This window comes from Acipenser ruthenus, chromosome 3 (genome assembly GCF_902713425.1).
Source record: "Acipenser ruthenus chromosome 3, fAciRut3.2 maternal haplotype, whole genome shotgun sequence".
NCBI lineage: Eukaryota > Metazoa > Chordata > Actinopteri > Acipenseriformes > Acipenseridae > Acipenser > Acipenser ruthenus.
In genome coordinates, this window is record NC_081191.1 from 40,583,724 (window position 1) to 40,655,812 (window position 72,089).

General features: G+C 39.5%; 1 protein-coding gene across 1 annotated transcript; it reads right to left on the reverse strand.

The window, feature by feature from the left end:
* Positions 1-15,381: 15,381 nt before the first annotated feature.
* On the reverse strand, positions 15,382-45,529 carry LOC131731301 (ATP-binding cassette sub-family A member 13-like). Its single transcript, XM_059020784.1, has 11 exons — positions 45,355-45,529; positions 42,696-42,811; positions 41,289-41,373; positions 30,635-30,752; positions 29,883-29,961; positions 28,353-28,455; positions 27,303-27,357; positions 19,279-19,456; positions 17,551-17,666; positions 15,675-15,831; positions 15,382-15,504 (listed from the first exon to the last, which is right to left on the reverse strand). Exons 1-10 carry the CDS (start codon positions 45,527-45,529, stop codon positions 15,813-15,815), a joined length of 1,044 nt encoding a protein of 347 aa, XP_058876767.1. The 3' UTR covers positions 15,382-15,504; positions 15,675-15,812.
* Between the last annotated feature and the right edge of the window lie 26,560 nt (positions 45,530-72,089).

Below are 72,089 nucleotides of genomic sequence, written 5' to 3' on the forward strand. Positions count from 1 at the left end.
CTTCCTGTGCACTGGTTGTGTGGGGATGTGGAATAGGCGTCTTTAAGGTCCACTGTGGTGAACCAGTCACCTGGCCTGATTGACTGCAACAGCTGTTGCATTGTCAACATTTTTAAACTCCTTCGTCTCAGATACAGGTTGACCTGTCTGAGGTCGTGGATTGGTGTGGTGAACGCACTGGCTGAATAGGCATGTTTGAGGATCACCTCCGAGACCTGGCACTGTTTGTTGGGGCAGACAGCGTCCTTGGATAAGTGCGCTAAATTAGGCGCCTGTACCAGCGCGGCAATTGAAGCCTCTACTGGCGGAAATTGGGCCAGGCCCAACTTCTCCGCATCATGCACCCTATATAGGGTGTCCATAGACCGGGAAACAACAGGAGGTGCAGCCGTGTGACCCCAGGTCGACTGGATCTCAAAAAGAAATTCAGGGAGCACTAGGGGGGACATGGGAGAGGTGGTAGGCTCATCATCAAAGATGGCCTGCCTTGTCTCAGCTTCTGTAGGCCAGGGCACTTGCAAGACTGCTGTGGCCCTCTTTATAAGTGGTAGAAGCTCTGCTGACAGGGAGAGTATAATGGCAGGGGATGTGCTGTCTGACTCCACGTCCTCAGATGGAAATGCCAGCTCCTGTTCACCCACCTCCTGAGAGGCGACGATGGATAGCATGTCATCCTGCTGCCAATCTGTGCTCGTAGCATCCTGGGACCCCAAGGGGACTGGCGGCAACAAACAGTCATGCAGTAACTCTGCAAGCACCGTTCTTTGATGGGAAACTGCTGCCCAGAGCTTCTCCATCTGCTTCAGCGACTCTTCTTCCTTGGTGGAGGATGAGGAAGACCGTGGGGATGGCTTCCTGCGTGGGCAACTTTCCCGGGTGCGTCATCCACTCTCCCTTGGCACAGAGCCCTGGGGGGAGGACGCAGCCATCTCTCTAACAGAGGGTGATGGGGAAGAGGGCTGTGCAGGCGTGAGGGATACAGAGAGCTCTGTAGAGCTGCAGGGAGACGTTTTTCCAGAGTGCGCTTGGAGAAATGTGCACAAAACTCGCAGAAACTGCGGTTCACCAGTGCCTCCTTTGCCTGCTCTGGCCCCAGGCTGGAGGAGGACAAGCATGGCAGATGCTCAACTGGCTTACATGTCTCGCAGTAATAAAACCCAGGCATTATGCAAGTAGTAGTGCAGTGTACAGTAACACTGTACAGGTGATGCCTCAGTCTGCTTAAAGACAGCAACAGGGCTGTTCAAGACCCGAACAAGACCAGCTTGGCACAGGATGCGGGAACGGAGCAGGTCAGTGACCTGGGTACCGGAATGGGTCCAACGATTCAGTTACGGCAGATAGCACTGTACTGTACCTGTGCAAGTTACTGGCAAAGCCACTCAGTCAATACTCACATGAGTCTGAGGGAAGCCAGCTTGTTAGACTGAACAACCAGCCCTGTTGGAACCGGAACTACACTGGAATGGTACCGGGTCATGTTCGGTACCGGTGCGGTAACCTCGGGCCCAGTTCTGTACTGTAAGGAACCGGGTCGGGAACGGAGCGGATCAATGAACTCGGTACCAGTACTTTATGGGTCCACCGGTTCGCAGTTACCACAGGTAGCACTGTACAGGAATGCCCACCTGTGCAAGCTACTGGCAAAGCCACTCAGCCACTGACTAAGTGAAGCCTGCTTGTTAGGATGAAATAACAGCCTTCATAATGGTGATGCAGAGCTGTCACTAAAATTGTATCACGATGCTGTAGAAGGCATTGCAAGCAACCACAACCGAAGCAACTTCTTGGTCCTGCGCAGCACTGCTGAACCTGGCAGCTGCTCTCACTACACGTATGTCTCAGCATGCATTGCAGACAAGCCGGCACTTAGTCTCTGAAATTATAGAAAAATACAATGAGAAAAGAAAATATTTCTCTCATACAAAATACAGTAATAACAATTACTTTAATTATACAAACCATTTCGTAATTTCGGCCGACAGCAAAATGAGAATAAAATAACTCCAGCCAGAGCTATAGCAGCCTGGGGAGAGAGCACAAAGTCAGCTGACTTACACTGCTTGATCCCTGGGAAGGGGCGACTCAAGCTGCTGGCTTCACATGGGGCATAAAAAAAACTATTACAGCTGTAACAGGGTTGCTCACGTTACATTAAAATAGGCATGTTTGATTAAATATTGTAGTATGTTCACTTTGTATTTAATATTGTCTTTTTGATTTTATCATTTTGTATAAAGCACATTTATTTTGACACATTACTTTCTGTAGATTTGCACTGATTACACTAACACGTTAATTAATTGATTTGGAGAAGCTGAACACCTGGTATAAATGTTCCTGATTTCATCCATTCGGCAGATTGATTTTATCCATTGTGAAGTGAACCCGGGTTTTGTTTGGCGTGGAGGCTGAACACGCAGCGAGCAGGAGTAAAGGAATTGGACTTTGATTCGGTGGGTGGTAGGAAAACAGATGAATAAAATAGCCACCGAATTTAAGGGCGTATTTCCCTGCCTGCGTTCTTTGTCTCCATTATGTCATTTATGTGTTTTAAATTAGTATTTTAAAAGGCATTAGGGTTTTAGAGGAATGCTGAAGATGGGGTGTATTAGTTTTATTGTTGTTTTTTTTGTGAGCCCAGTCTCCGTGCAGATATTGTGCCCTATAGTTTTAAATAGTAATTCTGTATTTAGTTATTGTTTTAATTAGCGGGCAGTGAAAACTCCCTGCCGTGACTGTGTACTCTAGATCTGCCCTGTTTGTTAAGTATAGTTTAACCGCCTGTATTTAATAAAACGATGTTCATTGTCTGACATAATAGTGTGGTCTCGTTTATTTTCCTTCAGTACCCCTCCCAGGTGCTACACAGCGTAATAAATTGTCGCATACATTATGTAAAACACAATAATTAACGAAAATGATACATTCATAAGCAACAAGTACTTATCTGATAGGCTCGCAGTGTTTTTATGTCCTCAGGGGCGGGCCATGACTGCGTCACAGGCTCGTCAAGCAGCTTTGATTTATCTTATTCAGGTTTTGGGTCTTTAAGAGGTAAACACCCATTCAGTAATGGTTACATTTTTGTACTTGAAAGGGAACTTTTAGTTGTTCCAAAACGTCGTCTTAAATCAACTGGAGCCAGAGCTTTTTGCTGCTGTGCGCTTGGTTGTGGAAATGTATTCCGGTTACCATTAGGCAGGTTGAAACACTGGATTATTTTAAGTCTAAGCTGAAAACATCTAAATCTACAGATCTGAGAACCATGGACTCCAGAAACAGAGGTGATAATTATTTTTTTTTTTGCATTGTGGTTCAGACACTCGCTTGTGTGTAGTGTCGCTGGTCCGTGCCCAGCTTCTACCCTGTTACATTGGTGCAGTGACCCGGATCTCATCGATTGGCTGCAGCCAATCACCAAGGTTAAAGGAAAGAGTGTAATAAAATAATTGTTAAATAATTGTTCTTTCAAATTCTGTTTGGTATGACGAAAGTAGAGTTTGATATTCATGAAACTGTTCTAGACTGCTGTTAAATAATTCAGCAACAGACCAGATTTTAAACATCTTAATTACCAACAATTATTTGATTATTTGAAACAGATATGGGCATCCGTACCCCCTTGTGTGGCTGACAGTGTTTCCAGAAATCTTCAAGGAAGAAGGAACTACAAATACCTTAGAACACTATTTGGTTTCGAATAGAAGTGTATGTGTGCATTATTTGACTTTAAAAAAATTAGCTTCTTATTTCCTGGCATCTCACTGTCTACTACCCTTGGCAGAGGGGTACATTAACATTCAATAGATGACCAGGGAATAAAAAGCACCAGCATAAGCGTGTTTTCACCTGGACAGATATCCTTGAGCCACCTAATTTAAACCACATAACTTTTTTTGTAACAGTTGCCCATTTTCTAAGTGCAATAAGATCCTCCAGGGTGGGCAGTATTGGGAAATACCGGACCTTCCAGGGGTCAGGTCTTATTGCTTACATAATAAAACAAAGAAATTATACTAATATATCAGGACCAGGATATTTTTTTTTTATCTTATCCACTACACTTAATCCAAAGTGATCTATCAGTCTGGTATATTCCAGATCATTTAACTCTCACAAAATCATCAGTGGAATTACTGTGTTATAAAGTCAACGATGCACAGTTACTTTTGGTTTCAGGTCAAATGTCCGAAATATTGTCTAATTTTGGAGATATATTTTTGAACATTGTTTCCTACTAACAACTAGAAACAGGCCAACTTATTTATTGAGAAACAAACTGCTATTAAGTGAATGCCCTTGAATTCACATATTAGCCGGGAAAGAGCTGGTCTTATATTATTAAAATAGGTTTGACATTACAAATGTTTCACTTGAATACGTCTGATTAACACATTTTGGCATCTGGCCTCCGGAGCACATGATCCTGCCTTAAGAAAGTTTATGTGATGCTCCAAATCTCTAAACTGATGAGGAGCAATAGGCTGCTATCCCTTTCTGATAAGAGAAGGAAGAGCAAACTCAAAGTGGACTGTCGGTCCATGGCATGCTTTATGATTACCTGACCTTTATTATATGTGCTGCTTACATTTTGTTGCCGTTATTTATTCTGTAAAAAACAACCAAGGCAGCTTTCTCTTTTGCAAGGATGACTTTCCCAAATATATTACATATAAAGAATTAAATGACTATCTAATAAAAAGCACAGTATTCACCCCAGTGCAGTCTTAACAGCAGCGTATCCAGAGGAAGGGGCAAGGTCTCCGGTGAACATCCAAAACGTTGTTGTCTTTCCAGCCCCATTGACACCCAACAGCCCACAGCACAAGACAGGAAAGAGAAGATGACAGGTATACACTGAGAAGGCTATTTACAAAGGAACATAAGAGAAGCACCTTTATTCCTGTCCTTAACCAAGCAACTGCTTCCCCTATTGACTGGTATTATTTGCAGCGACTAGTCTGCTTTGACCCTGAAGACTCTACTTAGATGAAATTACCTTGGAAGTGAAACAGTAACAGACTTCCTGTAAGGCAAAGAAAACTGATAACTCCCTGTTGTACCAGATACCATCATTTAAAAGGAAAATAAATGCTTGCTAAATGTTCTTCAAAACAGCACATTTGAGACCTATGTAGAGAATAGAAGTGCATGTATTTGTGACATTATTAAGAAAACACAGGTTAATTAAAACTGGAGTAATCACCCATTATGTTTAAAAATTAAACAAACAAACATATGTACCGTATAGTACATACCAGCATGCATATGTACAACATATACTAATAGTAGATAGACCAGGCTGGCTTACACCAAATTCCCATCCTGTGAAGAGCAGAGGATGATGGGCTTTTTTCTATTTTGATTCTCTTAGAGAACTGTGATTGATCAGACATACCGGAGGGGGTGGGGGAGAAGGAGCGTAGCCATGGTAACTGCAGAACTGAAGCGTACAATATCACACACTTCTTAGGATGGATTGCAAGCAATGTGATTGAAGCATGTCAAATACTAGCAGAAGGTCACATTAGTCTTCATTATAATTCTGTTTATTTTCTTCTTTACCTGACCCCATTTGGATTTTGATCATGTAAACCTTTTTAACAGCTGTAAGAGAGATTGGCTTGACCTAAGGATTTTCAGAGCTCTCTCCATATGCCTCAAAAGTTTGGCTTTGATTAGGATATCTTTCTGGAAACATACCTCTCCTCTCGGTACCCCCAAGCTAATGCCGTTTACAGCAGCGATTCTCTTGTTGCATTGTTGGTAATATTTTCGCAGGTTGTGGAACACGAGAACCAGAGTTTCCACTGAGGACCCTCTTTCTCTCAGCTTCAACATCCTTATCCTCTGCATGGCCTGGATCCCCCAAGGCAAAACTCTCTCGTCTTCTGCAAGAGAAGAGAGGTTTTAGAAAGTGTGCGTGTGAGCCAGTAGGAACAACTTGCTGAATGCAGATTTACTATTTTTTTTTTTTTTTTTTTTAGTAAATGATATGTCACATCATAAATTTAAAATAAACTTCAACACATAAATCTACTTGACTAAAAAGAAATATTGAAAAAAATAAAATAAAATAAAAAAACAAATAACTTTGAGGTAATTATTAGGATGGTACCAGATATCCTAAAACGTGTGTTCCATTCAAAGCTGCACATATGAGACCCTGTGGCGGAGTGTCCCACCCCTATATATATTTGTATTATTATTTGTATTATTGTTTGAGGTGCGGATAAAAGTGCAGCGTATTTGTTATTGTTTTTATATTTTAATGAGGATGCGTGACTGATCAGCTAGTGATTTATTTAGCTAGCTGACAGTCACACATCCTTATTAAACTCGTGCAGACGGTGACCATCTCCCGAGTTAATTCACTGATTAATTGTTGCTAATCGGGAGATGGTCACTGTATATAAACCTGCAGCTCTTTACCCTCAGGGGGAGCGTACAGAGGAGAGTACAGGAGGGCGAGCAAGGAGAGAGAGAGAGAGAGAGAGAGAGAGAGAGAGAGAGAGAGAGAGAGAGAGAGAGAGAGAGAAAACCAAATAGAAACAACTGCTAAGTGTGCTAGTTTTCACCAGCATGAGACTTATTTGTTTATTTATTTGGCCCTTGTGCCTTTTTGTTCGTTGTTTGTTTAAATCTTTTGTTTATTTTATTATTTAATAAAAGCACTGAGCACCGTATCGTTCAGTTTCACCCACCGCCATTCCTTGTTTTGGTTCCTGTTTCTGGTATGTGACGTCACCACTCGCACGCCACTCAACAGCACTCGGTCACAGACCCACATAATTAATGGAATTGATCCTGTTTCCTCATTTAACACAAACTGGCATAGTAACTTCCATCATCTTTTTTTTTTATTATTGTTTTCTTGCACCCAGCTCTACATACTGTACACCTACCTGTATACTATCTCTCAGAGCGGAGTGAGTACCAGAGTTGAGTACCACTGGTATAGGACGTGTTGGGGAAAATGCCAGAAAAGGGCAGGTACATAAGGTGATTACAGACTGAAACATTTCATTTGACATGTTCTGTCAAACACACACTACTGGCAGTGAGCAGGCTGTCCAAAGAGCAAATATTAATGCTGAAAAAAATGGATAAGCCATAAATACCCTACATAGATTTAAAACTGTGCTTCTGGCAATTCAGTAAGCATAACAACCAAACAAAGAATCTATCAAGTATCACAAGTCAATTCCTCGCCATGACACCAGAAAGTAAACAAAAACAAACCTGAAGTGGCACAGGAAATCCCAGTGGAGCGAAAGTCGCAGGAGGAGAAACAGGCAGCCTTGAGCTGCCATAGAAAGAAAGATCCAGCCGGGGAAGTCCATTTTGAACGGACTGGCATAGGAGTCAACCCCCGAAGTTACGTGTCAGGTCAAACTTCATCTGATTGTAGGAGAGCTCAATCAAACCCTGACCCAAGCAGAACTGTGGAAGGACGATGAACACCCACTGAAGGATGCTGTACAGATTATGCAGACCCTGCATCAAACACAAGAAGACAAATATATTCTTATGTGCATCACTAACCAAGATCTGCTGGACAATATTACAATACACCCATAACTATAAAACACTTAATAGTGCTAAATTTAGAAAGGTAGTGAAAAAAAATGTATATATTCAATGAACATTTTGTATAATTATGTATTCATTGCAGATCGAAAAGAAGAGAGGTATTGTGGGTATTCATATTACTATTCATAAAATGATCTGAGAATACGTGCGACTGTCGCAAAGCACTTTATGAAGGGGTATATAGTCATTAAAAAACAAAGCCACCTCTTTTTGATGACATCATCAGCATTATTGGTGTCGGTAGCTGTTGCAAAATTAAAAACAGAATCCACCAACAGTACTACCGAAACTCGAGTCTGCAGCTGCCAGTCACAGGCAGTTGCAAAACCTGCCACTATCACGTCTGCCAAAAATCCAGGACATGTCATAATTTAGGGGGGGAAAAAAGTATTTTTAAAATAAATATTTTGTATTTTCATTTTGTTTGCCAACGCTGATAAACACATTTCCATACGCACACATAAGATTTCCATTCTTAACTGCAGGACCAAAAAAAGAAAAAGAAAAATAAACAAAAAGCATAGGAGGACATTTGAATAATACTGTAATCCTAATAATAACAATAATAATAATAACAATATTAAAGCAGGGATTCAATCAGGGACGAGTTTATGTTTATGAATCAGTGAAAGTTTCACGCCATATTGCACACTGTACACAAAATGGATTGTTTTGTGGTGCGCAAAAAAAAAAAAAAAAAAAAAAAAAGACTCCCTTTCAAACACTGATCGAGCCTCACACAAAGGCTAGATCAGTGTTTTTTGCAATACCAAGCAAGCCCAAATTTCCCACCGACTGCATCAGCAGCACTGGTATACTGTATACTGTAACGCTCCATTAAAAGAAACAGGTTCACACAGGCAGTATTCATCCAAACTGTTCATTGTGTACACAGGTAAAATAAATAAAAAGAAAAGGACCGCTGTCAGCCACGGAACACGACAAAGAAATAATAATAATAAAATAACTGTCTATTCTCTCTCACTTGCTCTCTGCTTCACAACGCTGTTTCAAAATGACTAGAGACTACATGGCAGCAGTGTGGAGTAGTGGTTAGGGCTCTGGACTCTTGTTCGGAGGTTTGTGAGTTCAATCCCAGGTGGGGGGCACTGCTGCAGTACCCTTGAGCAAGGTACTTTACCTAGCTTGCTCCAGTAAAAACCCCACTGTATAAATGGGTAATTATATGTACAAATAATGTGTAAAAAAAAAATGTAATTGTATGTAACAATTGTAAATCGCCCTGGATACGGACGTCTGCTAAAATAAATAAATAATAATATATTTATATTAAACATGTTCCTTCATATAAAGCTACAGATTTTTTTTTCAGTATGTCAAACTGTATAATAGGCGGCTATGGATGAAATCTGATCATGTACTCTTGTTTTCTCATTTCGACAGGCGTTAACCCTTTATGAATAGACCCCAGAATGTATACGTTTCTTTCACTGTTTCTGAGGGGAAATGTCACGACTAATGTGAAAAAACTGCCTAGAAGTAGTTGATCTGTGCATTTGAAATTTGGCAAAAGTAATGCGCATAATCAACCTAAATTGGGTTTCCATCCAAATCAACTTCTAGCGGAGAAACTGGCTGACGTGATGACGTTGTGGGCGGAGCTAAAGTTATTTGCATCGAAAACTGAAATACGCTAGAAACATAGTGCGACAGACCGCTTCCACTCTTTCCCGATTTTCCTTTATAAATGTATGTGATTTTACTTGTACGATGACGTATCACATCTAGCGAAATAACCCCAGTTTACTAAACAGCAGTCTACTGTCCTTCACTTCCCACCAGTTTATTATTCACAAAAAAATTATTATTTTGAAAGTATTGTAGCGTGCATGGGGGAAGGCAGCAGGGCTGGTAGGTGACGTAATCACACACAAAGACATAAGCCCGATATACGCTATTTGCAAGAGAGCCGGCTCTTTTATACAGCGGTATCGGCGCTATGCTTTTGTGAGAGAGATCCTCGGTTCGCGCCCGCCCATCGCCTGTGTGTGTGGATTGCCTCTCTCTATGTGATGCATCTGCCTGCGGGAACCAAGATTGCTACAGTATTCTCGGGTGAAAAATCTAACCATAATATTTGACCGGTGTACTTGAATACTATACTTTTTATATTGTAAAATTCAGTACGCTAGGCTACCTACAGCTTGATTTGTTTACCCCATAAGAATCTCAATTAACTGATATTTTGGTTATAGCCTACTATTTTCTCATAAATTACAGGAGCATTTTCACCTTTTAATGTAATTATGAGAAATGTTAAACGTTTAATAAGCACACACTTTTCATATTATGTTTTTCTTTGTTTACCCCCCTCTTATTTTCTCTATTAATAAATGGGGAATAAACACGAAGTTAAGCATCTGACTGATTTTTATATACAGTTGTATATAGAGCAGTTGTTTCAGTTTGTGGAAAATCAAGAGAGAACATTACGAAGGGGGTTTCAAACTTTGTTTTATGTAGGCTAATGTTTGATGTCACTAAACTTCTAAATGGATTGCAAAAGAAAAAGGGAAAGGCAGAATGCTATATATACATGGTAAATGTACTGAATTTCCTTTGTAATTAATTACATTTATTACTGAATTTTATTTATATATTTACAATTAAATATTCATTAAAATGTATGAGTTTATCAGAGTCATTTTTATATTAATAAAATTCATGCCATAAAAGCAAGGAATGTATTTGTACAGGAAAGATTGGTTTTCATGACGAATATATGTATATACAGTATATATACATATATTTTTAGACACTAAGGGGTCTAAAGGGTTAACGCCTGTCAAAATGAGAAAACAGGAGCACATGATCGGATTTCATCCATAGCCGCCTATTTAACGGCAGTTGCTATTCATAAGAGAGCATTCAGATGCGTTGTTAAGCCCCAACGATTTTCGTCTATGAAGGCATGTTTTTAACGAATTGAGAGAAAGGTTATCGATTACCTAATTGGCATAAAGTTTTCATCAATCCTGAGCATCAACCTGCTGCTCATAAGCGTATAATAAAGTCTAAACTAACGACAGCCTCGGCAGACTATTTTTTTAAAGACATATTTTATTACTACACTTGCTCTGTTATACAGTTATTAACACTGCTTATTTTGAAAAAAAAAAAAAAAAAAAATCTGTAGCTTTATATGAAGGAAAATGTTTAGTATAAATGTATAGTCACATAAAAACACATTCTCTGGCATAATCAATTTGAAACAGCGCTGTGAAGTGGAGAGCAAGTGAGAGACTGAGAAGAGACAGTTATTTTATTATTTTTATTTCTTTGCCGTGACCTTTCTAACTCAGAGGTTAGTGGTCCTTTCTAATTTACAGAGATTATGTAAAGCCCTTCAAATGTCACATATTTATATGTTTTTTAAATGTAGCGACTTTTATTCTAGCGTTTTTCACCTACATGTGTGGTTTTTCATAATGTGCTTTTGCACTGAACACTGTAGCTTTAAAGGTGAATGTTTGTTTTGTGAAAATATTTGACATACTGCAGCAACGTTGAATTGTATTTCACAAGTCAATAAATATGTTAACTGTGTGTTGAATCTTAAGCATGCCTAATTGTAAATGTAATTTACCTACATAATGTTAAAAATACTCCCTCTGCGAAAAATCCCTGTCATTTCGACTTTGCCTGAGTCAACCGGAGACCTATGGGTTACAAGCCCTTTTCTTTAACCACTGGAGCACACAGCCTCCATTAATTACAGTGTAACAACACAAGGACTGAGGCTATAGAATGATAAAAAAAAACAACTTAGGAAATAAAACAAGCACATCATGAGGCAACTGACCCTAACTGCACAATTACCTGTGCAGTATATAAAGGCCTAGGAGGAGTCTCCTGTGGTTTCTCAAACTGCTTTTGCAAAGAAAGTTGGCATGTCAACATCGCAGGTGCGATTAATTTAGTTTAGGAAAAAAAGAAAACATTGTCTCTTATTTTAAATTATGTATTTAACATTTCATCATAATGTGATGAGATTTCATTCTTTTACTTTTCATTAAGACTCAAAAAAGTGTGACTAAAGTTGTCTAAACTGCCTCTAGTTTAACTGGGACAGCCGCTTATTCTGGATATTTTTCCTTCTCCACACTGTCAGCTGTAACTACCTGCATATCATCCACACTGTCAGCTGTAACTACCTGCATATCATCCACACACTATCAACTGTAAATACCTACATATCATCCACACTGTCAGCTGTAGCTATCTGCATATCATCCACACACTGTCAGCTGTAGCTATCTGCATATCATCCACAGTCAGCTGTAGCTACCTGCATATCATCCACACACTGTCAGCTGTAACTACCTGCATATCATCCACACACTGTCAGCTGTAACTCCCTGCATATCATCCACACTGTCAGCTGTAACTACCTGCATATCATCCACACTGTCAGCTGTTACTACCTGCATATCATCCACACACTGTCAGCTGTAGCTACCTGCATATCATCCACACACTGTCAGCTGTAGCTATCTGCATATCATCCACAGTCAGCTGTAGCTACTTGCATATCATCCACACACTGTCAGCTGTAACTACCTGCATATCATCCAAACACTGTCAGCTGTAACTCCCCACATATCATCCACACACTATCAACTGTAAATACGTGCATATCATCCACACTGTCAGCTGTTACTACCTGCATATCATCCACACACTGTCAGCTGTAGCTATCTGCATATCATCCACACACTGTCAGCTGTAGCTATCTGCATATCATCCACAGTCAGCTGTAGCTACCTGCATATCATCCACACACTGTCAGCTGTAACTACCTGCATATCATCCACACACTGTCAGCTGTAACTCCCCACATATCATCCACACACTATCAACTGTAAATACGTGCATATCATCCACACTGTCAGCTGTAACTACCTGCATATCATCCACACACTGTCAGCTGTAACTACCTGCATATCATCCACACACTGTCAGCTGTAACTACCTGCATATCATCCACACACTGTCAGCTGTAACTCCCCACATATCATCCACACACTATCAACTGTAAATACGTGCATATCATCCACACTGTCAGCTGTAACTACCTGCATATCATCCACACACTGTCAGCTGTAACTACCTGCATATCATCCACACACTGTCAGCTGTAACTCCCCACATATCATCCACACACTATCAACTGTAACTACCTGCATATCATCCACACTGTCAGCTGTTACTACCTGCATATCATCCACACACTGTCAGCTGTAACTACCTGCATAACATCCACACTGTCTTCTGAGTTGGACTATGAATTCTGCATACTGCCTCCTTCTTTTGCATGTTGACATGCCGCTCTGGACACTGTTTGAAACTACATGCCAACACGTGGTAGTGACCGACTTATATTTACATTGATGTCAGAGTGATATTACCCACACAGGTAATGGTGATCGGTACAAAATAGCACTTCTTATTTTTGTTTGGTCATTTTATCTTCTAATGTTATCGATTGTTGCACAAAAAACAAATCTCAACATCCATCCCGGTGGAGGCATGGAGATATACTGGCCTCGTTTTACCACGTTTTAATCAGCTGTCAGAAGAAGAGTGCATGACAAACGTGTCTCAGGGGCATTGGATAATACAGTCTATAGTGAGGTAATAGAGTGGAGCGCACTGGTCAATAAAGAGAGTGTCTCAGCTTGATTGAAGGCAATCACATCTACAGGAGATCTGGCAAAGCAGGCATAGCAAAAGCAATGCTTCCTAATGAATATGTTAAGGAAAAATGAGTTACAGTGCTGTTTAACCAGTAACAAGAGAAGCCAGGGCAACTCTAATGAACAGAAACCAGAACCTCACAGTTTATGCAAACTCAAAGATGTAAAGCAGCAAACTTTTCATAGTCTTTGAGAACATGAGTTACAAATCTTGTGATTTCAGAAATCCAAACTGAACCACAGAGGTGATTTTTGCTGAGTTGTGTGGTTCTTAAATGTAGTTTATACATACTATATAAACTAAATGATTAGTTTAAACAGTATATACAGTGAGTTGCAAAAAACAAGTCAAATTAGAAGAAAATAAATAGTCTGCAATGTATTATGTGATCCACTAGACCTACATAAGCTGTATGTGAATTGTGTATAGCTGCTACAATGATTATGGAAAGAAGAAAGGACCTCCATCACTTTGCAAGTGGCATAATACTACAGACTGGTTCAAATGGCTTGTCTTAATGCAGTGGCAAGACAGTCTCCCCTGGGTGTTACTGGAATTTCAAGATCTGCAGAAAACTGCCACCAGAGAGCACAACTCTGTCTGCAAGAGGATCATGATGAATCAAGCCTGCTGACAGGTGTAACCTATTGTCAAGACATACCTGTTCCTGCTCAAACTATACACAGAGAGCTATACATTGTGGACTATTTTTGTTGGCCAATGACTGTACTTTCAGGTCTAACAATTACAATTATAGTCAAATATTTAGTTTAGTTTAGTTTAGTTTAGTTTAAGTGAAACATTATTATTATTATTAGTGTTAAAAATAGTGGTAGTAGGTGGTTGTGGTAGTAAGCGACTCAATGGTGGTATTTTGGACAGCCAGCTCTGCTGTAAGTACCACGCTAGAAGAACAGTGATTAATTTGCAGAGATCAAACGTTTTTAAATTTGAAAAGACAGACACTGTTGATAAATTAGTTCAAAGAGCAGTACTAAAACCAGAAAAAATGAAAGCGTGCGCTTTAAAGACAGTAGCAATAACAGTCTGGCGAATAATATTTGTACCCAGGGACAAAAGCAATAAATCTGAATCCTGCTTGGCCTTACAAACAGCTAGCAAATCCACTATATTACTTGTTATGTGGTCCAGGACAGAAAAATAAGACTTTCTTATATTTAAAGGTCAGGTTATGCTTGGGGGTTTTATGTATGTTGCTTTCAAAGTTTTGTATGTTAGTATTTTATCAAAGGGCTTATAAAGATTTGTGTGTGTGTGTGTGTGTGTGTGTGCTTGAGGCTAGTTAATGAAAAACACATCAAAATGTAATAGACCCTCCACAGAATGGAATAGTGTAAAGCACAGAAACATGCACAACCAAAAGAGTTTTCGCTCAAGGGACTGATTTTATTAAGATATTACTTCAGCAAATGAAAAAAAATAAAATAAAAGTTGCTTAGCTTCACTTGAAAGTGTTCTTAAATTGCATGCGATGGCATCTCTTATATCGCAACACACCACACACAACATTTAATCATCTGTATTTATCTGGGGCACTGTAGCTGGTCTTAGTTTGTAGCAAAAATGTTATACTCAATGATGAAGTAAATGAGATGCACCTCCTGTTTAAACAATACTGTATACATGACAGCCAGCCCCAATTACTGGCTTAAATCAATGGGGTATATTCAGCTGATCTAAATGTTGGCACAATTATTGAATTCATTAAATAGGACCATCTCTGGCATTTTTACAGACAGAACTCGCAAGTACAGTTAGATGTTTGATTTGCATATCTTTGGTTCTCAAGGGATAATTATTTTTAAAAAGTTTTGCTATAAAAATGACACTCTTATTTTTGTAACACAATAAGTTAATAAATATTACATGCTATGCATTTCCATTTGCTACATTGGTCTCAATTGTTAAGTTTTGAAATAAATACACGTCCTTTCATTATAAATCATGAGATCTGCTCCTACACTAGGTTAAAGAAAGATCTCAGTTTCCATTCCTTTCTCTTGGTAAGTTACTGCTTCAGTTCCTGAGTCATTTCACCTCACCTCTTATGGATCAAAGAATGTTGCTGGCTGAAATCATGACAGTCAATAGTGGAAACAGATGGTTGCACAGGGTGGGGACATTTCACTCTCCAGGGGGAGTGATGCGCAACACTACCTAAAAGCATGGCTAGAAAACAGAGATTTCTTTAACAAAGTGCCAGGTGTAAGGTTTTAAAATAAAAAAAAATACATGGTTAGTATAGTATGTGTTTCTTTCAGAACTGCACATCAATATAGCACATGAAATTATCTTGTTCGCTACAATTTTAAATCAAAGAAAAATTAGACAACACTGACCTGTTGCTTGGAAATGAAAGCCAGGAACCGAGGGAGGAAAGTGATGAAGATGGTGCCAAGGCCCAGAACAAAGTTTATTGAAATGTAGGTTATGAAAGCCACGTCAGGGCTAGTGAACAGGCGAGACATGAGGTACACTCACGGCAGCGTTGAAAACCTGAAAACCAGCATGGCAGAGGCTTTATACATCGATGAAGTGTTTTTTGATGTCTTTTATTAGTATTTTTTGGATAGATGTTGCAGAAGCCTACTAATATAAAGATGCTTGGCTGATCTAGCCTACGTTACTTTAGATTTAAAAAAAAAAACGTTTGAGTACTTGCAATATGATCGTTAACATTGTAAAAAGGCATGGGGATGAAAATGTAATTTTAAAAATGGCAATATAATTTTAAGCTACTATAATTTTAAGCCCCCCCCCCCCCCTTTTAAAAACACTGAAGTCAGGAGCCATAGTTACAAGGCTGTGCTATTTGTGTTAGTGAAATGGCATAACTGGACAAATAGGAGCCATGCATTCCGTCTCATAACCTATCCTGTGCTATAATGGGTCTCCTTATAAAGGGGGAGCACTGCAGTAGCAAACAGATTTCTACTACAGTGTCTATTTAAAATATCAAACTTGCTTTTTGTATGGACACCACAATTAATTTATCATTGCTCATTCCTTACTCAGAGTTGTGGGGTTCACTGTGGTCCCTGTGGACAATTTGAGTTATTTATTATTAACCAGGCCATATCGCATATATATTAGCTGAACCCCATCAGGTGCAGAGTTGACCCATGAACCTTACTAATGAAAAGGCCACTCTGCTAGCTCACCCAGATTATATTTTTAATCATGTGAAACCAAGTGAATCAATAACCCGTTAACAACCGCCATCAATGGTCTTTCAAATGGCATGCTTGAGGAATACTTAATCAACTGTAACAACAGGAAACAACAAGGGGATGTGTATTGACACAAAGCTTTTGCTCCACCTAACAACCTATGTGAAGGTTTTGTTTATTACAATTCATATTTTCATTGTATATTTGTTTTGTTATACTAACAGTTTTCCTTTCGTTTGTATAAAGGTTGTATGGATATTGTTTAATAAAAAGGGGTATTTATCATGGCAGTCAGATGTGACTAGTATTACAGTTTCCATAGCTATTACTTTGAGGTTATCTTAGTAAATTTCACAGCATCCTATACAGTGAAAACTGCCTTTTTTGCATATGATATTTACTTCCAATAAATGCATGTCAAACTAAGTACCGTTACATATTTATGATGCAGTAGTGCTACGTGTTTTTTTTTTATTTATTTTTTTAACTAAAGATATTTGATATTTAAATTGGGCATATTCAATGCAATTGTGGCTTAACATTATTTACCATACTGTATTTGAGTTGTAAAATAACACTTTTTGGGAAATAATATGGCTGTGGAAGAAGCAACATATTTTTATATTGAGATTTGGTATGGATTCAGAAGCCATGAATACTGTGAATATGTTGCAATTCAAAAAGGCTTCATTTGTGTTGTATTTTTTATGAGTCTCGTCAAGAGTGCACAGGAGTATTAACAAGATCTTTATCAGACTTAACAATTGATTTGTATTGACGTATGCATGTGCAACAGGGAGGAGGGTGGGCCCAAACTGGAGACCAAGCACACTGTAAGTGACTGTCTTAGTCACTGTGCACATATGTAAACACAGACCAGGAGAAAATCTAGTGAAAACCCAAAGTAAAATGAAATAGCTTTGATTGCTGGTGAAGAACACACCTTTGATTTATAACATCATAAAACTGAGGTAAAATCTAAATCCCTCTATATCAAGTGTCTCTAAAAGCTTTAAGGTTAAGACCCTTGTTTTCCAACACCTACCCAAAAAGGATGAGGAGCAGAGCAACTGCGCTCAGGTTCTCTCTGAATGTAAAGGCTGTCAGCTGGAAGGCTGCAAAAACTCCAGTACACAGGTCGACTGGGACAAGGTAGAACACCTAGACGAAACCCAAGTTACACACTTCTATATTACTGGAAAATGGCACATAGCTTTTGAATGCTCATCGTTTCTTACTTTTTAATTGTTATTACACTTTTTATTGAAAGGAAGAAACACCAAATGTAATTCTAAAATGTATAAGAAACCACTTAAGACTAATGGCAAGCCCCTGTAAATAGTGCACTGGTGTTAATGACAATTTGTAGTACACAGCTTTGAGAATCTAGCCATTGTGGTTTTTCATCATTGCTTTATATGAGACATACACTGTCCTTCTCTGCATTTTGAACGTCTACGTAATTGTTCTGACAGATCTTTATTAGGCAATTACCGCGAGACCAAGACATTTACATTCAATAATTACACTATAATTCCAGTGAATTTCTGTCTGGTTAATATAAAGCATGACCAACAATAGGGCTCGAAATTAACGGCTGTGTAACATGGGAGATCTGTGCTGGCTATCGGGCGCATGCATGATCCTGCAGGGGGGTCGGAAGCCCCCTCTTGACCCCCCTGCCAGTTAGGCTGTGGGGTGTGTGGTGCTCGGACCATTGTGATTGGTTGGGGGTGGGTCTTGGGGGAGATGGTCATTTCCTTAAAGGGCGACGATCTATCCCTTTGTTAGCCCTTGCAAGTTACGAGACGTAGCTCTAGAGGGAACAGTGGAATACCCCAGTTAACATGCCTATAGTTTAAGAGCAGAAAAGGTGCTGCCTGCCACTGGCTCAGCAACAGGCAGCAGTGAAGAACCACACCATGCAAGCGGAGATGGCTGAAAATGAGAGTCACTCTATTTTGTTTACAAAGTCTTTACACTTGGACGTTAGTTTGTTGTAGCTCAGGGGGATCTAGACAACCCCACGAAAGTAGTGAGGGAATAGGAGAACGTTAAGTTACTCTCGTGCCTTGCAGATTAGCGGAGGTAGCGAGACCCTGCGGAATAGCAGCATCTTTTTTTCTGGCCCTTGTGCCGATTTATTTTTTATTTTGTATTTTTGTTAATTAAAAAGCTTTATTTTGAACGTTTAAACTGTCTCTGAGTCTCAAGGTGGCTTTATCCCACTCTGACACCAAATGTGACAAGGATGACAGAGGTTTGAGACTCAGAGACAGTTTAAACGTTAAAAATAAAGCTTTTTAATTAACAAAACTACAAAATAAATCGGCACAAGGGCCAGAAAAAAAAGGTTTTAAACACAAAATAATAAACACAAAACAAAACTTACAAATAAAGTTTCCAGGCTGGGCGTTGCCTTCACTGGTCAAAAAAAAACTTACAAAACACAGCACACACAAAAACACTTCTTCTCTTCTAGAACTCTGTCCCTAGCCAGGGCCTCTCCCCTGGCTTTTATTCCCTGTGGCTGGAGCCCAATTAATCAATAATTGCTGATTATTCAATTAGGGCTCCAGCCACATTCTCATATGTTTTCCTGGCAGGGAGGAATTTAACCCCCTCCCTGCCAGTCCCAACCACGTTCATAAAGACGGGGCAGTCCCCCGTCACAGGTGTCTTTTTAAATTTCAATTGAATGTCCTTTACAATTTCAGTTCTTTCTGTGCCATTAAAATGGCTAACTAAAAAAACAGTGAAATGTGTGTCTCACCACATCATAGAGGAAATTAGCAAGCCAGTAGGTTGTGTAGGAGAGCCCCGAGATGTGCTGCAACCGCTTCCCCCCGGACACCCTGTCCTTCACCACTGAGGTGGCAATGCTGGCAGTGACAACGGAGAATCCCAGCAGGAAGCACAGAGCCACTCCACACTGACGAACACTCTCCTGGCTGAAGAATAAATACATTTCAATATATATTTAGAAAATGATTGAGTGCGAACAGCAAATCAGCTTCCAGATCTAGCGGGCTTCTGTTTTGCATAGATGCCCGCTAGAACGTTGAAATGATTAACTGTGAATTACATTTTAAATCAATCAGTTCATAAATACCGTCTTTTTCCCTTAACATTCAAATCTACAACTAATGTGATAACATAAAAAGCTACTTAAACATACTTTCTGACGCTGGTCTTGAGACAAGTGAAATCATGTCTGTGACAGGACACTGTAATGAAGGCTCAATTCGCAACTACTGGACAGCAAATCAACAGGAAAGACACGATTGGTCCACAATTGTGTCATCAGCTGGATCCAAACAACACCCTGACTCAAAACCAGCCAGTCAAACTGCCAAACCGTTTCAGTTCTTTCCCCACCAGCCAATCCACTCCCTGCCAGCTTGAATGATGCCCCGCCTCCAACAACAAGTTTTGAGTCCGACTCAATACTACATGGACTATTCAACAATTGTACATGTCCAGATAAATTACAATAAGAAAGAGTAAGACCCCAATAAATAAATATGTTATCCAAATAATAATTTTAATAATAATAATAATAAAGTTTTCTCTACGTGTGTCGTTTTTCTATTCTAATTATGTTAGGGACTATTTTCCTCAGCGGAAGGTTACCCGCTGAAATATCAGAAGTTCAGAAGTTTTTTTTAAAGAGAAAATAAAGAAATAAATCGTTTTGGAATAGCGATAGAGCCCTCTCGATGTGGACTCTACCATGTGGTAGATGACCTTGACTTTCGTTAGTGCCCTCCCTACGGCTCGGGACGCATAACTCCAGTCGCCCGCATGACGGGCTCTATTGCTTAAATATATACTGGATTCTGCCAAGTCAACACCACGGTTTGAACAATCACCCACTGGACTGCAATTTCTTATTTACAGAGATTATGTAAAGCCCTTTATTTTAGTGGACTGAAAATGTCATGTGTTTATATCTTTTTTAAATGTAGCTACTTTTATTCTAGTATTTTTCACCTACAAATGTGTTTTCTCATGGTGGTTTTGCACTGGACTCTGTAGCTTTAAAGTTTAATATTTGTTTTGTGTTTGGATAGTAAATACAACTTTATATATTTTATTTAAATATAGTTGATACAGCATTACTAAATAAATATTGACATATATTTTGTTTAAATATAGCTGATACAGCATTACTAAATAAATATGACTTTATATATTTTGTTTAAATATAGCTGATACAGCATACCCAAATAAATATTGACATATATTTTGTTTAAATACAGCTGATACAGCATTACTAAATAAGTATGACGTCATATATTTGTTTAAATATAGCTGACACAGCATAAGTAAATAAATAAATAATAAAATGTTTTTGAAGTTCATACTGTACAGTTAGCACAGTTTTTCTCTGTCTGTCTGGTTTGCAACTGCTGCATAATCCAGTTTATATCCCGCCCGTCATATTTGTTTTTGACGAGTTGAATTTGTTTGAATTTCAGAAAGTCAGAAAACAATGACACTGATGTTTTAATCACCATTTTAGTGTTTGGAGCATCTTTCTTTTGTAGTATATTCTGTAATTCAGTGTTCAGTGTAAATCGGTGTTCAGCCATTTTCTCTTGTGAAGAGTGCAGGGAAAAAAGGCGTTGCTTTGAAAAGGGGCGGTACTGACAGTGATGTGAACCAATCACGTGACAGACGGAGACTATTGACTGGTGGTGTAAGGATGTGAGGGCAATAATTAAATCTATTTTTTCTCCTATGATAAGTTTAAAAAAAATCACAGGTCAGGAGTTCCAATGACTGAATCATATATATACAGTATATGTACTGTATACACACAATGCTGGCTACTTTGTTAGAACCTGCCTAGCCAATCATACAACATACTTTAATTTTTTAACAAGAACAAACAAATCCCTATGAGAAACTGTTTTCATTCCTTGATGGTTTATCAGTGTTTCAACAACGTTTGTCTCCTTGATGTGCATAAACATTCTCTCTACAAAAAAGTGAAGGCATTCTCCCACAATATCCCTGTACAAAAGCTCTGTACAAGCTGATTTTATACAAACCAGTTAATTTGTAAGAATGTTCTGTTTATAAAAAAGTACTTCCATTATAAACATGAAAAGCAGCTTGCCTCATACTGAACAGTTACAGGTTTGATCTAAATTAAAGCAATTAAGCCGGGTCAGAATTTGACTTACATTGGAATAGCTAGTTATCATCTCTGCTCTTCTTCAAACACAAGACACAGTATGGGTTCACACAATAGATTGAACAAAGGATTTTTTTATTTATTAAACAGAGAACACACAGTAAAGTAGGAAAAAATGCAGCTATAATGATTGAATGTTTCCGTGACAGGAGCTATTTTGAAACAAGAAACACAAGCTCAGCAAAAAGTATGACTAAAACATATGGATATTTTGTTAGGATCACAATCTAAGAGAGATAGGGCTTTTTCAGTTACTTTTATGTCTATGTATGGACTGCAAAGTAATGCTCTACAATCTGCAGTACGCAAACATTGGCATATATTGTCAACTGTTCCAAATCTGACATCAGCTTTCCAAAATCCTCTATTCACATATCGAAACACATGTAATTTAAGGGATCAGTTCGTTCATGCAGATTGCTTTAATCCTCCATCTCCAGCTTTTCCTATTCTACTAGGATGTTATCCTTGTCAACAATGTGCTTCATATATTATTATTATTATTATTATTTATTTCTTAGCAGACACCCTTATCCAGGACGACTTACAGTCGTAAACAAAAATACACTTAAAGAATCACAGTACAAGTAATAATACAATTAAGAGCAAGATAAATACAATGACTTTGGTTCTAGCAAGTACAAGTATGACAAAATAAAGATTCAATAACGCAGCAGAAAACAGTGTCAGTGATAGTTACATCAGGATATAATTAAATACAAAATACTACAGATTAAATAACACTTGGCAGATTACAGTACTCTAAAATACAGGATTAGATGCAGTAAAACAGGGGGCAGATAAGAGCAAGTAAAGCGCATTTAAGGAAGGGTGATAAGTGTCCAGAGGCAAAAAAAGAGGAGTTCTACAGGTGCTGTCTGAAGAGGTGAGTCTTGAGGAGGCGCCGGAAGGTGGTCAGGGACTGGGCAGTCCTGACATCTGTAGGAAGGTTATTCCACCACTGCGGGGCAAGGGTGGAGAAGGAGCGGGCTCTGGAGGCAGGGGAGCATAGAGGAGGTAGAGCCAGTCTTCTAGTGCAGGAGGGGTGTAGGGAGAGATGAGGGTCTGGAGGTAGCTGGGTGCAGTCTGGTCAAGGCATCTGTAGGTTAGTACAAGAGTCTTGAACTGGAATGCGAGCGGTGATCGGGAGCCAGTGGAGTGAGCGGAGCAGTGGAGGTGCGTGGGAGAAGTGAGGCAGAGAGAAAACCAGGCGAGCAGCGGAGTTCTGGATGAGCTGGAGCGGACGGGTGGCGGACGCAGGGAGGCCAGCCAGGAGGGAGTTGTAGTAGTCTAGGCAGGAGAGTACCAGGGCCTGGTCAGGTTTAGAGAGGTTGAGTTTGAGGTGATACGAGTGCATCCAGGAGGAGATAGCAGACAGACAGGTAGAGATATGGGAGGGGATGGTGGCATCAGAGGTGGGGAAGGAGAGGAAAATCTGAGCATCATCAGCATAGAAATGGTATGAGAAACCATAGGATGCGATGAGGGGGCCCAGGGAGCGGGTGTAGAGAGAGAACAGGAGAGGACCCAAGACTGACCCATAGGGGACTCCCTCCTGTTGAGAGAGGCAAGGTGTGGAGGTTGCTCCACGCCAGGTTACCTGGTAAGTGCGGTTGGAGAGGTAGAAGGAGAACCAGGCCAGAGCAGTGCCAGAGATTCCCAGGTCAGTGAGAGAGGATAGTAGAATAGAGTGATCTACAGTGTCAAAGGCAGCAGAGAGGTCGAGGAAAATTAGGACAGAGGAGAGAGAGGCAGCTTGGGCAGAGTTTAGTGAGTTGGTGACAGACAAGAAGGCGGCTTCAGTGGAGTGAGCAGAGCGGAAGCCAGATTGGAGAGGGTCGAGCAAAGAGTGGTTGGACAGGAAAGCAGAGACCTGGCGGTGTACAGCCCGCTTGAGGGTTTTGGAGAGGAAGGGTAGGAGGGAGACAGGACGGTAGCTCTGGAGGGAGATGGGGTCGAGGGTAGGTTTTTTGAAGAGGGGAGTGATAGAGGTTTGTTTGAAGGCAGAGGAAAAGAGACCAGAAAGGAGAGAGGTGTTGAGAAGGGAGGAGATGAAGGGAAGTAGAGCAGGAGCAGCAGCTTGAAAGTGGTGAGTGGGGAGGGGGTCCAGGGCACACGTGGTGGGTTTGTGACCCTGGAGCAGAGAGGAGAGGTCAGAGTTTGAGAGGGGAGAGAAGGTGGAGAAGGAGGGTGAGTTAGTAGGGGATGCAGTGGGTGTAGGGGTTGGAGCAGGAGGGGGTGCGGGGGAGGGAGAGGTGTAAAGGAGTTTGTGGATATCTGAGATTTTAGACGAGAAGAAAGAGGCAAAGTCATCAAAGGAGATAGAGGAGGGAGAGGAAGGGGGGAGGGTTTAGGAGGGAGGAGAAGGTAGAGAATAGTTTACGTGGGTTGTTAGTGGAGGCTTGGATTACAGATTGGAAATAAGTACATTTAGCAGAGGAGAGAGTAGAGGAGAAGGAGAAGAGGAGAGAGCGGTAGAGGTCTAGGGCAGCAGGGAGTTTGGTTCGCTTCCATTTCTTTTCAGCAGATCACAGTGTGATTCTTGCTGAGCGGAGCGCAGAGGAGAGCCAGGGTTGGGGAGGGCAGGGGCGAGCAGGTCGGGAGGTGAGGGGACAGAGGGAGTCAAGGGAGGAGGTGAGGTGAAGAAGGTGGAAGTAGCAGAGTCTACAGAGAGTTGTGAGAAGGAGTCGATAGGAGGGAGGTGAGAGAGAGTAGTGGAGGCAAGGACAGAGGGGGAGAGAGAGCGGAGGTTACAGCGAGAGGTGACAGCGGGGGTAGGAGGAGCAGGGAGAGATGGGAGAGACAGAGAAAAAGAGATGAAATAGTGATCAGAGAGGTCCAGGGGGGTGACAGAGAGGGTGGAGGGGCAGCAGGCCCTGGAGAAGGTGAGGTCCAGTTGACGGCCAGCTTTGTGGGTAGGGGGGATGGAGAGAGACAGAAGTCGAAGGAGTGAAGGAGAGGAAGGAATCCAGCAGAGTGGCTGGGGTTGGAGAGATGGATATTGAAATCACCTAACAGGACAGTTGGGGTAGACAGAGACGGGAGGGAGGAGAGTAGATAGTCGAGTTATCGAGAAAGTGAGAGAGAGGTCCAGGGGGACGGTACAGTACAATTAGCAGGAGTTGACAGGGAGAGGTTAGTTGGACTGCATGAAATTCAAAGGTATTAACAGAGAGTGAGGAGAGATCGGAGGGGACAGAAAAGAGTAAGGAGGGAGAGAGGAGAAGACCAGTCCCACCTCCCCGTCCAGTGAGACGCGGGGTATGGGACAGGACGTAGAGAGAGGACAGGGCGGCAGGAGTTACAGTGTTATCAGGGGACAGCCAGGTTTCCGTGAGAGCAAGGAAATCAAGAGAGAGGTGGTAGGCAAAGGCAGATATGTAATAATATACTGAAGACAGATTCATTTGTTCATCCAAGCACTGGTAAAATATTTAAAATTAGGGCAAGGATTACATGTAATAGCACACACATCATCTTTTATTGTGTTCCTGTGGTATTGGATGTGTTAGAAAAATTGAAAATTTGACTTTGGGAACACAGGAGTGCTATCTGGAGAAACGATTTAACTTCACCAGTTGCGGGACATTTTATGGAGCATAATCACAGTACACATGTATTAAATGTGTTGGTATTGAAAAATTAAGTGTAGGAAGAAAGGGTGGTGATCTTAAAGCAAACTTCAATGTGAAACCTTTTGGATATATACTTTAAATATTGTAATGTCTATTGACAGGAATGAGGAAATGGACCTAACATTAGGGTCTATTCATAAAAGTACTTGCCGACTGTCCTAGGTAATCAAATTTTGTTTAAAACTAACGAAAGTCGTCCATACTGATATTCATAAAATGATCTGTGCAGACCGGCGACTGTCGGTAAGCAATTTATAAATGGGTATATATTCGTTCACAACTGAAATCCGTCTCCTTTTGATGACATCATCAGCTCTATAAACATTTGCTCAGTTACGTTGTTACCTGTTGGGAACGTAAACAAATGGAATCTATGACAGCAGCACCCATCATGTTATTAACAGCTTGCCTGTATGATACGTGATTTATATACTGTAGGATGTGATCATGGTCAGGTTATTTAAATTACCTTAATAATTGTTAATATTCCTTTTCTTTGCAGGGCATACACAATTAAATGAAAAACACTTTTAAATCAATTATTTTAATTATTATTTCAGCTTAACACAGATGCAGCATTACTTTAAAAAAAAAATATTAGGCATGAATGAATTGGTTGTGTTTTTTTGTTGTTGTTGAAACTCATTGCTAATAATGCTAATTGGCTGCATTTTCAAATGCATTATGGCATAATCAGCCAAGTGGCTTTAGCAGACAACAGATCCCATAATGCATGTGAAAATGCAGCCAATAAGCGACAGTCGGGGGTGTCATTAGCAATGAGTTTGAAACACAACAATTTAAGTATACAGTAAGACAATTTTGCAACACCTGAGATTTATTGGCATAGCATTAACAGAAAGACATGTTGTTAGCACAGTGGATCAGAATAGCTTTATCAAGTACTTTATTAATATGGATGCCTTTGTTAGGTGGAAGAGGAAACATGAGGAGGCATCTACAACCAAGTCATTGAGCAGAACACAAAAATATGACCCAGATTACATTTCTTTCGGCTTTACTGTCAATGTCATCTGTTATTCTATTTTAGCAGCGGAAAGTATAGTGCCAAACAAATGAAAGCGCCCTTTAGATACAAATCACAAAGATGTTGCAGATAAACCTCTAGGTTTTTTTTTTTTTTTTTTTTGCAGTGATTTTGATAAACAAACTATCAATGGTTCAGACAACACCAGTGCCAACAAAGGCACTACAAGTTTCCTTCCAGGTGTCTGATAGAATTCAAGAAATGTATTCAGGCGTGCTTCTACAGGTACTAGCAAAGATTAGCAGAACCTAATTTGAGCTGCAACTGGACGAAGCAACTGATACGGCAGGTGAGGCACATTTGATCTGTTTGTACACAACGCACCTGAAAATGAAATGGTTGAAAATGGGGGGAAAAGTATACCGGTCAGTCATCAGTGTGTCACACTAATATTTCGGTGCTGAATAAAGTGATGCAACATTTAAATGTTTGGGAAACCCTGTGTTAAAAACTGAGGAAGGCTGCTTGAGGTTGAAACATGCTCATTTTTATTTTTAACCTCTACAATCAATGAATACAGAATGTTTTTGTTTATGCAGTGTGGACAGTTTATTGTTTACTGTGAGGTCGATGCACCTGATTTGTAGAACTTGAGAAGAGGTAAATTAAGCACAAGGGTATAGATGGAAGTAATTTTGTACCTCAAATATTCAATTCAATGGGCCCTACAAAGGAACAACAATGTAGTACAGTTTCAAGCATATTAAACTTTGTGACTAGGACCCGATACATAAATGTTTATTGAAAATGTTATTATATTTCATTTAACACGATTCAATTAATTTATTTACCTTACCTAAGGTAGTAATAGGTAGTTAAAGATTAGTGCTACTGTTTCCTGGTAGTATTTGGTCTTCCTTAGTGTTATCAAGACTGAAATCACTGTGCTTGTTTCTATAGTATTTACTTACATTCTGTCTTCATCTAGCAAGGCTCCTCCATATGGATGACTGTTGAGAGTAATTCCTAAAAGGAGCAATCACACAAATACAAAGTTACACCACTTGAAAATGGTTTGATACATCTTGTAACAAACCTAGAGCATATTGTTATTAAACATGTTTGTGTATTTACAATGTAATTAACCATGCAGTATTACCATGCATTTCATTTTCAGGACAGCATACAACAACTATAAAAAATAAAAATATATAGCACCTCAGCAAACCAAAACATTTGTTGGCCCTTCACTAAGAAAAAAGATTCAATTACGCAGCCTGCTTTACAGCAATGTTAGCAAAATATTTTCTTATAGTCAACATGTAATGCAATGCAAGCACACATGTACTGCAATAGGCTGCATAGTCATAGCTTAAAACAGTCAAAGAAATGTAGCAAAGTTTTATTAAAATATGTCCTTCTGCTTTAAATACTGTGTTGTGTACACAAAAATAACCAGGTTTACAATTTGATATGATAAATACACCATTTAATGCAGGCTTGCGGTTTGGAGAGTTACTCCCTTAAATGATAACTCAAATAAGTACTCCAGGGAATTTGTCGACTATCAGGAAACAAAATGCTAACTTCCTCATTTTAAAACCACTTGCCAGCAGCAAGAACAGACATACAATATTCATGGCTTCAGTGAATGACACTTCACTCTTTAAAGCACCACATTTATTCTACAACAAAATCAAACTTAATTAATAACAAACATGTGCTTGCATGCATTTGCTTCAAGAGCCAAGCTCCTGCTACGATGTGTAATCTGCTTTAAAGAATACAATGTTAACTAGGACCGTAAACAACCTGCAGTAAACTGAACGGCAATATTTAAATGATAGACAGAAAAATAAGAAATGAATAGAATAAACCATGATCTTACAACAGTAAAATAAACAGTGCCAAAGTATTGTCTATCATGGGTTACATGGCATACATCACAGTAATGCTAGTGTCTACTGCAGGATTTCAAGAAGAAACTTCGTCCTGAATAAAAACAAATAAGTCTGCATTACCATACTGAGTCCAGTCTGTGCCAGGAGGCAGGTTGGCCCAAAGAATGAAGTTATTCAGTTGATTTAAATATGCTGTGTGATAACCCTGCTGATTGTACCAGACCTGAAAAAAACAACATGTAAGACAGTATAGTATGTTCTATAAACAATTATATACAATTCATTTACAATTTTGACTTAAGCGGAATAACAAAAATGTATGCCACACTATTTAAAAATCAAAAACCAAAAAAAGAATATATATATATATATATATATATATATATATATATATATATATATATATATATATATATATATTCTTTTGGGTTTTTTTTTTTGGTTTTTGAAGGATTTCTCTTTGTCTCCCGAACCATCTGCCTCACTGTGTGTGGGGGCAAGATACACTTGTGTCCTCTACTAGGCAAGTTTACCACTGTTCCTGTGGTTCTGAACTTCTTAATTATTGCCCTAATAGTGGTAAGTGGTATATTTAGTTTTTTAGTTATTGTTTTGTACCCATTGCGTGATTTATGAAACCATTTGTGAGTTATTTGCCTTTCCCCATGGTGATGGATGACAAATGGATTTCATATGTGTGTTACCTCATTTTTATACCCCAGTGAAACAGGAAGCCATGGAAGGCCAAAATACAGTTCCTTAAGACAGAGATTAACTTAAAGAAGTAGAATGTTAATGCAGATTTAATTTTGTTTGATTTTATTTATAAGAATCTTCAGGGATGCCAATAATTCTGAAACCTATCTTTTTGAGAAAAAATGTTATTACTTGTTAATAAAAAAAACTCTCTGAGCAATTGTATTAGAATAAAATAATATGGTTTTCCCATATATTTGAGCATAAGGTATAGCTCATTACCTGTGTTGTTTATTTTATACCGCCTTTTTTCTCATCTTTATCAAGGGTGCCAATAATTTTGGAGGTGACTATATATATATATATATATATATATATATATATATATATATATATATATATAAGCAGGGAGGGGGTAAAATATTACATGCCAAAAACATGTGTACATGTGTTTCAATTATTGTTAACTGTTAATTATCACCTGCACCTGGCAATTATTATAAATGAAAGCCAGGTGCAGAGTTTAAAAGGGAGACAGCCAGTCTGTTCAAGGCTGCTGAGTAGAAGGACACAGGAAGTTGTACACTGTGTCCGAGCAGTCATTTTGTAAGTGCTGTGCTGTGTTTATTGTTGTAAAGCATGTGTTTTGTTTCTTACGGGTAAACGGGGTATCTGTCCCATGCTAGGAAGGGTGTTCCTGTATGTTTTAGTTAGCACTCGAACAGGGCTAGGTTTATGTTTGTTTATTTTGCTTTTGTAAAAATATAAGTGCGCGACAGCGCTGAACTTTCATTTCCTGTGTCGGGTGAGTGTTTTAAAAGGGGCAACGATCCTTCATATATACAGTATATATATATATAAACCATGTCACTTTAGTTTAAAATAAAATATGCAGTTTTTACTGGCCCAGTATAGCTTCAGCATGAGTAAAACATTTTTTTACAGAAATATTACCTTCATTGTCTTTATATTGGTTGAATTAAGGGAACTCGTTTCACTTGGTAACTGCAGTCCAAAAGACCAACCACCATATCTGGGAAAAAAATATTAAAAACAAATAAAAACTATGCATCTCACAGGGCATAGTTCCAGGAGAATACAATAGTTTGTAAACATGAAGCAAAATGCATACGTAAAAAAGTGTCTGATCTGTATCATTAATATTCCTGAGGTTAAAACAAAATGGACGCGGAACATTTAATTTTCACTGGACAGCACCTGGGTCATGCAACATGCTGTGTTTATATAAACCTGTAACTATGAAATCACTACCTCAACTGTTCTCTGGGCTATGAGGTTCTGACAGTGCAGCAGCAGCATTGTAAAATGAATACCAGTTTTTCTTGTTTGATACCTATGATTACACTTGATGTAGAGAATCATAGAACACAGGTTTATATATCAAAATCAATATCTCAAAGCTGTAGTTCATAGATTTTGAGTTAAATCTTTCCTCACACCAAATCCATAGCGAGTGAAAACATTTAGAATACAATGATATCAATGGGAACAGACAATGGCTGCGGCACAAAGTGACTGAGGCGAGCAAGGGAGCAAATTTGGAAACAACAATAAACAAGGAGTTGCATTTGGTGTAAGAGGAGGGCTGAACCCTTAAGAAGTCATTGTCTGACAAATGAGAAGATTGAGGTAGTGTCCCTAGTGTGTCACCTGATTATCATTTGCACTGTAGATACTATAGTTACCTCTTGTTAACAAATCTGCTTGATGTCCTCAGTAAATATTTCTCCACACTGTAACCGGTCAGGATGTACAGAATGTGTCCCTCTGTGTTTATCAGGTGTGGTACAGAACTGGGCACTTCTGAAATTAAAAGAGATATTAAGGGTTAACAAATATGCCAAACATCATTAGAGGACCTGTCCCAGACCTACACATTTAAAAAAAAAAAAACAATGTTATTAGGGATTGCCAACAGAATTGTTGCAAATTGTTAAATTTAAAGCAACATATGTATGACCCTACTTTACACCATGCTGTAATGATAATGCTTGACTTAAAATGATAGTCACACTTCATGAAATTACACCTGCTTCATTTTCCTTATTTATTTTCATATTGCATGTCCTTTTACCTGGGTTATTTATTGTAAATGAAGGTTTTTTTTTTTTTTTTTTTTTTTTTTTTTTTAAAACACACCTTAAAAGATAAAATGGAGAATCTTGATGTATACAATGCAGTGGTCCAGATAAGCTGTGTACCTGCCATTTTTACACATTAAAAAATACGAAATATGCATAAAATTTAAATTCAATGCGTAAAAATGCCCATAGCAGTCTTGCTGCACAGTTTGTCTGCCTCCCCTCCTGCCTCCCCTAAAACTTCCAATAGCAACTACATCTCCCAGAATACAATGTCTTCAGTTACTAGAAAACTGTACACAAGAAAAAACAACCCAATAAACATTATCTGGCTAGCCCTGTTGTCTTTGCAGCCATTCACAGTAAACACCCTAGTCCAGCTACAAATTCAACTGGAACCATTGTCAGGGCAACCGCTAAATAAAAGGTGCCTATAATATTAAACAAACTGTTTTATAACTTATTAATGCATTTCCTTATTTTATGTATCTGTATGGCTTTATATTGTTTTCAATGAACGTTGAAACGTTCACTGAATTTAAGTATTTAATGTTAAAATATAAGTAACGTAATTAATTTGCAGAGTCAGCGTGCTATACCTTGAAAAAAATGTGCTGAGCTGATAAAGAACCACACGCATGGTTGTAGAGTAGTTCAAAGTAACATTGCAGTTAAAATGGAAGGCTCTTTTTTAATGCCTACCCCATTACCATTATAAAATTGTACAGTATTTATTGAGATTACTCATGACTTCAAGGTAATGCTGCATTTTACCCCCCTGAAAATACATTTTACTCTCAATGTTAAAATTAGAGGGTAAATTACTCCCAGACCCAAAACCTTATCTGGAGCGCTGATGCCATGGTATTGGTATCTTCTGTGACAACTCTGAAAATGTGTGTTATGGTTGTCACTTCCTCTGGACCTTTTACACTGTCCTCTAGCATTAAAGAAAGTCAAACTTCCAGGAATGTGGTTCAAACAGGTCGGCACCTGTGTGTTTATTATTTACAGTGCTTAATAAAAAAAATATCCAAGATAAACAAACAAAAGCCTAACTCCTTTATGGATTTCTAACTAAACAGCAAGTATCCCTATCTAACAGTCCGGGCAGCTAAGCTGCTTACCGGCCCCAAAACACCAGGACTTTTAAGTCCCACCTTGCACAAAAGATTTGGTTCTTGTTCCCCTTTTCAAACAGCTCACAGCTCAGTCTCCAACTCTCCTTCTTTTTTCCCCCCCAACAGGTTGACCCTGCCCTTTTAAAAGGTTCCCAATTGTTAAATTGAAGGCAGCTGTTGAATCAATTACCCAATCACCTATTATAATTGTGCCATCTAAAATGGCTGCCTATCAGTCCCATGGCCTCCTGGGAATTGAAGTCCTGTTGCGCCAGACCAACAGGACTACATTTCCTTAAAAAGGGTACAGACTGCGCAAAATCCGAGGCCCAAAATACCGGCCCTCGACCACAGTGCCCCACACCTCATCACACTTCCAATACAAAATCAAAGCCATATTTTAAGCTATAAATATCAATCCTATAGATCAGTGGTCTCCAACCGTGGTCCTGGAGAGCTACTGTGGCTGCTGGTTTTCATTTCAATTATTGGCTTAATTTTTCAATATTAACAGGTGTTCCAGATCTTTAGCCACTGATGATGTAAATACATCTGTAAAACCTGCTCTCCAGGACCAGGGTTGGAGACCCCTGCTGTACATAGTGCTACACATATAGCTTTTAAGGTTGCTATTACACATAACAGGAGTAATGCCTAGTATGCCCTATAATAACTTCAAAGTGTTAAGAGCATATTCTTAGTATAATATAATAATATAAATAATTATGGCTATCTAAAATCAATTCTACCCAACACAAAGTCAAATAGAATAATGCTTGTTTCATACAAAAGTATTTTACTGTCAGGGTGCTGCAATACAATGCTTCATGCAAAAGGTTAAGATTTAAAGGGACGGATCCTTACGACTCTCTGACACATGCTGGTAGGTATATTGGTGTTCTGTGAAATCAATGGCTTCGTTGACCAGGCACTAATTAGGTGAAAATACAAGTTTAAAAATACTGGATTCAACAAACACTCATGTATTGAACATAATGCTGGGCGGAATCAATATTTACAGACATGTATTTACTAATTACTAGAAATATACATTCTTTATTATCCAATAAAAAATTCAGCCCAGCCGAGACTCAAAAATGGAGATTAGATCTTGATTCTCTCTCTCTCTCTCTCTCTCTCTCTCTCTCTCTCTCTGTGTGACTGAAGTCAGTGATGATAGACAGGACTTTTGTATCCTGAACCAATGTGCCCGAGTAGAGTAGTTCTAGAGGATGCTATATACTGGGCACAATCAATATTCCAGGGCAGATTTGCCATTCCTGAAAGACGTGCTGAGAGTAGTACGTGCATCAGAGATATACTTTCTATCCTGTAACTGTGTATATAATTCATAATAAATATAGTAGTTTGATAAACTTTATTAACGCCTCCGGCATCCTTCATTACAAGACACCATCACCAGTGTTGTCTCAGAAACATAATAAAGTCTATAAATCTCAGTGATATTTTTTTCTGAAAGAAGGTATGTTATAAGTGCTGGAAACAGAAACCGGAGATCAAAGAATTCTCTTCATTTTACTATAAAACTGTTGTTTGGTAGTAAAACACGCATATTTTAAATTGGCTCTGAGGTTTAAATTAGTGAACAAGAGCACCCCTACAGTATACAAATTCTACTATGAATCTGCAAAACAATTCCGCATCCAACCCTACTTTAAAGCACTGCTAACCAATGTATTCAAATACTTTTTCTAGCTTAGCTAGCCACTTCCTGAGTCGTAAGTACATTTTACTCCATGTGCCAATAAGACCATGTAAACTAATGGAGGTTACCAACAGCACAGAGAGTGCTAACCAGGGCATAAAGGAATGACCTATGAAGATAGGCTGAGGGAAATACATTTAGCTTAGAACAATGAATAATTAAAGGTGACTTGACTGGAGTCTTTAAAATCTTTGATCTAACAAGGAGTTAACCCAATCCAATACTTGAAGAGCAGTAAAGAAACCAGCACTAGAGGACACAGCTGGAAATTAAGTGAACATATACTTAGGACAGAGGGTGGGAGACACTAGAAAGGGTTACCTAGCCATGTTGTTAATGCTGAATTATTGGAACCCGGCATGACAATGTTTTGAGATCAACCAACTACTTGGAACCAGTAGAGTATTTTGTTCTTGTCTAACGAGAAGTAAGAACATAGTTTTAATATCCTTGTTCTCCTTTAAATGATTTTTACTTAATATTGCTCAATTGACATTTGTGTAAATTCATTTCAAGCAACACATATCACATTTAGGTGAGCTAGTGCTTAATTTAAATTGGAGCAAATATGCTTTTCTCTAATAACACTATGTAACACAATTTTTGTTCCCGGGTAGTAAGTGTTATTTCCTAATTGCTTATGCCTCAAAAGTATAGAAAATGGCTATTATTCCCCACAAACTTTGCTTTTGTGATCAGGACAGTGATATTTTGAAATGTACCTATTTCCAATGAGAAAACGGGCGAATTTGTGTCTTTTCGTTCACATAAAGTCAGAAAAAAACAACATATGAATCCAAATTAACATGTATTTATACTAAAGTAATACAAAAATGACTACAAAAGATTTAGAAGTGAGTAGTTTTTCGAGATTTACGATTATACTGTAAATCACTTTCACGAATCAGCCCCCAAATGTAGTCTCCCATCATGTTCTCGTTATACTGTCGTTCATTGACAGCTCATCCAGGAGCCTCAAAGCTGTGCTGCTCCATAATGGTAACAAGTACCCGTCTCTTCCCCTGGCTCACTCGGTGCACCTCAAAGAGGATTACAACAGCATCAAGACCTTGCTGGACGCCTTGACGTATGACGAGTACGGCTGGGACCCCCGGAAGGTGCTGATGCCACCACTGCCCATCAAATTTGTCAGAGCTCTAGATAAAGAGTCGGCAGCCTTCAAGTACCTTCAAGACTTCTTCCCTAAGCTGTCTGAGGCAAAGGTCAAAGCCGGTGTCTTCGTCGGACCACAGATAAAGAAGATCCTGGAGTGCAATGAATTCCCCAAGAAGCTCACTAGTAAGGAGAAAGCGGCTTGGAACAGCTTTGTCGCAGTGGTTCGGGGCTTCCTGGGCAATCACAAGGCCGAAAACTACGTGGAGCTGGTTGAGACTCTGGTGAAGAACTACGGCACAATGGGCTGTAGGATGTCCCTCAAAGTCCATATCCTTGATGCTCATCTTGATAAATTCAAGGAGAACATGGAAGCGTACTCGGAGGAGCAAGGCGAGCGCTTCCACCAGGATATAGTAGACTTTGAATGCCGCTACCAAGGATAGTATAACGAGAACATGATGGGAGACTACATTTGGGAGCTGATTCGTGAAACTGATTTACAGTATAATCGTAAATCTCGAAAACTACTCACTTCTAAATCTTTTGTAGTCATTTTTGTATTACTTTAGTATAAATACATGTTAATTTGGATTCATATGTTGTTTTTTTCTGACTATGTGAATGAAAAGACACAAATTCGCCCGTTTTCTCATTGGAAATAGGTAAATTTCAAAATATCACTCCTGGTCACAAAAGCAAAGTTTGTGGGGAATAATAGCCATTTTCTATACTTTTGAGGCATAAGCAATTAGGAAATAACACTTACTACCCAGGAACCAAAAAAAAAATAAATAAATAAATTGTTACACGGTGTAATTTACTTAGGGTTGTGTAACCTTTCAGCTCTAGCACTTTGCTGTTAGCATATGGGTAGTAATGGTTTTCTTTGATGAGAGAAAGTTTAAAGAAAGGAGCATTTAGAGTTTTAATTACATGGTCTACGATATTTTTCCCTCTATTGGGTTGCTCCTCCCATATCTCTATAGCTATGTTGAGAATTCCCCTGGGTTGACGACCATATTGTAACTCAAATGGTGAAAACCTAGTGGATGACTGTGGTACTTCTTGAATTGCGAACATTAGATATTGGAGTAGCAAGTCCCAGTCCTTCCCATCCTTATTTATTATTTTCTTTAACATGTGCTTGCGTGTTTTGTTAAAATGTTTCACAACCCTGTCAGTCTGGGGGTGGTAAACAGATATTTTTAAATCGGCTTAATTTTTAGCAGACCACAAAGGTCCTGCATAAGGTTGGACACCAACAGGGTACACTGGTCAGTCAGATTTTCATTGAGAATTCCGACTCTAGTAAAAACGAATTGCTTCACGATGGTTTTAGAACCTCATGAGGAAGCTTTGGAACCACACTGACTCTTAAAGTATTCTCCACACCGTGACACAGAATTTCTACCTCATGTGTCAGGTAGAACTTTAAATCGCAGTCTGTGCAGGTGATACCAGTCTTAAGACTGTGGTCTAATGACACGTTTCAGAAAATTGGGTGGAATTAAAGTAATTGCACTACCCAAATGTGCTTCCTTCCCATTTACCATCACCTCAACCATACACAATGTGTGCTACATTAACATGCATTATGAGTGTTATGTTGTGAACCATAGCTAAGTTTTAAAACTGAGAGATAGCAAATGCTTATCATAAACGTTTACCGGTACCTTAAAATTAAGGGCCATGTAAGAACAATAAATACTGTAACTGATTAGAAAGCTTTCTTTGTTGTTCTCCATGTTGCTGTAGTGACACTGTAGATGCTATAACAAATTACTGTAAATGAGATACTGTTTTAGTAGACAGCTTTCATTAAGTAAACATGTATTTGAAAGTTTTTGGAATTAAAAGTATACCTACAAAACTGTGTTGCATTTTTATTTGTGAACATGCTAAGTGAAAAAACAGCAATTCAAAGTCATAATACCCCAAGATCGCAAATCCACCGAATTTAATACCAGCCAAAATGTCCCATTATATGATATGTTATATGTTCCAGCCCCCTACAACATCTTTGATTGACATTTAGTGATGTTATTTCCTCCTAGTCTGAATTCAGGCCAGCCCAAGGAGTGAAATCAGACCAGAGAATTCGGGCTCCCGTCTGAATTAGGAGCCAAACTCGAGTAATTTAAAAACATGGGGGGTAACTCAAGCATGTACCTGTGTTCTGTGGTTCATGGAAACGTGGTAAAAGTTATGAATCATACATACGTGTGGCTGCTATTGTCTTTCACATTTATGTTACGTACGTTTAAGAGTTACAGCTATATAACAGCATTATATTTGTTCTAGATTCTAAATAATATTCTAATATAATGCAGTTATTACATTCAGTTATGCACAGCACAGTGCTGTACATTAAATAAAAAAAATCCTATTCAAATGAAGTAAGGCACCAGAAACATCTTAAAGGGTAGTTAAATCAGACCATCACATTTAGTAGGACTACACAAATACTATGATTTTCAGAGTAATTCCTTTTAACATTTTTCTTTTTGTCAGCAGGTATCAAATGAAGCCTTTTAAAAAAAGTATTCATTTCACAACAACAGCTGCATCTCCCTCATTTATACAAGGAGCACCAATCAATGTCAATTATTGTGACAGCCTAATATTCATTTTTTCTTGGTGATTAACAGGAGGATAATCTTCATCAGTTCACAGAAAGGGCTTTCAATACCTCCATCTGAATCCCCCTGACCCTCAATAAACTTAAAATCTAACTATGTCCCAGCTGCAATAACTAGTGCTGTAATCTTCAGACCATCTCAAACAGATTGTTCAACATACCAGCTATTTATGAAGTATACCATTTTCTGTGACACAAAAATCAATTGCAATCAAGTTTATTCATTATTCCTTGTGCTCAACTACCTTGTTGGGGGCACTTAAACCCTTACTTTATCCTTGCTTGCTATGGTTGTATGTCATTTTGAAAATAATAGGTTTTGATAATTTGTTTATAGTTTTTACTCTCAATATACTGACAAGTACTAATTATTAACAACAATGATTTGTGTCATAGTTTCAAGTAGATGTCAATAGTTACCACAGTGCAGAAAAATTCCTGGGCACTTTCACAGCACTGTTAAAAGACAGCCGTGTTATAAATAATTGCTTTGTTGCTATATTGTGTGGTAGAGTGAAAATTTCACATTTTGAAAATCGGGTCCAGAGTAATTTTATAAACTGTAATTATAGGTCAATAAATAAAAAATAAATTGAACAACCCTAATTTTGTATTTTTGTATTTTTTTTGGGGGGGGGGGTGGGGGGGTGGGCGGAGGCACCATGTACTATAAAGCTTTGACCAACACTAACCCAGGAACAACACTAACCCAGGAACAAGTGCTCATCAGGCTGTTTAAGTAAGGTTGTTTAATTTCATTATTAGCAACTCTGCCATAAGCTTGGTAGGGGTGCTACACAGCCAAAACATCTCAGCTCTAGTGGAAAGTATGGTCTCTCCCTGAGCCTCTGCCTGCAAAAGTTACGATTCGTGGAACTGTGGTTGTTGTGCTGTGGAGACAAGCCTTGTGTCAGAGGCCACAAACAGCTGTGCAGTATTAGGAGAAGACATACAGCTTCATAAAAAATGAAAGACAAAAACACGCAGCTTTAGAGGACAGCATGAAAAGATGAGGGCAATTAAGCACTGCGCTCCTTCTTTGAGGAAGTAGAAGGTCTACCCCTGTCATGTACAAAAGGCCCCCCCTGTGGGTAGCAGGCTATCTGGGCTCCTTACCCCCCAAGGAGACCATCAACCAGATCTAGCTGGGCACTCAAATTATAAAAGCCCTTTTACAAAACAAAATAAAACAAAACAACAACACTTAAGCGTTTAAAAATGTTGTTGGAAACCTAGGGAATGAATGAGAAACGTATACCAATGTGCTTGCTTTGTTCAGAAATCTTATAAACCAATGTAGGTGTCAGCATTCTAGCTGCTCAAAATGTAACAATGGTTTTAGTATAACCAGGGCTGCGGTATATAAATATTGGATATGGTTTGTTTGTTTGCTTGTTTTAAATGAATGTCTAATGGAATGCTAACATACTTTCTTTTTACACTTTTACTATGCAACAAAGTGTTTGAGGGGTGTCTGCCTATGCCTGATAGTTTGATTGAATAAGGCCTAAAATTGGTCAGAAAGCGGTGCAATATTTCTTTCAGGGAATATATATATATTTTTTTTTTTAAATCAGACTGTATGATTTTTCTTTTATATAAACAAACCTTTAGCATGTGCCTAAGAGTTTTTTTGAATATAGTCCCAAGAATGACAATAACATACAAAATGTGATTTGTATTTAGAACAGAATTGGACTGATGTTTTACAATTTCTGTTCCCACTGATTTTTTTGTTTTTGTTTAATCACCAGTGTACATGCAAACTATTCATCTTGCATTGGTTCAGGCTGTGTCACTTTCCATAAACTAGACTGTCATTTCTTATGAGAAGTGCTAGAATTTAACATAATTAACATTTTCCCAAAACAGCTGTACAAAGGACAGCTATAGACTTTTCTTCTCCTATCCGCTGTAAACAAACTTTTCGCTTTCTCATGCAGTCAGCATATTTCAATATGACAAAAAAATATGGGTACTAAATTATTTATTTGCCGCAAAATGATAACAGCATATTGTCTGAGGCATATCATCAACATGCAGACAAAAACTGCCTCAGCCCCCTGCATTTTAATTATAATTACATATTCCGTTTGATACTATTTCAGGTTAAAAGGTAAATTAAATGACTGTAATAAATACATTTATATCCACGGCCCTATCCAAAATTGAACAAAATGCAGTATTTTCTTTTCCAGACCTGTCTGACAAACACATGCTATATGCCTTAGAATACAGAGGAAGCCATTTTCATGGGTAAGTGGTTAATGAGTAACATTGTCTTCATTATTGTAAATTAATTAACATCATTTCAGAATCTGTAAAAATGTTCCCCCATGAGTGTGGGTGGTGGAATAAAATGTATTGATCATGTGTGAAAATCTGCATAGAAAAACATTCTTCTTGCAACGCCAGGTGGACACTGTCATTACCATGTGTGATAAAGAGAGATAGGATCAATGTTGTAAATCTCCCTCCCGACCAGAAAGGGCACTGTATAAGGACGGTGGTATGCTGCCTCCTAGATGGACCGCCTTGACGGTAGGTGGAAACCAGAAGGTGACCATATTAGGGGAGCGCGTAGTTGCACGTACCTGGAAAGACTCTATTGCAATCAGCTGCGGGATGGCCCTCTATTGGAGAAACCATGACGACGGGTTGATTGCAGGGAGGGCTTTGTGGGTACAAAGGGGAAGCAGCTACATCAGTGTGCCACCTTGTGCCGACGTGTACAGACGGCCAGAGCCTGTACTGTTTATTATTTGTTTTCTTGGTTTGTGTGTGTTTTCATTGCAGAGGAGTGAGCCCGCGGAGATATTACCACCGATCCAGCAGTCACGAGAACACTTCTCTGCACAGCACCACATTCACTGCCACCACGCTTCCCAGGATCTGAGCACGCACACTTCCATGCACGGAGGACGTGGGACGGACAAAGTAACTCTGTAGGTTATCGCTTCTTTCACAAGGCAATTTACAAAGTATCTGCCCACCTTTTCACCTTTGAACTCTGGAACAACTACCTAATTGTTCCCTGTGGACAAGTTTCTTGAAAGCAATACAGTCCTTGTGTGACTAAAACAAAATAATTCACACTTTGCTGAGAAGTGGCTCAGTCTTGTTCCCTGTATTTTTCCCATTTCAGGTTTGGAAACATTTGGAACATAACGCACTGGCACTGGTGTGTGACTTCCTAGCTCACTTATCTGGTCAAGTTCTTCACATTTTGTAAAATGTTCTTCTTAACCCTAGATTTTGTGGACTAGTAACAATGTACATTAGGTTTTGTTATATATAATAAGATGTTCTGTTTTTCAGGTTGTATTTATTTTAACTTTTTGGGGAAATTTAGAATTTTTAATACAGGTTTAATATTGCACATGGGGGAATCAGGTGAAATCTAGTTCTATTTTATTTCTCTTTACAAATAAAGCATCATAAGCTTAATATTTGTATATTCTTCTTTTACCTGCTCCAGGTTGCATCTCAGGCTTTGCTTTCCTGGTTCATAATGCCACTAGAGCCTTGATGCAAATAACAATCATGTAATTCATTGCAGCACTATTCCTTATATAATGGACCATAGCTGAACAGAAACCAGAGGCAACCTGAGGCTGACACAGCACATACACATTGTATTTTTTATTTATTTATTACCTGTTGCCGGCTTGACACACATTTGCATGAGTCGCGGAGGTATTCCATAGAATCGAGGTCGGACCACCAGCAGGATGAATTTTCTCTGTAAAAAAATTAACAATTAAAGCCATTGGTGCAAGTACATGATAGCAAAGAAGCATCTTTTTCAGTGTCATTGTCGATCCTTGTCAATACCTTTCTTCAGTTTTACTTAAGAAAAACATTTGAAACATTTAACAGATTCAAATAAGAAACAAGATTTTCAAGCATTACTCAGAAGTGCAAGAGACACAGATGAGCAGACAAGCGACACACACTGAGTCATTTGTGAGTTAAAGAGACACAAATGCTTTTTAACTCTGACCTTTCTGCTGCATGGTCACCTCCTCTAAAAAGGTTAGTTTAGTAACACAGCAGTAATGTTGGCTTGATCAAACCTACCAGAGCTGGAGGAAAAACAACTGAATGTCAACTGAATGTAATGGAGGAGCAGTAATTTAATGACTGTAATAGCTATTTTCTTTTATCATTTGTCTTTCAGTACACTCACTGTGCTTCCTAAGCTCCATTCAGCAATGGATTAGGAAGCACTATGCTTGTACTGTGTGTGTGTGTGTGTGTATATATATATATATATATATATATATATTGTAACACAGCAGGGAGGGGGTTAATCCTCCCTGCATGAAAAACATGTGCAAATGCACATTGGTTTGATGTAATTGTTTTGTATTATTGTTTAATTATATTTGTTAATTGTTTATTATTTAATTACCCCCTGCACCTGGTGATCATTGTAAATCAGAGCCAGGTGCAGGGTATAAAAAAGGCAGCCAGTCTGTTCAGGGCTGCTGTGAGAAGAGCCCGCTTGCGAGGGTGTGCAGGCGTACAAAGTCAGTGCGGAAAACCTGTGTGTTTTTGTTTGGTTAATGTGTTTTGTTTTTTTACAGGTAAACGGCTTAGCCGTCCTGTTTATAGTTTAGGTTCCTGTGTTGTTTTTCAGTTATTGCTCGAATAGAGCTAGGTGTTTGTTTTTGTTTATTTTGTTTATTAAAAAAATAGCGCGTCAGCGCGTTAAAAATCCATTCCTTGAGTCCTGGGTCTATTCTTAAAGGGACAACGAAACAGAGTGAGTTGCAGTCTTATCACATATGGTGGCAGCATGTGTGGGCACCCCTATAACCCAGGAAAAATTGATTTTAAAGAATTGATCGACAGGATCAATAAAAACACTGCTGCTCAGAAAGAGCTGAAGGAGAGATGGGAGAGAGAGCTGGGGTTGGCCCCATTGAAGAGAGGAGCGGGAGCCGACCGAACTGGAGCTCCTGCTCCAAAAGTGGGAGCAGGCGGGAGAAGCAGCGCTGTCTCTTGAGCCAGAGGGGGTGGAGCTGCCATCCCGAGAGCCAGAGGAGGTGAGGGAGTTACCTCCACCTCAGCCCCGACCACCACACCTGGAAACCAGTCCGGTGCTGCCAGGTACGGTCCCTTACCCCTTGCTCTTGGACACCCTGCTGGTCTGCCTAGACCTCCCGGCGCTAGACCTGGAGCCCAGGAGCCTACGCCATCAGCCACAGTTCCACACCTGGTTCCCCACTCCACTCTCCCCGATCACACAGACGTCGCTGGGATGCTGCCAGACGTCGCTGAAGCTTCCCCTGTTTGCTGCTTCGCTTCCCCTGGGTGATCGGACATCGCTACGCCGGTCCCCAGGTGAAGACCTCTGCCTGCTGCTGCAGTCTCTGGCGTTCTGGTCGTCGCTGCAGTCGGCCTTGTCATGCAGGTGGGGTGCCGTGTCACCGGGTCGCGGTCCCTCCCTGGCAGCGCATTAATAAAACGATATGTTACGATTGTAACCCCAGTTCCCTGAAAGAGAAGCTGACCACCAAATTGAATACTTTTGGGGTATGCCTGCTTGTCAGGTATTCGCTGAGCATTTTATATCAAAGGTGCTGATAGGTCCCTTCGTCCTCGGTCCCGCCTCACCGAGGTAATAAATAGTCACTGAGAGAAGTCTCTTTTGCATTGAACCCATGAATGCAAGTGATGCGCCCTCACAAGGTCGGTGGTCATCTTCTCTTTCAGGGAACCGTGGTTACATCCGTTCCCTTTCAAATCGAAGATGACTGCCAAATTGAATACTTTTTGGGAAAGTATACCAGAGCCATCGTGAGAGAGAATGAGCAGACAGCATCTGAGGGACATCTCACTACCTCCATCTATTGTTGGTAGTGTGAGCGTGCAACCTCAAGGACCTTTGTGTCTATTAAAGGCATAGAGGGATCTACAACATTAAGTCGGTAGAACCTGGTAAACGTATGTGGGGTAGTCCAGCTAGCTGCAGTACACATATCGGTCAATGAGGCACATCTGAAAAGGGTCCATGACCTGGTCACACCTCTGGTTGAGTTCAAGTGGGGGTAGGCCGGCATTAGTATACTCAGTCGAAACCGTGCCCACAATCCAATGGGACAGTCGTTGCTTAGAGAAGGCTTGACCTCGGGTCCTTTCACCATGACAAACAAAGAGTTGGTCAGACTGACGCAGCACTCTCGTTCTATTCACATAGCATCTCAATGCCCGAACTGGGCAGAGGGAACTGAATCTCCTATCTGACTCCTCCGCTAAGGAAGGGGGATGGAAAGCCTCTAGTTCCACTGATTGATTCAAGCGAAACGCTGTAATCACCTTAGGAAGGAAAGCAGGATTCGTGCGCAATGATACCCTGTTTCCATCGTCCCAAATGCGCATACAGGAACTGTGCACGGACAGTGCTTGTAGCTCACTTAGCGGAGGTGATAGCTAACAGAAAGGCTATCTTAATAGAGAGATATTTCAGCTCTATGGTATCTATGGGCTCAAACGGGGCCTTCGTGAGAGCCTCTAGTACCATGTCTAGACTCTAGGCAATGGGTTCCACAGACTCCTCTGCCTGCCCAGTCCGCCCTCGAACCAGAATTGGATGCGTCTGTCGTCAGCACTTGACGGCTGTAAATAACTCCCATCCTTACGCCTTCGCTCAGGTGAGGGGCTTGCCTCCACCAGCGTAGCACATTCCAGCACACTCAGCCGACGGTTTCTGTCGAGCTTGGCGTGTAGCCGAAAGGCATTGAGCTACACTTGAAGTGGGCACATGTGAAGTAACCCCAGTTGAATAGCTGAGGACGCTGTGGCCATCAGACCCAGTAGTTTCTGGCACAACACTAATTGCACTGTGGACCCTGGTTGAAACAGGGCCAGGCAGTTGCGAATAGCAGCTACCCTGTCATCCGACAGGTAGGCTCGCATTGTAAGGGAATCCAGCCGGAGACCCAGATAAACCGTACTCTGCACCGGTGTTAATTGGCTTTTTGCATCACTGAGGGTGAGACCCAGCCTCGACAGATGCTCCGTCACAATCGCTGTGTGAGCCACTGCTCCTGCCTGGGACTGGGAACAAATCAGCCTTCCAGGTAGCCGCAAGGAAGCTAGGATGACATCCATGCACTTTGAAAACATGCAGGGGGCTAAGGAGAGGCTGAATGACAGCAAGGAGAACTTGAAGACACTCCCCTGAAAGGCCAAGCGGAGATATTTCGTGTGTGCTGGACGGATAGGAACGTGAAAATACCCGTCCTTCAGGTCCACTGTTGTAAACCAGTCGCCCAGCCGGACAGACTGGTGGATGTGGCGATGTGTGACCATCTGGAACCTCCTCTCCCTCAAGAACCCGTTGAGGTGTCTCAGGTCTAGGATGGGGCAAAGGCCGCCGTCCTTCTTTGACACCAAGAAATTCCTCAAGTAGAATCCCTCTTTTTGAGAGGTGTGTTCTATGAGACGGATGGCTTGTTTTTGAAGTAGTGTTTCTACCTCGTTTGAGGGCCAAGACCTGGAGAGGGTTGTTCACGGATGTGACAGTAATCCCTCAAAAGGGAGGAGGTCCCAAGTGGAATTGCAGTCCGTAGCCGGTGTGTATGGTGGCGAGCCCTCAAGAGTCTGAGGTGCAATTGCTCCAGTAGCGCAGATGGTGTTGTGCGTACGGGTGGGTCTGAGGTCGCAAGCCTTCAGGGCCCCTGCTGGGGCTGTTGAGGCTAGGGAAGAAGGCTACCTTGGAGGCTGCCTGGGGCGGTTCCGGTGGAACTGTCTCCCTGGGCGCTGGCCCGCTGGGCCCCATGTCCGGCGTTCCTCCGTGCTTGTTGCTGGCTCCTTGCCGCGGAGGCCTGGAGGCGGTGCCTCAGGTCACCCCGTGGTGCCGTAGGGATTGGGATGGTCCGGGTTACCATGGTAACTGCCGGATGCCATCGCCTCCCCCTTCTCCATGCACAGTCATGGGAGGGGAGCATCAATGGCACCTGTCAGGACGCCTCTTGCTGTCTGTGAGAGCGTTGCAGGATCCCCAAAAGTATGGCCTGGGGAGATAGGCGCATCCAATAAGGCAGATCTGTCCACATCCGGGACCCTCATCTGAGACAGCCACAGCTGTCTGCGTGCCACCACTAAGCCTACCAGGCTTCTACCCAGGGCTTTCCCTTGGAACCCCGATATTTGCAATAAAGTGCCTGAGACTGTACGTAGCTCTGAAGGTAGCGGCTCGGGAAGGGTAACAGAGTGCAGCATGCCGTCCAGGTAGGCCGTCAAGAAGCCTCCTGTGTTTGCAAGGCGTGTGCTTTGGCCGCATAAGCCTTTTTCAGGTGGGCTTCTGTGATCCTGCATTTGCCGTTAGGGCATACAGGATCCTTAGATAGACCTCCTACTGGGGGGGCTCGCACTAGGGCCGCTATGGTGGAGTCCACCGGGGGGAACTGTACGAGCCCTACCGCCTCTGCTCCCTCCATGGAGGCAAGTGCGACTGTGCTCTTGGACACGCTCGGTGCTGAGGCCGGGTGTTGCCAAGAGGATCTGACCTCCTCCGGGAACGCCGGAAAGGACTGGGGGGGTCGAAGTCTGCGCTGGTCTGAAAACGGACCTGTGCTGCTCGGAATTTGCCTTCCAGGGTACCTAGAGGAAGTTGGCGGCCCTTTCCATGAGTGCCCAAATTGAGTTCGAGGGTGCTGGAATCTCAGGCTCTGAGGCGAGCTCGGAGCTGGGGCCCGTTACCTGAGTCAGGTCTAGGTCCTGAGTCTCTTTTCTTAAGAAGGATTCCTCATCCCAGGAAGCCGCTAGGTAGAGCGCATCCTGTCCCTCCTCGCTCATCACCACATCCTGTTGCTCAACCTCTGTAGCAACCACTGGTGAAGCAGGGGTATGCTCTGGGGCAGGCACTGGTGGAGCTGGGGCAGGCACAGGAGGACCTACTGCCTGCCCAAGTGCACGAGTATTTGGGCCATTTGGCAAAATCCCTCGCATGGTTCACGTTACTAGCTCTCTCTCTCTGCCCCTCGAGGGAGATCTAGAGTGAGAGAAAAGCGCCAGTCTTTTTTGTAGGGTGCTCTCCTTGGACCTGGCGCAAAAGGAACAGGACAACCTGTCTGCCAAGACAGCAAAGGCGTGCTCAATGCCCAGGCACATCGCACACAGAGTGTGTTTGTCCTGCAGAGGCAATTTCCGCCTGCAGGATATGCACGGGTTTCCACGAGTTTCTGATTCCTGGGAAGTTGCAAGCCTACTTCCAGCAATTAATTGCAAGGGAACTCACAAAAACTCGAAGGCAACTGGAAAAAAGGATTAGAGTAATACTCACCACTTTACCTACCTGTCAGTGAAAGGCAAAAGAGACTGATTCTCCGCTCAGTGACTATTTATTACCTCGGTGAGGCGGGACCGAAGATATCACTCCGTGGAGGGGTCTATTGGCAGCTATGGCTTACTAGTTTTGTTTATATTAGCAAATGTTATTTTAACTGCAGGTACACAAGCTTCTTCCCTCTTTGAAGCTTTCTGGCTCTATGTGAACTAAAAATCATATGAATTATGATTAAACTCTGCATATCCCTAATAGGTAGATAATAAAGATTAGAAAATAAAGACATGGCTATGTTTGGAGAAAATGAAATTATTGAACTGTGGTCCTTTTTATATCTTTTACATTATCACATTTTAGCAAAGCTTCAGTGCTCACTCTCTCTCTTTCTGTCTCTGTCTCTCTCTCTCTCTCTCTCTCTCTCTCTTTCTGTCTCTGTCTCTCTCTCTCTTTCTGTCTCTGTCTCTCTCTCTCTCTCTCACACACACACGCACTTAGGCTTCAAGTAATGGAGATCTGTTAAATTGGAATACCTGAAAAACAATCCCTCAGCGCTGTTATATAAATGGGGAGTCAGCTTGAGTGATGGATAATCAATGACCAGTGGTTTTACAGTGAAAAGGGCCATCGCCATGGTGACAAAAAGAACTGGCAGAAGTAAGTTAGTTAAGGCTCCTTTCCAGTCTCTTCTGCTGTGGTGGAAACGTTTGATCAGCAGTGCAGTTATCTGTTTGAGAAGCAGGCTGACTCCAGACTCCCTCCTGAGTCCAGTCAGTGCTGCATCTAGAGAATAAAGGGGGATTCATGATAAATTATATTATATCTCATTCATATTCAGAGTAAGCCCCCCCCCCCTTCCAGTAAGCATCTTTGTCTGCCATTTAAAATGAAACAAATAACTAAATAACTGTAAAAAGCTGTGTATAATGCAGTTCAAGACAGGTTGCAGGTGAATGCATTGAGGCCAGCAAGTTTCAGGACAATGGTTTTTTTTTTGGATTATTTTAAATAAACTTAATTTATTTGCAGGAATTAAACTAATTACCCAAACCAAAAATGATTTATTGGGCTATTTTTATCTGCAATGCACAGCAGGTTTTAGGTATTTTTTTATTTTTCAAATCTTCAAACAAAGACGGTTTCTGACATGTGGGTTTTTAGAAATAATTGCTGTACAATTGTAGTTTCAGTCATGTCCGCAAAAGTGAAAAAATCTACAAAAACAAACTTACAGATTGGACATATGTTATAAATCCTAGGCCCTTTTCAAACCACCTCACTTCAGAAATTCTCTTCTGAAGCAAACAGTGGTTTAAAATGGCATGGTGGAATAATTATGGTTTACATGGTAAATAGTGATCATAGCAGAAACAACAAAAGAGAATGAAAGAGAGCAAACATAATGGGATATTAAACAGGTAAAAAAAATATCCCTTTAAGGAAGTCCCAGGCTTTGTATTTATTTAGTTAATTTGCTTGTGTTAAGCTCTAAATACTGTCTTAACATCAGGCAGTACCTTCTACCTAAAGGCTAGCATTTTATATGGCAGGTCTATATTCTTACAATTAATCTGATGTCTAATTTATAAAACAAAATACATTGATGGCAAAATTGGTAGCTGGTTTAACGATATAAATACATTTTCTGGAACTGAACACTACTAATACTTTTGATATTAAACAACATCAGGGCGTTTCAGTGTTGCAGTCTCTGAAGCGCTATGATGAAATCACAATCTCTCCATAATGGGCTGACTGAGTTTATCCTAAGTGTGAGCAGCCTTTGCTTGGAATGATCCCCCAATTGCATTAAGAAACACCTCTAGCATTCATATGTGCAAATTTCTGATCAAAAACTATTTGAACACAGCTTTGTGTTATGTAATTGCTTTGTGCATGGGTACTGTTGGATATGTAATATCTTTTGTGATATACCCTGGACAGCCATGTAAGCTAATTAATCTCAGTGGGTTTTCTCCAGATTAAATAATTAAAATAAAAGATGAATCATTCTTCAGCGTTGAAACAAGTCTGGACATAGTCCCCGGATCATTATGTCTTTCCTCACATTTTTTTTTTTTTTTGTGTTACCAATAGGTGTCCTCTACATGTTCACATGAGAAATAAACTCATCGTAATTAAGGATTTTACATAATTTTAGTATCCTATCTTGTGTATAGATGTCATCAACATGCATAGAACATATGACAGAAAAACAACACCATTTAATAGGAGTTCCTGAGTATAATCTTCATTTTTGTGATTAGTAATAAGGTAATATGTGGTGTGTAGGGATTCTCTTATTATAACACAAGATGATGTAACAAAAATTGTAACACAATAGTCTCCGGCTAAGAGAACACCCCTCGGTAAGCAAACAAAGTGTTCTCTTAGCCAAAGTGTTCTCTAAAATGGAGTTGACCACCAGACACACTATGAATCAATAAATAAATATGTATTACTTGTCATGATGCACGTGCATCAACATATGAAATGAACAGGATAAGTAAGAGAAAAGCAATAGGCAAGTGTGTCTAACTGTCAAACTAAATTGTACAGCACCCCTACAGCAGCTCTAGATTAATGATGAATACAGGAGCAATATTCGAGACATGCACAAACTTATTTAACAGAACCGTGAAGCAACTCACCAGAACGGGAAACACCAAATTGCTTGGCTACTTGTGTCTGATTCAGGTTTTTTTCAAGAGCTTGAACAATTTCCAACTTTGTGTAGCAAGAGAAACAGCGGGTCATTTTGCCGTTTGTTGACATGCCATTTTGTAACGATGAGGTGGAAATCAGCATACAAAACAATGCAATGATAAATAATGGTGGTTCTGGAAAGACTGAATAAACCAATCAGTGTGTCAAGACACTCTTGCAATGACAGTTTTGAAAAGATTAAATAAACCACTTGAATTTAAGTTTAATAATGATGAGTTATCAGCTTACAAAACAGTACTGTATCAGTTGTGAATTAATCGCTATCAGAGAAATTTCTATAAGCGTTATAAGCGGAGCATTTACAATGGGAAAAATCTGTTTTACCACAAGGTTGTTCTGTTACCCAAAGTGTTCTCTTAGGAGGTGTTCCTATATGCTACTGTAACACCCTACACACAGTGGGGATTATTTCCAAACGAGAGCTGCTGGAGGATAGCGCTATACGCCATTATGTCGACCATTTTTTCTGCACCTCTGTTTTTCCCACCGATTGAGTATTTTGTAAAGCTGCAGAAAACATGGCAGTTATTTTGATGCTTTCTTTTTGGCGGAATATATAATGATCGAAGAATCTGTGTCTATTCTCCAAAGACCAAAGTGGTGAATCATTTAAATTTCCATCAGTTTGCTTTCCGCCTGCTTACGAATGGTCAATATGTCTATACACCAGTATAAAAAGAGTGACAGCACTTCAGATCATAGGCACAACTACCGTACCTCCCTCAACAATTTCAGGCATTCTTTATGTCTCCCTCAAATTTCAGGATGTCCCATCATTGAACAAACAATGCGCCTAGGAAAGCTGCTGACATGAACTTGTGTCGAATTTAGTCTAATTATTATAATGTTTTATTTTTTATAAACCGTACATACAAATGCCCTGGCTGTGAAAAATGACTTAATTCATATCACAACTTAGTTTTTTATCCAACGATATGAAGTGTTTAACCTTTCAGTTTTCACCTTTTTATGTACAATGTAGCTTTTGCTATATTTTCTGGTTGAGGGCATTTGTATTTTACACCGGGAAGAAGTTTTTAAAAAGAGACTACCATTTATTTTTGGACATGTTGGATTATAACTTTTGTTTGACAAGCACAGTCAGAAGGCTCTAAAGGCTGACTTGCGCTCCAGTGTCATGCTGATATATTTTTTCATGAGGGGCACCTAGCGTGTCCAGAATGACATTGTGTACGTGTGTCAGAAGCTTGTATAGAATGGTTATTGAAAATGTCCCAAAATAGAATATCAGACTTTTTTGTAACTTCTCAGCGGCACCACATGCTAAAATCAGCTTGTCACAAATGACGCTAACTATAGGGGTGCTGCTTTGTTATTAAAAGAAAGGAAGCATGCATACACCATTTCTTATATGAGGAGCATTTTAGATTAAATTGTGTCAAGGCAGAGTGAGAGAGAGCGAGAGCGAGCTAGAGAAGGGAATTAATTGAAATAATTTGAATAGGCATGTTTTTATTTTTTTTATTTTTTTATGTTTTTATAAAGTTACAGATGCACATCCCCGGTAGAGCATATAGCACCTATAAATATATGTTTGGGATGCTCTATCACCCACAGAGTCGGAGCCTATGTGAAATGTTGTATCTAAATAAATAGCTATTACTTGAACAAGATGTCATTTTGATAGGAATGAGTGAAAGTAGCTGCTTTATGATCGCACTTATAATATTAAATATTGCACAGATAACGACCTAAACCATTTATACGCAGACAAATCAAATATTGCGTCCTGCTGTATTTGTACCCTTTAATTTCAATGTGATCAAAATACTGTAACTTTATTGTAATTGTTAATGTGGATAGTGATATCATGAACGGCAATGATAATTTGTATATGCACACACACATTTTTATTGGTAAATGTCAGTAAATTTGCCAGTATATTATAGATGTTTTATGACAATTTACATTTACTACAAACAATCTGTTAAGATTACACTGTTACATTGTCCTGCAATATTACACATTTCCTTAACAGTGTACATGATATCGATCATGTTTGTTTGTTTTATGTTGTCCTAAGTTACCTTTACAGCTGGTCTTGTTTGCATTTACATTTTGACTAATCTTTTTCCAGTATTTTGGGACAGGTTTCGATTGTGTTTATGTAGAATTACTAACACATTTGAACCAGAACCAATTTTTGCAGATTACACCTTAAATTATCATTACTTATTCATTTAAAGCTCCCATCAACTGCAAAGAATTTTGCATGAAATGCAATCTGTGGCGGGTGTATTGGAGGATTCACTTTAGAAAATAGGAGGATATTTGTCAGATTAACAAGTGGAAAGATTCTGCAGATTTTGCCATTTATACTGAAAATGAAACCCCTTTCAAAAATTGGGTCCAATGTATTCATTTATAGGATTAGTGCTATAAAAGTGCTGCTGAAGAATGCAACTCATTTGAATTGAGATAATACCATTCAAATGTAGAGTATATTATCATTAATAATTCAGAACCCTGAATTATTCATATGTTTTTGTATGCCTTGGGGTTAATATGCAAAAATTATTAAATGTGCAGGTTAGCACTTGGCTGCAGGTGTCTGAAAACATCTGCATGCTAAGGAGATAAAAAGCTTAGAATTCCAAAAGGTTCAGAAGCTAGCTAATGAAGTGAATATGCATTAGATAGTTACCATCACAATTAATTGGTCCAGTGCTTCTGACAGTAAAAGCCTCTGCAACTCGTGAGCTGCCCAACATCTTCCTCTCAGTATCTTGAAGAAGCTTTAAAAATACCTGTGGGGTAATGCACTCAACTTATTTAGTGCAGAGTTCATGTTAGACTAGCCTCTATTAGCCCGTGTAGAAGTCTTACTTATTAATTGCAGATTTTCAATCATGCAGGTTTGGATTCAAATGTTGAAAGTGCAGTGGGGTACCTAGCCAATTATACCAGAACATGTGTGAATTACAGGATCATTTTTGGAACTTCATATGGTATAAATGAGAATGTGCCCCTTCATTTTTTACATGAAAGAAGCATGATATCCATAAAAAAGCAAGATACCCATATCTAGAGTCTGACCATGGGCAGCAGTGTGGAGTAGTGGTTAGGGCTCTGGACTCTTGACCGGAGGGTTGTGGGTTCAGTCCCCAGTGGGGGACACTGCTGTTGTACCCTTGAGCAAGGTACTTTACCTAGATTGCTCCAGTAAAAAAAAAAAAAAAAAAAAAAAAAAAAAAAAAAAAAAACCAACTGTATAAATGGGTAATTGTATGTAAAAAAAATACTGTAATATCTGTATAATGTGAAATCTTGTAACAATTGTAAGTCGCCCTGGATAAGGGCGTCTGCTAAGAAATAAATAAATAATGGTTATTGCCATAAAGTGCGCTATACCAATATACTGTATTCAGATTAGATGTGCATGCAGATTTTAGATTCTTTGAGAAATTAATTGGATACCCTGACAAGATGGCTTTAACCAGGTACTAATAATACATTATGGGCTAAATTCTCAAAGCAATTTAAGAAAGGAGAGAATAGCCCAATAGAGTTACCACACCAGATATAAACAACTAATACTTCTAATTTAGGAACTTGTAAGTAGTCTTAAATTTGTTTTTTTAAAATTTGTTTTAGTATTGTAAAAATTGAGCTAATGATGATTTGGAGTAAATAACGAATGCAAATCTATCCCAATCTCTTCAGAACTACTGTATTCCGGTATCTGCAGAAATGACCTTACACAGACAATATCTACTTAACATCTGCGGTGTGCCTTTTGAAAGATAGCAGGCATGACCTAATTGTGTTTAAAGTATAAATAAAGTATATGAATTAATAGCAACCAATTTCATGCCAAACAGTGTATGTGTTCACAATTTAAACAGTCAGAGTAGACAGAAAGGATCACAGTAGTCAATTATCCGAACTAATTGGGACCGATACTAGTTTACATAATCTATTTGTATGGATAATCGAACAGATATTAATAACAATTACTGTACCTTTAATAATGTATAGAATAATGCTAACATACACAAGTACTTAGTACACAAGTACCTACTGATGACATAGAATAGACCTATTCTATCACATTAGGCATACAAAATTACAAAGCTTTACAAATCATTAAATGAATGCAATTCAGTAAAACTTTAACATTATTATTATTATTTATTTCTTAGCAGACGCCCTTATCCAGGGCGACTTACAATTGTTACAACATATCACATTATTTCACATTATACAGATATCACATTATTTTTACATACAATTACCCATTTATACAGTGGGGTTTTTACTGGAGCAATCTAGGTAAAGTACCTTGCTCAAGGGTACAACAGCAGTGTTCCCCACTGGGGATTGAACCCACAACCCTCCAGTCAAGAGTCCAGAGCCCTAACCACTACTCCACACTGCTAACACCTACAGTTAAGGTAATGAAATACTGTCATTAAACGTACCATATACCAAACTTTGAAAATCATCAAAGAATACAATTTAGTATAACTCTGACACATTACAGAACTTTAGAAATCATTAAACTTCAAAAATTCAGTAAAATGTTTCTATACTTTGATACTTGCTGTTAAGAAACTGTAATAACGTGCAATTGAAATTTATAAAATAAAAGTTCTTAGCTGCTCAATAACATAGACAGGATCTCCAGCCCTTACTGACAAAATAGAAGAAAAATCAAGAACGAGGTGACTGTTTTAATTTGCTTAACTGTAACAGTTTAAAGCACACAAGTACTCCATCTAAGGTTTTGGTGGTCTGAATAATTCTGTAAATTTCATTTGCCTCAGTCTGCTGGTCCTTTTTTTGGCAGCTAAATCTCATAACCGTTTTAGCAGCAGATGCTGTGTGCGTAATACACCACACGTAATTCATCGCGTGATTACAGGTGTGGTTGATTAGACAGTACGATTGATCAAAGATCGGATAATTGACTGTATTTTAGTTCACTGCCCCTCACATTGGGTGGCTGCAGATAAGAATTCAAAAACCTCTGTAAAAGAGATTAAACAGAGGAAAGCACTAATCTGGAGACATGACAACCTAATTTAGTTCTCATTTATTATACCTCAACCTCATGGCAGTACTCATTTAGTAGAAGACTCCTGAACCATTTTAGCCCTAGAAAGGAAATGCTTCAGAAAACGTCTTTCAATTTTCCCAACCTCCTTGTACATTATTTGAGAGAGAACCACTGGCACTGAGTGAATGTCAATTAAAATGTCAAATATTCTGTGATGGCAGCATGCTTCTTAGACAGCTTTGAACTGAACAGCTCATTTTTCGAATCATTTTTCTGATACCATGATCTCTGCCTTTGGGCTGTTGAAAGAGCTGACATTTTCAGAAGCCTTATGTTTGGACATTTTGGCTGAATGTAGTTCATTAAAAACACCCACAGAGGTTTTAAACAATATATAATGATTTAAACCTCAATTTAAAACATACTGGTAACTCCCTGCACATGGACTGTAAAATAATTAATAAGCAGGAATTTGTTTTTCTGCCACAGACCTATTCTCAAATTAAAAGAGCAGACTACTAAATTGTTCATTGCTGTAAAGTGTTGTTTCTGATAGGCTACTTATCTTGAACTTATCACTTATTCATTACATAGCATTTTCACCAGATGACTCCCCACTCAGCCAAACGCCTAAACCTGTTAGACATAAGACCTCCTTTCAATTAAACAGTAAGGAGCTTAATTTTTTAATTGCTGTTTATGAGGTGCCAAACAGGCAATCATTCATACATTTAGCGTATGTAGTCACTGATTCTAAAAACTAGAACGATTTGGTTTTTATGTCAAATGCATTGGTTCACGTATAGTTGGTTAGTGTTTAAAATATACTGGTTGGTTTGTTTGCACAATCTATTGGTTTGTATGTTTAATATATTGTTTGTGTGCATAACATTGGTTTGTGTGCATACTATATTGGTTTGCGTGCATACTATATTGGTTTGTGTGCATACTGTATATACATTTCACACAAACCAATAAATATATTATGCCACGAGCCAATGTATTAATCATACAAATCAATAGATTTTGCAAACAAACCAACCCTAACACTAACCAACTATATTTAACCCCTACCTTTTCATGCTATGTGACCCCCTGTCCCTGGCAGGTACACACTCCCTAATATATTCAATCACACTCATTACGCGCAGGTAGATTATTTGATTGCTCAGCCAGCTATCCAGCTCGTGTGTGTGTGTTTAGGGTTTTAACCCTGAGACATTGTAAAAGACCGTCTAGCTCAAGGATTATTGAAAATGACTACCTCTTCGAGTGTGGTATCAGAAATACCATAGCCAAGAATATGCAGGTTGTCCAGGTTGGCATCCAGAGTCTGGAAAAGGCTCTTGTAGGCTTTTTTTATCTAATGTGGCTGGGATGACATAGGTCAGCTCACCATGCAGCGCTTCATTCAAAAAGGCACCTGGTATCTGGCTCTGCACAAGTGAAGTCACGGCGCCATCATTGCATGAAGGGCCACCACTGAATAAGGAACACTGGAAGAATCAACATTCAGCATTATTGACTGCATTTCCAACCAGGTAAAAAGGAAGCATGTAGAAATAGAAAGTTTGAAGAAGAGCATAGGAGAAACAAAATGTTAGGTTATTATCATAACCCTGGTTCCCTTAAATAGAAATGTACCCATTACCGCATGGGTATTTACCTCCTAAAGACTCAAAACCTGAATATTGATATACCAAAGTTGCTCAGCGATCCTGTGGTGCAGTCATGCCCCGCCCCCGAGGGTACAAAAGGACTGCGCTCACAGATCTCAGTGTCATTTTTCCTTCAGCCTGTTGCAATCATGGATGCAGCGACCTTGAAGGTTGATGGTTACATTTCTATTCCAGGGAACCAGGGTTATGATAATAGCCTAACGTTCCCTTTCAAGTACGAAATGTAACCATTACCATATGGGTGAGTGTACCAAAGCCATCACAAGGGCAAGATTGCAGAACCACTGGAATACTACAAGGCTAAGTCGAGAGGCTGCCTTGTGCGTTACCATACGGAACCCCAGTAACGGGTAGCTAGGGTGAAAGAAACTCACCTCTATGTCTGTGTGTGTAAGGGTTGACTGGGAAGCCACCCTTAACACTCAAAGCCAGGGTTTTGAGGATCCACAACATTCAGTCTATAGAAGCTAGTGAAGGTAAGGGGAGTAGCCCGCACTGCTATATTGCATATGCCCTTGACAGATGCTCCCTGGAATAAAGTCAATGAAGTTGCCATGCCCCTGCTGGAATGGGCAGTGAGATTTTCTAGAGGGGGCAAGTTGAGCAGCTCATAGGTAGTCCTTTGATTACCTTCCCTTATCACTTAAGGTAGCTGTGGTAAAGCCTATGCTTAAGAAGCACAATTTGGACCCTAATGTCCTTAATAACTATAGACCAATCTCCAACCTACCATTCTTAGATAAGGTTCCAAAGAGAGTTATTGCAATTCAATTACAAGAATGTCTAACTCTTAACGGTATATTCAAGAAGTTTCAGTCTGGTTTTCGTGCTGCATATTGCACCGAGATGGTCTTGTCAGAGTTGTGAATGATTTGCTCTGACTGAGGCTTTCCATCAGTTTTAATTCTTCAATTCTTCTAGATTTAAGTGCTGTCTTTGATACTGTAGACCATTCCATCTTACTGAATCATCTTGAAAGCATAGTGGGACTGACCTTGTCCTATCCTGGTTCAAATGTTATCTTTCTGGTTTCAGTCTCTATTGGGGAGGTAAAATCGGCATTAATGGAAGTTGTCTGTGGTGTTCCACAGGGCTCCATTCTAGGTCCCTTGCTGTTTTTATTATATATGCTACAGTTAGGTGACATTATCCGCAGACACGGAGTGAACTTCCATTGCTATGCTGATGATACCCAGCTATATTTGCCCCTAAAGCCAGTAATTGTGTTTTTCACTGTTTTCATTTACGTATGTTTAACTACTGGATAGTTTGTGCTGCATTCATGTAACAAATCAAATGAAAGGCCACAAAAGTTCCTTTCATATTATGTAAGTTGCAACAGGATCAGGCATACTACATGTGGTAGAGAGGAGAATATATGTTAAAAAAAAAAAAAAAAAAAACGCTTTTCCAAAAAAATCATGTTTGGTCACTGCTATATATATTTAATCATAGATGGCTAAAAAAAAATATCAATGCACCATTGAACCGCAATATGAAATGAACATGGGGGGGAAGCTGAGCTTCTAAGCTTTCCAATGATACCGCCCCTTTCAGTCTAGTTGCTACAATGACATAGCAATAGACTCAAAACCTAAGACTATATAAAGTGATGAAGTTTGGTACTCAATTACAGGCGCCATTTGTGGAGCTCACTCAGTACTGAATACATGTGGCGATGCTGTGTTTCAAAGCCAGTATATACCGGTATTTTTTTTAATAACAATACAAAATATCATTAATATAAAGTGACTGACTTATTTATGTGAGTTAATGCTTGATTATGTCAGGAAACATTTTGCCAGGGCAAGTGCGAATACGTTAAAAGCATTGTGAGTGCACTGTTAAAGTGCTCTACGGGCTCCAGAAATGGTTCAACTGTTTACTAACTCCACCCAACTTGTGACATCATTTTCCAATCGTTCTTTATATAGTCCTAGCTCAAAATGAAACCTAAGCTGTGAACTCTATCACATGGTGAGACGCTTAACTTCAGGCAGTCGTAGTTCCGGCTAGGAGTACCGCATACACACACTGAATATAACACAACACACATTCTAAATTGGGTGAAAAATACAGTAGCTTGGTGTCTTAAAATATCTCTGCGGGATTTTCCCGCACTGAAAGTTGCAGATATGCAGGAGCAACTTGGAAAATGCGCTTTTCCCGCTGAAATTCAAGCCCTGGTATGTATGTAATGAATACTGACGAAATAAAGACAAATAATTTTTACTGTAAGTAAATAAAACAAATAAATATTTGTTTTTATTTTGTCATAGGGAAAGGTTTTAACAAAAAAAATAACAGGTAGGCAATAAACAATGGGGTGGAACAACCACAACGAGAGAGAGAGAGAGAGAGAGAGAGAGAGAGAGAGAGAGAGAGAGAGAGAGCGAGAGCTGCAGCCTGAGTCCAACTGTTCAATATTTACATCAATGAGTTAGCGGTGATGTTGGAACAGTCTACAGCTCCTGGCCTCACTATATATGACATGGAAGTCAAATTCCTGCTCTATGCAGACGACCTGGACCTGCTGTCGTCCACTGAACAGGGGCTGCAGCAGAACCTGGCTCTACTGGAGCAGTTCTGTCAAACTTGGGCCCTGGCAGTGAATTTGAAAAAAACAAAATCATGATCTTCCAAAAAAAGGCCAGATCTCAGGAAAACAGATACCACTTCACTCTAGGCAACACCGCCTTGAACACACATTGAATTACAGTTACCTTGGACTAACAATCAATGCATCAGGGAGCTTTGGCCTGGCAGTGAATGCATTAAAAGTAAAAGTTTGCAGAGCTTTCTATGCCATCAAAAGAAGGCTATATAAAATAAATATACCCATTAGAATCTGGTCCAAAATTTTTGACAGCATCATCCAACCCATTGCGCTATACGGAAGTGAGGTATGGTGTCCACTCAGTCAGCAGAACTACACAAAATGGGACAAGTATCCTGCAGAAACCCTGCATGCAGAATTCTGAAAAAAATATTTTACAAGTACACAGGAAAACACCTAATCATGCATGCAGGGCTGAATTGCTCATCCACATTCATAAAAGAGCACTCAAATTCTGGATGCATCTCCGCACAAGCCCCCCAGACTCACTACAATACAAGTCCCTGCAAGCCCAAGAGCTCATCCCAGAAAAGAGTCCCCTCAGTCAGCTGGCCCTGAAGCTCACTGCACTAACCTCCACTAACACTAACCAGCTGCCAATCAGAGTCAACCAAATTATAAAACAAAACAAAGCATCTTATCTGGAACATTGGGACAAATGAAACAAAATTCCAAAATAAATTTGATTGCTATCGGGCCCTAAACAGAAACTAGATCTTGGAAAAATGTCAGTAAACACTTCAGAAAAATAGATTTAAAGTAGGCCTATTAAAAACAAAATCTAAACGTAACATATTTAAATATATTTCTTTACAACTTGTTTTATACATGCAATGTTAATATACGGTATTTTTAAAAATGACCATATCGGTCGTTGCAAGTCTGTGACCAAGAACTGCGTCCATTAAATTATAATATTTCCTTTTTCTGCTGTCTGACCCGCTTTATTGTTATGCAATTTAGTTTTTTTGTAATCCTGTTATATATTTTTTTAATTTCTTCACAACACTGTTTGCGCTGTGGTTTAGTCCCGTATTTCTCAATTCCTGAGAAATCTTTTGGTAGCCTTTATTGTTTCGGACAGTACGAGTTAATCCCGCCCCCAGCCTTGGTCAGCACAAAGCCAGTACCAGATATCTTGCGAGGCCAGAGTTTCACGGTTACGACTCAGCTCGGCTTGACAAAATGAAAAGTGTGAAACTAGCCGTACCGTGAGGGCTCGGCTCGGCTCCAGTGTGCAAGTGTGAAATGGCTAGTAGTTTGTTACCCCTTTAGAATTGTATGTAGGGCTGCATGGAGTATTGGACCCTTTGTCTCCCAGTTCCAGAGGCACTACTGTCAAACATGGTTCATCAAACTGGGTGACTGGGTGAAGGACCCTTTCCCTTTAAAATACTGTGTCACGCACTCCACTTGTTTGAGAGTGTTGCTATAAAAGCGCCCTATGAAATCCGTGTTAACAAGAAAACGGACGTAATCACAGAATCAAAATAATAATGCAGAATCCAGTGCAGTACGAAAAAATCAAACAAACAGAAAAAGCATTTGAAAGTAAAATTGAAATTACATATTTGAAGGGAAAATGTGAAACTTTTTTTTATATGTGTATGGATATAGCTACCATGCACGGCGGGCATTAACTACATTACTGGTCGTTGCTAAGAGAGACGCAGAGACGCAGCACAGAGCAGGTTTTTTTTTCACTGCACTGCAGGCAAAGTTACCTCAATAGACTTGTCAGAATGTCAAAAAGGCCTTTTACAACTGGAAATCCTCTTCTAAAAAGCTTAGAAATAAAAAAAAACTAACACCAAAGTTGTGATGCTGTTCTGCAAATGCTGTCAACATTCAATTGACTGAACCTGAAAAGATACCTGTAAAGATCATTTAATGTAAAAATCCATCTAAAGAATTGCATCACGTATGGTATGAAGAGAATCGGCTAGGCTCCCAAGCACTCCAAACTACAATCACATTGTGCAGATAGCAGATGGAAATTTGTCGAAGATTTTGTTGCCGTATGTATATCTCACTGGCACATTTTACAGTATACTGCAAAATTGCACAACATTTTGTTGAAATTGTTTTCTGTCAAATCATGAGTTTTGCCATTGCCATCCAATTCTGAATAAATATAATTGTTTGGTTATTTAATTGTTATCACTGTATCAAACAATTTAGATTTAAAACAATGGAAACCGCGAATTACATTCAAGGACTAAAATCAGAAAAAAAAAAATCTGGTAATACAAAAAAATGTAACGGATTTCATAGAGCCCTACTATAATTCAGGGGTGACCAAAGTCGATCCAACCCTGCTCTAAAGTGCAGTGACCCTCCAGGACTGTGATTGGACACCCTATAATTCTTGCTATTTTTCTCTTTCTCTCCCTGTTATCTTTTTGGGGCTAATTGGTAAAACAAGCTCATTACCACAGTATCTGGAGTCCAAGCAGGTGGGAATTATGAAACCTGAGCTAAATGCTCCAGGGGACAATTGTTTAATTGATTGATGAAATGCTTATTATTCATTAAGGCCAAACCACCTTTTGCGGGTTTTATTTAAAATCTGATGCCCCATTAACTCTCAAGACCAGAGTGAATTACCTGGGCCCCACCAACTAACTGTCATCATGAACTGTTTTCTTCGCCACCATGACTTGAGATAACTGGTTTCCTTTTGTGTTTGCCTTTTTGTATATGGTGTTATTGATCAGAATAAGAGACTTGGACCAAAGGTCCCATTAAGGTCTTTTAAAGACCCGGTACTTTTTGTGCTATCCTGTATTATGCCAACTAATAAAAACCCATTGTTTTCATTTGATGCATTCACTCATTTGATACATTGTCTAAAGACACCAATGCCAGCTACTGGATTACCCTTAAATTGCTAAAAGGCCTTAGTAAAATAGTAATAATACACATCATACTATAGATTCTTTTCTGACCAGCAACTCACAATAAGAAAAGTGTATCTGTAGGCATTGCTTAAAGGGATACGTTGTACCGTCTACATTTTCTTAATATTTAATCACTTACCAGTAAAATATTCTGTCATTCTCTATTTATGATCAATTGTTTTTTTTATTTTTCACGAACAAAACTCAAATAAATAAATAAATAAATAAATAAATAAATAAATAAATAAATAATAATATATAAAACGATTTACAACATTGCCAATGCTTGCACATTAAAATAATAATAATAATAATAATAATAATAATAATAATAATAATAATATGTAAAAATAAAATGTCATACCAAAATTAGAAATTAGTATAAAAATAATGAAAAGTAAGTCCAAGTCATTTAATCATCAGTGTAGCCAGATCGGCAGTAGTTGCACTCCATGCCTGTATAGTTGTCAGACGTGCCTTGTCAATCCTGGCTGTGGAGCATTCCAAAAGAACAATCCTTCTGAAGTCTGGGAGCCAGGTAGTGGTCATAGGAGGAGTAGGGTCTACCCAGAGCCGTAAAATAGATTTCTTGGCTGCGGTTAATCTTGCCAGAAGTATCCTGCTCTAGGAGGAGTCATCATTCAATAAAAATACAACCAGATTTTTTTATGATCTGAACCTCCATCAGTTCAGTAATATTTTGAGCTACACTGTCCCAGAACGCAGCCACAGTCAGACACTCTCAAAACATGTGTAGGTATGTGCCCACTGCACCAGTCTGACAAAATGCACAGAGCGGACTAGGGGCCCTTTTCATTTTAAAAAGTATGGAGTAGCATACGCTTTATGAATAAGTTTAAAGTGTATTAATTGGTGAGCTGGATTCTTGGAAGCTCAGAAAGTATTGTTCCATACATTGTCTCAATCAGGAGAGAAACGCAACTTTTCCATTTCACATTCCCAAATTTTGGAAACTGGTAGAATATTACATGCTTGTTTCAGCGTCCATAGATAGTTGAGACTGTCCCCCGTGAACACGTGCCTGTGACCAACCAGTCTATCAAAGGGTGAGGACATATATCTGAGTCCCAAGGGACCTGTGGCAAAGTGGTTGCTGATTATGTACAGGTGCAGAGGTGATGCAGTGCAGGAATAAACAGACAGAGATTTGTAATCCAGTATGGAAAAATATACATTTTATTTTCGTTATAATCCAGGTCTGGTGACCAAATAATAAACTCTGGTTATCCACAGCGATGCGTAACACTGAGAACAGTAACAGGGATTGCAGCCCTAAACAATAAACACAGTATCTCTCCCACAATATACAACCACGGTCACCAGTCCTGGGTGCGTGCTGTAGTGCTCGTGGTGGGTGATACAGTTTAAAGAGTGAAAAATAGTGCAGTGCTGTTCCGGGTTCAGTGCTGGCTCTTAGCGACAGCTCCGGAACGTGTTAGCCGTCTATAAACACACAAGTACCAATTATAGACAAGACAAAACAAACACTCACGATACGCACAATACAGTGCACGGGTCCTTCCGGGTCTATTTCGAAACCAAAAGCGAAGGAAAAGATTTACAATTCTCCAGCCCCTTTTATGCGATTATGCATGACCCCTTGGTAAACGATTGCAGCTGATTCTATTGCCTGCAGCTGCTTCCTCGTTTACCTTCCAGGTCAATACATTCCCGCACTGGAGTCTCATCTTTTTCCAGGCTGATTGACTTCCCGACCCAGGGAATGAACTGTCAGGACAACCTGTCCAAAGCCTTTCCCTTTCGCTACTTCGTACCCTCACAGGTCGAGAGGGAGATTTACAACCAGAACGCATTATATTTCCGTCACAGGACCCCATAAGCATGCAACCCTGATCTTAGTCTTAAATATAAGAGTTCCTGGAATGTCTGAAGGCCTTTACTGTTGAAAATATCTTTAAAACTAAACACAGCCCTATTTGACCAAGCGGGGTATAGAAAAGGCTTACCTCCTGTCAGTAAATGATTATTATTCGAAATAGAAGACGATCAAGAAAATTTAAATGGACCTCCCATACATTTTTCCACTTTATACCAAGTTTTTAATGCATTTGCAACAATCGGGCTAAATTTAAAATTGAGGTTTTTCTTGGGGATGCCAGTAAATAATAATTCCTGTAATCTGTGTGGGCGAACTATAATTGATTCCAAATTGCGCCAGGCGACCTTTGAGCCTACATTGGTCCATTGAAAAGCCCAATAGTATAATTTAAGATTTGGGAGAGACAATCCACCATTGACTTTTGTGTTTTGTAGTACTGTTAGACGAATGCAGGATGCTTTTCATTCCAAATAAATTTAGACATAATAGAGTTGGCTTCCTTAAAAAAAGTAGGATATGGGGATAAGGGTAACAGAAAATAGAAAGTTAAGCGTAAAAAGTAAAGCTTGAGATTCCAACGACAGAGCAAATAGAAATGGGGAGAGAGGGCACCCTTTATGCGTTCCCCGTTGGAGTTTGACGGCTACCGGTCAACACAGATGCCAATGAATTCTTGCACCATATGAATGAAACCTGGACCAAATCCAAAGCATTCCAAGACCAGCCAGAGGTACTGCCATTCAAATCAATCGAATGCTTTTTCCGCGTCCAGGGAAAAAACTGCACATGATTCAGAGTGGGAATCAGCATCATAAATGACATGTAGTAATCAACGAATATTGTCAGAAGTTAGATGTCCTTTCGTGAAGCCTGTTTGATCAAAGTGAATCAGATTACCGATATATAGTTCTAATCTAGTAGCCATGACGTTTTGAAGTTTTGCATCCATGCATATAAGGGAAATTGGATGATAGCTAGAGCATTCATTTGGATCTTTATTTGTTTTCAATAATAATGAGATTAAAGCTGTATTTTGGTCCCTGTGGAAAGAGCCTGTTTCAATAGCATAGTTTATAGTCTGTGACAGGATACCGAGTGGTGATGTCAGGCCAGCAGCAGGAACAAAAACAAAGAGGCAAGTACTGCAGGGCAAAAAGACCGCCGTGCGCCGTTTATTTAAACACAAAAACAAATAAAATATTTGAACAAAAACACTTGCTCACAGAGCAAAATAAAAGATAAACAAAACAAAATCTCGAACACAAAACACAGGTCAGGCTGGACAATCGCCTTCACTGATCCTGTATATTCTTTTAATTTTACTTTTAGACTCCTCTCTCTCGCTCCCGTGTCTCCTCTCGAACACCCACCCCGAGGGCAGAGAGCTACGGGCTTTTATTTACCATGGCCGAGGGGTTAACTATCATCTCCAGTGTGGAGTAGTGGTTAGGGCTCTGGGCTCTTGACCGGAGGGTTGCGGGTTCAATCCCTGGTAGGGGACACTGCTGCTGTACCCTTGAGCAAGGTACTTTACCTAGATTGCTCCAATAAAAACCCAACTGTATAAATGGGTAATTGTATGTAAAAATAATGTGATATCTTGTAACAATTGTAAGTCGCCCTGGATAAGGGCGTCTGCTAAGAAATAAATAATAATAATAATTCTCTCATTACCCCTCGGCCACAATCTGCACAAGTTTTTTTTTTGTTGTTTTAAATACTACTGACAAAGGACGAGCTAACGACCTTGCCTCTGCCAGAACACATTTAAATGAAAATAAACAAAACATACAGCTCCGCCGTCATATTTATAAATAAATTAATCATACAACAATCAACAACAATAATAATAACTACAACAAAACAAATACAAAACAATAAACTGCACAGGGGTGGAGGGGTACTCTAAAAATAAATAAACAAACACATGTACAGGGCCCCTCGCCCTGTTACATATCACCCCCTCCCTTGTGCAAAGCACACATGGTCCTAATGGCCGCCTCCCCCCTCAGTCTCACAGACCCGGAAGAGGGGGAAGCAAGGTGTTTATGGGGGCGGCCATGGTGGAATGTCCACCGCCCCCCACTTCTTCATGCCTAGCAGCTCCCTCTTCTGGGGCTTCAGCCACACTATCTCCCACAGCGAAACTGCTGCAGGGGGAGCTTGTCTCAGGTGTTTCCATTTTTTTGTTCACTACATATACACACACACATATATATATATATATATATATATATATATATATATATAGATAGATAGATAGATAGATAGATGTCTAAAATGTACATTTCATTTATAATACCAAAAGTTCACAGTAAACCATGACGATGAATAAACTATATAGATTAAACAGATGATTACTGAACTATGTCTTCTTACAAATGAATTTGTATTGCACGACTTACATGTCTAAATTGTACATTTAATTTGTAATACAGAAAGTTCACAGTAAACCACGGCGATGAATAAATTAAGTAATCACATGGACAAACTTCAATGAAACAATGACGCATGCGCATATCTCACAGTAGTGCAAAATTCAGCAAGGGACAGAATTCTAAACACGACAGCGGTGGGAGAAGCAGACCAGATGAGGGGTCTGAGGCTGATAACTGTGCATATATGGAAGATTATAGTCTTGTACCACGTATTGTGGTGAGGTGGTGCAGAATCAATATATCAGTTTGAGAATGAAAAGAGCTTTGTTCCCTGCAATGTAATGGATTGACCACTAGAGGTCATGTGCTCCAGCAAGTATGAACACATCAGGGAATTTTCATAGTGCTTGTTTCCTTAACGAATTAAGGTTAATGGGCAATTGGTTAGATGCTCATTAAAGTTAATGACGCCTCTTTAAAAAGCCTAGGGCAGCAGTGTGGAATAGTGGTTAGGGCTCTGGACTCCTGACCGGAGGGTCGTGGGTTAAATCCCTTGTGGGGGACACTGCTGCTGTACCCTTGAGCAAGGTACTTTACCTAGATTGCTCCAGTAAAAACCCAACTGTATAAATGGGTAACTGTATGTAAAAATAATGTGATATCTTCTAACAATTGTAAGTTGCCCTGGATAAGGGTGTCTGCTAAGAAATAAATAATAATAGGAAGATTTGTTGTATAATAACTAGAGAAAATAAAGCTACCAAACGTCCTGGTTTGGCCGGGACAGTCCCAGTTTCAGAAAGCCTGTCCTGGTGAAGCATTTTCAAAAACTGTAATTTTGTCCCGATTTCAAATTTTTGTCCTGGGCCGCTGACTGGGATGATGGAACTATTTTCCCAGCGGAAGAATATTGTTTTTGCTGCTCTGGACTGCCTTGTGCGTACCACGTGCTTCCAGAGTAAGTATATATTCAGTGGTTTAACAACAGCCATTGGCACAGGAGCAGACACGTGGGCTGCATGTGGACAGAGCAACGGAAATTGCAATGTGTAAACGCAAGTGCGTGTTTCGTGATGCCCAAAACAGCCAGTCACTGACGAAGCTTCAACATACACAGATAAAGAGCAGACAATAATAATAATAATCTCTTGAGAATGTACTGTTCACATTGCACAGAATCTATAAGAAATCACCTTTTCTGGAAATTACAGTAGTCCCTCGCTAATACTAAAATAAACTGTAATACTGACACCAAAGAAAAATAAACAAACAGATACATGTAGCCTACTGAATCGTAAAAATTAAGTGCATGACTAAAAGGGCATATAAACTCATAATCTACAGAGTTTAAATGAACTGTGAGCGATCAAAAAAGGGAGAGAAGCTTTCAGAAATACCATACTGGTAGATTCCAGTTGTTCGAAATGCAAGATATGAACTACAATAATTAAAATTTTGAATTAAGTTTTTAATTGATTTTGCAAAGAAAGTCAGACTCATATTATTTATTTAGCAGACACCTTTATCCAAGGTGACTTACAGAGACTATGCTGTGTGATCTATGCATCAGCTGCAGAGTCACTTACAATTACGTCTCACCCGAAAGACAGAGCACAAGGAGGTTAAGTGACTTGCTCATGGTCACACAATGAGTCAGTGGCTGAGGTGGGATTTGAACCGCAGACCTCCTGGTTACAAGCCTGTTTCTTTAACCACTGGACTACACAGCCAGCAGAAAAGACAAGTAGCAGGTAGGCTAGGTGTTTTATTTGCAGCCACTAAATGAGCACAATATACAGTATTTCTATAAAGTGCGTGCAGTATATGTAAGGTACTGTATAGTATCATAACGTGTCAATGCGGCACCATGATCTGTTTTGTGTTAACTTTGTTAAGTAGTTAAGTACGTTATGGTAAAAATAAACAAAAATAAGTAAATGCTCTAAATCATTTAGTTTCAATTTAATATAATCTTTTATTATTTTCACAATGTACAGTAATGTGTACAATGCAGCAGCATGAGTTATGTTGTGTTACAGGTAGCCTATAGACTAGGTAGGTATTCATTTGATTTTACTACTGTACACTGTATAGGTCAACTGTACAAATTTATATTTTTACATAATATAATGTGTACAGAGAACACAAAGTTATTTCAGCGCAATGATTTATACATTTAAAATAAATTGAGCAAAATAAATGTATGTGTGCGATTTTTTTTTTTTTTTTTTTTTTTTTAAACAGACAGCTCATTATTTTCGACAACCTGTCTCTCTCCAAACATGTCTGGTTCAGCAAGGGACTACTACATAGTTTTTCGTGGAAAGTTACATTTAGAAGGAAATGTATTCCAGTTTTACACAAATTGTTTTGAAAATTGGTGCTAAATTGTTTTGAAAGTCAGCTCTATGGACACCTGGACACCTTTGCAACACTCACACGCATACCAGATTCTCTCTTTACAACAAATAGTCCATATGCAGACTAGCAATAAGGAGAGTCCTTTTCTTAATAAAAGGTTGTACCTAAAAAAATATTAGAAAAGAAACATTGAATTGCACAACTGTGAGGAGAGAAGTGCAAATGGTAACAAAGGGGAATAAAGCAGGGATTTGGGATTTTGACTGCACTTTTGCTGCACTGCAAGTGTGGTTTTGGTACACACTTTAACTGTACTGTAACTCCCATTTGATATCACTATAAGTGGAGACAGTTATTGATTTTAAGGAAACAAGTCAACTTACTGGCTCCACCTGGTGGACAGATATAGATAGATATAGATGTCTATAGATTTATTTACAAATCTTTTTTTTCTATTTGGTAAAAACTTGTGGTTTTCACCACAAACACCTTATAAACAAGAAATGGTTTCTCTCACATACAAATTAATTATCCAAGTAATATCTTGGTATCCCATGAATATATAATTATATCAATCACCTACCAGCTCTGAACTTGAGCAGAAAGTCCCAGAAAGGTGCACAGGGGTCCACCCCACTGGTGGGCTCGTCCAGGATGATGATGTTGGAGTTGCCAATGAAAGCAATGGCAATGGACAGCTTTCTCCTCGTTCCACCAAACAGAGCACCTATTTTTTGTGTTGGTGTTTATTCAGTCCAATGTCATCCAGATCTCTGCCAAAAAAGTAAATATACACTGGTTTGCCAAGCACACATCTACAGGCTCTGTCTGTCATTCTGCAAATGATGCCATTCCAGGAACACGAGGGAGACTGTGTTGATGGATACATTGGTCAGTGCTGCCACTGCGTTGAAGGATAAGCATTGCACAACTATCATGCCCCGTATCAAGTCACTGAGATCCTTCTACTTTCCCATTATTGTTGCAGAATAGTTGTATACAACCAGGGGTTCATTTGTAAACAAAAAGGTAATGGATCTTATAATTAAGGAGAGGGATAGCATAGACCTTATGTATTGATCTTGATTTGCAGTAGCTTCCATATATGCTTCAAGTTCTCATCTGCTTGTTGGTTTCATGCCTTATTATTGGTGTCGGTCGCTGTATGCTGACCATTGCCTAGCCATGTTTTATCGTAATCTTCAGGTCTGAACAATACCAGTGGCAGGCAGACACGTTTTTTGTCATTTCGCCATTTGGGTTGTGAAAAAAATAGTACTTTTTCTTACTCATAGATGTCGCATACTAAAATGTATCATTACAGAACACTGTAACACTGTCATTCAGTTCATGGAACAGGAATGTGTTTTTTTATTGTACATGTTATGTACATAGAGTTCTTTTTTGCAATAAAAAAAAAATAAGTAATTTCCCCCCCCCCCCCCATACAGTTCATCATTTGCAAACTGTATCATTCTTGCCTGTCAGATAAAAAGGTACAGGATCTGGGATCCAGTGTGAACCAGCACAAATTAACCCCTGTATACAACTGTTAAAACAGCTTATATTCAGAAGATCGCACGACACATCAACCAACCACAAAAGTTTGAATAGGGAATTTTCTAATTTGTCCTACACATTTTTGCCAGTGTAGTATCAACAAAGAATGGCAAATATATGAGTCAAGTATCTGGATCTCACAAGCCAGAGATGAGTGAAGCATTACCTGTTCACTTCCTGACACAGTTGGCCTCTCCTCCACTGAAGTGCTTTGATAGATCTGTACAGTAAGAGGTGCTCTCGAACAGTTAGACCCTGGAACAGCACATCGTACTGCAGACACACTCCCATCTCCTTTCTGACAGCAGAGAGGTCTGTGTACATGTGCCTCCCATTCACATACACAGCGCCTGAGCTGGGCTGGAGCAGGCCTGTCAAGACTGAGCTGAAAAAGAAAGAAAAAAACAGGAAAGAGACTGAGCTCAATGTATATTGCATTTGGTTAAAAAAATCCTTTCTTAACAAACAAGACTTTTGTAAAGGAAAATATTCTTTGACAAAGCGACCTCAAATGTTTATTGTAAGTCTGCATTTATACTTGGAAACAAACTAGAAGATATGTTCCATACACAACACAGACACTTAAAACATTCCAAAGAGGAAGACCCTATCTCACACTCTCATTGAAAAGAGGGAGACGTGATAAAGATTCTTATCGTAGCAGACGTGGTTTTATGACAGCCAGCTGTAACAGGCCTGAGACATTAAGTGGGCAATAAACGTCTTAACGTTTCTCACCCTTGCCGGACAATCAGACGAATCACATCAAAGAGAATGACATTCGCCCTGCTTGTGATTGCTATCCTGACAAAGTAAAGCATGGGACGAACCCTTGTGAAAGTTAGCATGAATGATGTTACAATTAATGCTTATAGGGAACAGAATATTTTTACATAATCTTGATTTAAAATCACTACGAGCACGAAAAATTCGAGTTTTACTCTCATATCCCTGACAAACGCAGAATATCACCATAGACAAGAAACTGTTTAGTATCTAAAGAAAAGCAATTACTTTGGGGGAACAGAAAATACATTTAGAATAAGCAATAAAACACTTAGCAAGAGCTCTATGCTTTCAAAATTTTCTCCTTCCGGAATGGCTGGTACCTTAAGCCAAGCCCTTTTTTTTAAACTAACCAATCATAAAAGCCCATAGCCAGGGGCAGAACGAAAAGGACTAATAAAGCACGCCCTGTATTTCAAACGGACCAATCATAATAGCATGAGAAAAAGGTTGCTGTTGTTTATTGCTTTGCATGTCATCCCACATTCTGTTATGGATTTAAATCCGTGGCTCTTCCACAGAGGGAGTGTGCACCATTGAAACTTCTGTTGGGACGGCTGAAGTTCACCATTTTCTGTTTCCTGTTTACGATTGTCACGGCTACTGCAGCAGCTTTGGATACCCGGAACTTGTTTATAAACATTTTGTCAAAACCAGAAGACTTTCGTAGTGCAACAAGACATTCTGCTTCTTGTCTTAAAGACAGTACTGTCTGAGACATCTCAATAAGGAAGGGCAACAAAACAACAAAGACATTAAACACTTTTCTTCAAATTAACACAACAAAGCTGAACTTTTAAAACAGGACTTGTCTACACTACACTTGTGGATCACAGAATTGATTGTTAATTCTTTCTTCAAAATGAGACTCTTGCACAACCCTCCAATTTACAAACGCAGGCAACTATGCCATTTATTGAATTCAAGGTGCATACGCTAGGATAATACTGTTTAAATGCTTGTGATGATATTCAATGTCTAAACATTTGCTATACTTGGTACAGGCTGTGATATATTGCTCATATCTTGATTAGTAATTTTTGTAACCTCTGATGAAATAAGTGAGTCTTTTTTTTTGTCTGTTCAATAAGCACTATCAAGCATTTAGTGGAACCTTAGGCATAAAATCAATTTATAAATTGAGCCATATCTCATGTATTCTAAGCAAAAATATATATTGACAGTTATTTAAAAACCTTAAATCCCGCTTGGATAATAACTATATTTTTGTTTGGAAAACGTGTACGTGACAGGATGGACCGAGGTTTGAGACT

Coding starts and splice junctions, on each gene's coding strand:
- LOC131731301 (XM_059020784.1), bottom strand. CDS start 45,529: ATGGTAACCCGGACCATCCCAATCCCTACGGCACCACGGGGTGACCTG. Junction 30,753..41,288: donor GTGTGTCAAGCCGGCAACAG/GTAATAAATAAA, acceptor TTTTAATTTCAG/AAGTGCCCAGTTCTGTACCA. Junction 19,457..27,302: donor TTGCTAGATGAAGACAGAAT/GTAAGTAAATAC, acceptor TTTATTCTTCAG/CCAGGAGAGTGTTCGTCAGT.